The 68703-nt window shown below is 44.8% G+C and overlaps 8 protein-coding genes and 2 long non-coding RNA genes across 12 annotated transcripts in view; 5 read left to right on the forward strand and 5 right to left on the reverse strand.

Annotated features, from left to right (window-relative positions):
* Positions 1-1096: 1096 nt before the first annotated feature.
* Positions 1097-24322, forward strand: LOC117582526 (ets DNA-binding protein pokkuri). Its single transcript, XM_034270326.1, has 4 exons — positions 1097-2075; positions 20371-21617; positions 21680-22505; positions 22573-24322. Exons 2-4 carry the CDS (start codon positions 20456-20458, stop codon positions 22850-22852), a joined length of 2268 nt encoding a protein of 755 aa, XP_034126217.1. The 5' UTR covers positions 1097-2075; positions 20371-20455; the 3' UTR covers positions 22853-24322.
* Positions 24323-24404: 82 nt separating this feature from the next.
* On the reverse strand, positions 24405-25290 carry LOC117582528. The gene has a single exon (XM_034270329.1). It carries the CDS (start codon positions 25001-25003, stop codon positions 24488-24490), a length of 516 nt encoding a protein of 171 aa, XP_034126220.1. The 5' UTR covers positions 25004-25290; the 3' UTR covers positions 24405-24487.
* Positions 25291-25379: 89 nt separating this feature from the next.
* LOC117582525 (putative apoptosis-inducing factor 1, mitochondrial) lies at positions 25380-28486 on the reverse strand. Of its 2 annotated transcripts, none has more exons than XM_034270323.1 (7): positions 28129-28486; positions 27799-28055; positions 27405-27704; positions 27217-27349; positions 26910-27159; positions 26031-26845; positions 25380-25969 (listed from the first exon to the last, which is right to left on the reverse strand). In XM_034270323.1, exons 1-7 carry the CDS (start codon positions 28238-28240, stop codon positions 25545-25547), a joined length of 2292 nt encoding a protein of 763 aa, XP_034126214.1. In that variant the 5' UTR covers positions 28241-28486; the 3' UTR covers positions 25380-25544. The 2 variants fall into 2 exon arrangements, with proteins under 2 accessions (XP_034126214.1, XP_034126215.1); XM_034270324.1 differs by having other exon boundaries at positions 28018-28055; positions 28129-28483.
* Positions 28487-28656: 170 nt separating this feature from the next.
* On the reverse strand, positions 28657-32598 carry LOC117582524 (tubulin-specific chaperone D). Its single transcript, XM_034270322.1, has 5 exons — positions 31571-32598; positions 30371-31513; positions 29889-30314; positions 29360-29826; positions 28657-29304 (listed from the first exon to the last, which is right to left on the reverse strand). The coding sequence occupies exons 1-5, from the start codon at positions 32517-32519 to the stop codon at positions 28699-28701; spliced, it is 3591 nt and encodes a 1196-aa protein (XP_034126213.1). The 5' UTR covers positions 32520-32598; the 3' UTR covers positions 28657-28698.
* Positions 32599-32652: 54 nt separating this feature from the next.
* On the forward strand, positions 32653-34421 carry LOC117582527. Of its 2 annotated transcripts, XM_034270328.1 has the most exons (3): positions 32653-33051; positions 33110-34135; positions 34180-34421. In XM_034270328.1, exons 1-2 carry the CDS (start codon positions 32913-32915, stop codon positions 34114-34116), a joined length of 1146 nt encoding a protein of 381 aa, XP_034126219.1. In that variant the 5' UTR covers positions 32653-32912; the 3' UTR covers positions 34117-34135; positions 34180-34421. The 2 variants fall into 2 exon arrangements, with proteins under 2 accessions (XP_034126219.1, XP_034126218.1); XM_034270327.1 differs by having other exon boundaries at positions 32654-33051; positions 33110-34421.
* A 1834-nt stretch (positions 34422-36255) lies between these two features.
* Positions 36256-44733, forward strand: LOC117581752 (THO complex subunit 2). The gene is made up of 13 exons (XM_034269151.1): positions 36256-36580; positions 36770-36938; positions 37008-37255; positions 37323-37456; positions 37515-38668; positions 38965-39702; positions 39771-40364; positions 40428-41136; positions 41199-41810; positions 41881-41924; positions 44180-44354; positions 44413-44456; positions 44519-44733. Exons 1-13 carry the CDS (start codon positions 36384-36386, stop codon positions 44648-44650), a joined length of 4950 nt encoding a protein of 1649 aa, XP_034125042.1. The 5' UTR covers positions 36256-36383; the 3' UTR covers positions 44651-44733.
* A 386-nt stretch (positions 44734-45119) lies between these two features.
* LOC117581749 lies at positions 45120-45940 on the forward strand. The gene is made up of 3 exons (XR_004573676.1): positions 45120-45224; positions 45278-45673; positions 45737-45940. It is a non-coding gene; the product is annotated as an uncharacterized LOC117581749 (long non-coding RNA).
* Positions 45941-46197: 257 nt separating this feature from the next.
* Positions 46198-53319, reverse strand: LOC117581747 (glycogen phosphorylase). Its single transcript, XM_034269144.1, has 4 exons — positions 52934-53319; positions 48413-48941; positions 46737-48343; positions 46198-46668 (listed from the first exon to the last, which is right to left on the reverse strand). The coding sequence occupies exons 1-4, from the start codon at positions 53174-53176 to the stop codon at positions 46522-46524; spliced, it is 2526 nt and encodes an 841-aa protein (XP_034125035.1). The 5' UTR covers positions 53177-53319; the 3' UTR covers positions 46198-46521.
* LOC117581748 lies at positions 49094-49654 on the forward strand. The gene is made up of 2 exons (XR_004573675.1): positions 49094-49195; positions 49271-49654. It is a non-coding gene; the product is annotated as an uncharacterized LOC117581748 (long non-coding RNA).
* Positions 53320-67715: 14396 nt separating the features above from the next.
* LOC117581955 overlaps positions 67716-68703 on the reverse strand; it is a 1002-nt gene continuing 14 nt past the window's right edge. Inside the window, exons 1-2 of the mRNA XM_034269438.1 lie at positions 68580-68703; positions 67716-68513 (exon numbers count right to left, since the gene is read on the reverse strand). The exon at positions 68580-68703 is cut by the window's right edge and continues 14 nt beyond it. Of these exons, the coding sequence (XP_034125329.1) occupies positions 67813-68513; positions 68580-68631 (753 nt within the window). The 5' untranslated portion in view covers positions 68632-68703 and the 3' untranslated portion in view covers positions 67716-67812. The remainder of the gene's footprint in view (positions 68514-68579) is intronic.

Consider the following 68703-nt stretch of genomic DNA (forward strand, 5'->3'; position numbering starts at 1 on the left):
CATTAAAACCCTTGCCCTGCGCGCCCCTGTCCCATCCTATCAGCTTGATGAAGAAACTTTTGTTTAAACTTTAGCTTCTATTGATTAACAACTATATCTGGAGCCCCCACGCGATAGCCCCCCACCTGCAGCTGAGAACGAACTGTACTGTGGCGTGCGTATTGAGATGTTCCATAGTAAACATTTTAAAATATTTAAATTATTACCATTCAATTGATTGTTGTTGCTGTTGTTGTAGTTGTTGCCAAGGAAGTGAACAAAAGGAAAATCTGTTGATGTTTACACATAAAATGATTTGGTTGTTGGCTGTGTAGATTCCGTAATAACATAATAGAGATTATTATTGCAGTTTACATTTCTGGAAAAGTTTATGAAAACTGAGAAACGTTTTCGCATTTCATACATTGTTTTATGAAGCTTTTTTTTTAAATAAATGTAAGCAATTTTTTTGTTTGTTGTTCTTTGCTGATAATTGTGGATCAACAAATTCCTTAACGATTAATATAGGATAAGATATAAAATGTTTATGTTTAATGTATTTATTGCTATTATTTTTACTTCATCTGTGGGAAACGTTAGGTTCAGCATCGTTGATTGTAGCCACGTCCCACTGTACTCTAAATATGGCTTCGAAACAGTAAAACGGATTCGTTGCAAGCTCGACTTCCTTAAATAATTTTCTTAATTTTGTATTCTTCTCAGATGGCGCCAGATGGAGCGTTACTTACGCTCCGACTTGGGCTCGTCCAAGGTATACTAGTATAGGGTGAAGTGCGCTCCAAAAATAGCCGATCAAGTGGTTTGGCTGCTAGTTACATGTTAAGCAAACCTTCTCTCTGGAAGCAGTTTTCCCCCATTCCACACACACACACACACACTGTGCATTCGCTGTGTTTTCTTCTTTTCTCCTATAATGATCAAACTAGATTGGGTATCAAATTTTTGTACAATTCAGGGAGCGAGACACCCACACTTCTTTCAAATATACCTTGCTGCGGCTCTCTTCCATCTGTGCTCTCTCTTTCGGTCTCTGCGCATGCACGCTGTTCGGCTTTCCGTTTTCGCTTTGTTTATTTCTTGCACTGCTTCACATCAAAACGTAAAAAATTGTCGTGGCGAACGGACGTGTGTGGCTCGTTGTTCGTGCAGAGACATTTTGTGGTTCACAATAAGTTGTGCAAAGCAGATAAATACAAGAATATACGATTTAAATTGATTAATGCACAATTAATAGAATTTAAATGACGGCATAACGGTTCCACTAACGTGCGTGCGTGTGTGTTTGTGTTCGCGAAACGGAAATAAAGAGATAAACAAGAAACAACCGACCGACACCAAGAAGTGTAAGTGAAAAGGAAGACACAAAAATTCACTGTTCTATTCCGCGCGGCGCCCGCTCTCTTCCTCCGCAAAAAGAGTAGGAAATGCTAACACAAACAAAATACAAGTGCAAGTGCATCGCGTGAGAGTTCTGTGTGCGTGTGTTTTTGTGTGTGTGCGAAAGCGAGTGCAAGGAACACAGACGGAAGTACCTTTGACTTGTTCTTCTGCTCCTCCCACACACGCTGTCGTTTGTTTGCTCTGCTTTGGCGCTGACATTCGCAAAGACAACAACAATAACGGCTTTCGAGTAACGGTCAAATGCAAGCAGTGTGAGACAGGATTAGCCCCAAAAACACAGCACCACCCACCAGACGGCACCCCACCCTACGACAATGGCCCCTCGGCGCAGCAGATAGCAACGGCAGCGACAGAAACAGCGCTGCAGCTCAACCAGGAAATCTTCAAAGTAGCAGCAGCAGCAGAGAACTGCAGCTAGAAAGCAACATCAAGCAGTGCATTAGCAAAGTGCATGCATTACCTTACGTCGCACACCGATACGTAGCCAGTACGCGCGACACGTAGTGCAGCAGTTGTAGGCAAACCACAAAGCAACAAGAACACAGCACACAACGCCTGTCGATTGTGTCAGCCGTTCTGGGATCTGGACATATCCGCTTCCGCATTGCTCAAGAATCGAAGCCCAGTCCCCCCCGCAAAACGCCCCCGTGAGAACAGCACAGTGGAGCAAACAGGTAAGCAATCGCAACCACAGTGTTAACACAAATTGAGAGATTATCATCTCTCGCTGAATTAAAACATGATATAGTACTACGTCACTGTGGTCATGAAATATCAGTACAAGACGATTGTCTGAAACAACACACACACACACCATAATCTTTATGGTTTATCTCTCTGCTAAATATGATTTTGTTCCCTCTGTCTCTGAGACGAGACGAACGAGTCTTACAATGTTTGAGTTTCTTGAGGTCAACAATTTGTGGGATCTGCACACGTGTAAAAAGATAAAGGCCTCAGATATAATTAGGGTAAAATTAGATAGGGTAAGAGAGCCAGTAACAACGGGTTTATCTAGGGTTGTCTGTTGATTTATTAACTTGGTTTTAGTGGGGATCTAATTGTGGCATCTTTATAAGACTGTTGTAAATTTGTAAAAAAGATAGATGCACGCTTTAACCAGGGGTTCGTCATGATATTTCACTGGAATAAATTCCTCAATCTATTGCTCATCGTTCAAGCTAATTTCACTTTATTATTCCAGTGCTAAAAGTCATTCGCATTTGATTGTTTCGATGGGTAAAAAGGTTAAAAGGTCTATGAACAGTGACTATTGCTGTGGAAATGGGGAAATATAGAAGAGGTTGGAGCTTGTAAGAAAAGAATTCGAAAGATATTAATTAATCATGTAAGGATGCAAAGTCCTAATCAGTTTCTCTCTAGAAGGTTTTTCAAACTGAATTCTTACGTTATGGCTCACCACCTTCTAAAATATGAATAATAAAGATCATTTGAGGGTTTATTCTAACAGAACGTTGCCATTCGAGACATTACTGTTTTATCGAGTACTGTTGTGCACGAGTTCTGCCTGTTGCATCATTCTGGTTGGTTGGAAACCATAATTATCCAGTGTAGTGTCCAGTGCATGTCTTGGACTGTATCGACTCGACTGCTTGGTATGCCATAGAATGGGTTGGTGTATGGTATGGCATGGAACGGTTCACTTAAGTTCGGTTCGGTTCGGTTCACGGGTCTCTTGTTGCATGCACTTTTCTATGGAAGTGAAATAAAAGCGGAGTGGAGCGGAGCGTTGAGCTCCAATTAGGGTGCCGCGCGACTCTTTGTGGCTCACGTCAGCGAAATCTTATCGCTGGGGCGCTATGGCAAAAAGAAGAAGAATAAATATGTAAAAAATCCGCAACTACTGGTCAACGAAGTTTAGATGCCCTTTTTCGTTTTAAGGATCAGAGAAAGAGTAAAGAGAAAATATATTCCAAAGCTCCAGATATGATGTGAAAGTCTTTCCGACAAAATAAACTATTTCGCTCGTTTGATTCCTTGGTAGTATCATATCGAAACCTCATACAGATATCTTGTGAAATGACCAAATACGTTCGGAACTGCTTCCTTCTTTGCGTCTCACAAAACCCTCCTCCAGAATAATATCACCTCTCCTCCTTCCTAGGGTATAGCAGAAAACGCAAAAAATGCCAGCAGAATTGTGTTTATTTATTTGCCTGCTCCGTCGACGACGACAGCGACAGCGACGTCGAACAAATCAGCCAAACAGTTCCTGCTTCTGCTTCTGCCACAGCCCCAGCTACACTTCCCCCTACCGCCCCGAGCCTCCGTTTTGTGTGTTTGTGTGAGGGGGTTGTAAACTACCGCACACCTGATCGTGTGCGGGCGCCCCGCCACACCTCCGTTATTTCTTAAGAGATGAGAGCACAAATCTCGCCTATACACGTGTGCAAATGTGTGTGTATTGTGCTTTATTGGGATTTGAATTGCTTCTCTCTCTTTTTCGCTCGCTTCAATTAACGGAAAACGTAACAAAAACTTGTAGAAGCTGCGTTTTAAGCTCACTTTGGTTGCTTTTACAATTTTATTTTCCTTTCCTGGTTTTCGGTTCTCTCCCGTCTCTGCTCTGCTCTGCTCTTAGGTGGCCTGGTGACCAGTGCTGGCAGCAGAAAAGCAGCGCGACAGACAGCAGCAAAGCATCAGCGCGACGGCAGCGCAGCGTAAATACAATAAATTAAATTCACTTCCGCATTGCTCCCCTCCCCAACGAAAAAGCAAAAAAAAAAAGACAACGTAATGGGTGAGTGTGTGAGGCGAAAAGACAAACGACGTAAGAGCATGGCAAGTGCACGGAAGCAAGAGAGCGGGTCAAAAGCGGGCAAAGAGGGGCAGCGACGCGATCGCTTGGGAATTGTTGGTACTGGCAGCTAGAAAGAGGAAGAAAAGAAGTGCGCAGAGGGGGCGAGGTGGGTGAGGCAAAAGCAAACAGGTATAAAAACTGTTGATCGCAGTCAAGCGAGGGAGAGAGAGCGAGCGCGCCAAGAAAAAACCTATTCCCTCACACTCGCACACACACACACACATGGAAACCACTCCCGAGAGTCGTGTGAAACTGGCTGACTCACTCACACACACGTGCGATCGCAGCCAGCGGCGACGTCTACGCCGACGTCGAATCACTGCCAAGAAAAGAAAAAAAATATAAGCAGCGGCGGCAAAATAATGAAAGAAAGAGGAAGAAAACGCCAAGCAGCAAAAGCAACAAAAAACGCCTTTAAGCGGCAGAGATATTAACACAAAATGCCGAACCAGCAAAGCACTGCATGTTTGCATGTGTGTGTGAGCAAGAGTGTGACGCTGGTGCTTCGCTCTCTTTTTTTCAAGAGTGTTATAAAAACAAGTAAGAATGGTGGGAGACATAACGCAGTTAAATATATGGTTCTGCGGAGAGGGTAGGAGGGTTCAACTATGGGATAAATGATGTAAAAGTTAAGAATAAAATCTTACACTGCTTGATAGACACGCTGGAATAACATGTGTTCTGCACATTTCCATACTGTGGCGGGAAAAAGTACTACTCATATCAAGTCCTAGTTAAAAAACGCCGCTTGGGTCAATTATGGCCATCTAAGGGTTAAGCGAAGGGCTCCAAACGCATTTGTTGTGGTCGCCCTGTTTCTTTCTATTTCGGCTTCCTTTTCCTCTTCTATTCGCTGCCGCCTCTCTTTTGATGCACAATGCAAGAGAGAGAGGGAGAGCGAGAGTCTCGAGACATTTGCTGTTGATGACTCTTTTGTTGTTTTTATTTCAACATTGCATGCGGAAGCGGCTGTACAGTGCACTGTGTATATGCAAATGCAAATGTATATGTGTGTAAAAAACATATTTATATATTGTATTTCTTGTTGTTATCGCTGCAGCAGATGTTGCTATTGTTGTTGCTGCTGCTGATGCTGATGCGCTTGCTTGCACTGCTTGTGCCATATTGATGTTTTGCAATATGAAGGCACACACTTGCACAAATAAATATACACACCGCGCACATTGACACCAATAAGTTTACGCACACACTTTTGCGTATAAGTGCACACACACTTTCACTCTAATAAGTATGTGCACACACTCGCTCAAATAAGCACACACTCACTCAAATAAGTAAACCTCCCTTTATAGAAATGGAGATGATATGGAACGCACATTCATTGCAAACCACTTTTGCAAGGCATTGCCCATTGTAACCCATTTTATAATGCAACAAAAATCACACTAACCTGGTTTATGCCATACCAAATGCTTGAGACAGGGAGACTATGGCAGTGTGGCAGCTGCAGCGCAGCCTCCATTATGTCGTATCAAATTCGTTGAAGAAAGTATGTGCATACATATGTATGTACACATAAGTGGCAAGAAAACGGGGTGGCCTATCTTTCATCTCTGTATGAACGTCGAACGATCGTGCGAATTTGCCATTAAAAGCGGTAAACCCATCACCGAAAGCCCGCTCTGTGTCGTCCCCTCTCTCACAGTCTCACTCTGTCTGTCTATTCCCCGCCGCACAAATAGTGGCATGGCAACCACCTGGCTGCTGTGGTCTGTCGATTGCTCACACAATGCACTGGTCGTGCGGTTTTGGGGATCAAGGATGTTGGGGCACTTGCTCAGAGCGAATTCTCCAGCATTGGAATCGATGAGATCATGGAAGGAAAGAAGGAAAATGCGATGATTTCATCCAGGAAATCCATTCAGTTGCAATTCTTTATAAATTTCCTTGATATATAAAATGATTCAACTTCCTTGATACATTCTTGAGATTATTATATTCTAGTGGCATGAGTTAAATTAAGTTATGCCTTTACAAAGGTTTAAAAAATATCTGTCATTTGTCTAAGATCCCAGAGCAATCTTTTCGCACGATCATCATTTCCCTATATTTCCCAATATATTCCCGCGCATACAAATTCCACTGTACAAAGACTGCACTGCTTGCGCCTCTGCAAAAAGTTGACTCCAGCGACTTGTTGTTGTTGCTCTGCCAGCGTCTGTCTCCCTCTCTCTTTCACTCTGTCTCTGTGTCTGGCTTTGGGGAGTAACCTGTTGTGTGAATTATGTTACGAACGTAACGTGTTTCAAAATATAGGAAGTCTTGCTTGAGCTATAACGCCGCACCGCCACCGCTGTCGCTGCCGATAGCAACAGCACTGCTCAGCGCTCCTCTCCACTGGCTAGGCTCCGCTCCTAGGCTAAACTTTAATCCCAATGCTGTTGCTTTATCACTATGCGTTTTCAAGTGATGGTTTTTCGTAACTACGATATCCAACTGCAATTTTACTGCAAGTCCGCAAAGCCATGGTACTCATACTCTATATTACTCGCAGCAAAAGTACATCGGTAAAAAACCGAACGTGTATGAGCGCAGCAGCAAGCGCAGCTTTGCCTCTGCTTCCAATCCTAAGTCAGCGTTTGGATGCACTGCTTTTACAACTGTTTGTTTGCAAGAGCTTTAACGGTGTCTTGATATGTAGTGTAGTTGTTGTTGCTATTATCTAACTGAAAAGAAAGAGAAGGAAGAAGGAGATAGTGTGTCGAAAGAGAGTGGGAGAGACGGCGAAAGAAAGAAGCAAAAAGGCAACCAACAACGAAAAAAATGTGCACCGCATTTTGCAGGTTTGTGGCACATTTTGTAGTTGCTGCTGTTGTTGTAGCTTGTGGCACACATACGGGTAATGGGTGAAGAGGGGAAGGCTGGATGTGATAGCGTAGTTGCAGAGGGTAGGTTACCGTGGAGGGGAGCCGAAGTACATCAAGCAAGAAGTGGAGTAATGTTGTGGAAAGTCGTATCGCTTTGGTCTCAGTGGCTTGCTGCTGCTGCTGCCTCTGCTGCTGTCGATGCAACACAATTAGGTAATTTTCTTTCTTCTTATTGAACTTCACGGCGGCGGGGCTGGCGAGCGGGGAAGACTGGAGAGAGAGCGAGAGAGAGGCGGGTGTTGCGTGGTTAGACTTTTTGGGTGCACCACAGAGCAGCTCCCCATTCCGTGGATAATGATGGCGTAACGCCAAAAAAGGAAGTATCTGTAACGCTCTAAAAGAGAACTGAAGTTAGAGAGCAAAAAGGAGAGAAAACAAAGTATTACGGGTCCGAACCACACCCGCCCACGCGGCATGGGTAACAAGAGACGCCCCCAGAGGAACAGAGAGAGCCTTAGGACCACCGTTACCATTGATTACAGATCCATTATACTCTTGTAACTGTAACTGCATCTATGGGAAAACTGATAAAAGAAATACAAGAACTATCCATACTACCTGAATGGAAACCCTAGGAATCTACAGGAATCCTCCAATGAAACGATCTACCTGTTGAACAACAATGAATGCAAAAGCGGAACAGGTCTTTGGATGGGTGGGTGGTCCCTGCAACACTAATTGTCACTCTTGAGAATGGACCGGACCACCGCTGTGCGGTTGCAACCCCTGATTCGATACGACTTGACCCCGACCCGGGAGTAGAGCCAAGCCCGCCCGCCCTCTTAACAATGAAGTTTTTGGCATTTGGCACTTCAACGGAAATTGCATTTAAAACGCGCGGAACAAGGAAGAGGATGGGCCTGCCGGCCAGCCAGCAGAGAGGCCACTCGAATGGAGAACAATGCAGTGGCTGGCTGGCAGTAGTTGTGTCCTTGTTCCTGTTCCTTTTGCGCTAAGTCTTCTCGTTCTACTACTCGAAAACTCTGCGGGTTGTAAAGTACATTCATGCATATGTACATACATTTATCTATGTATTTATGAAGTATTGTATTGTTGTGAAAATGATGTAACTTTTGTAGATAAAAGTAACTGGAACACTTAAGGGAATGGAAGGATTTTGTAGGATTTTAAAGTGGTTTGTGTATCGATTCTGTTAGGGAACACATTAACAGAAGAAGGGCCTAATATTTGAAGAAAACTACAGAAAAAAATCTCGTCATCTTATTAATACCCACAACAAATGTCTTTTTTATATCGATCATCCTCTGGATCGTGTGGCAAACAGCTTTCAAGTGTTCATAGCTTCAACTTCTGTCACTACGAGTATAATTTAAGCACTAAAAATAAAAATACAATTGAAAATAGAATCTTGATTGACGCACACGATAGATACTACTGTGCGATTCCCATCGTTTGCAATAAATAATAGCCCATTTTTTGTATGGGTTTTTGCATATTATATCGTTAGTATTCCGCCTAGTCAGCGTGTTCCAAATGGGAATAATAATGGTGCTACGTAGAGGTACTGCAAACAGCCCATTAGATGTACGACTTCCGATAATAAGGAAACACGAAATAAAATACTTTTAAATTAGTTGCAACTTTAAGATGTCAAAGGAATCTATTTATTCAATTGCTGATAAGTAGTAATCTAGGTATATGGAGATTATATTTGCTTTTTTTATCAACTCTATAAATCTAGTTTCCTAGCTTGCAGATTGGTCAAATTTTGTTTGGCCATAGAGATGTTTGTTAAGATCTAAAGGCCCTGTTTGATTATAATTATCGTTAATTTTGTTACACTTTCAGATCTTCTGAAGTCTTATTTTGTTTGTAGATTTTATGACATTGTTTAATAGAAAATTTTGACTCGTAATGCTCGTGCACTTTCCATTTCACTTCGTTTATAAGCAGGAATTTGTGTGTGTAGGTTTCAAATCGCTTTTTGGCAAATCTTTAATAAATCAATTTGATTTCAATGTCGATATGGGGCTTGATAAGGTGGCCGAAATAAACAAAATTCCATCTAGGTGGAATCGAGAATACATAGGAGTAGCTGCATCTGTGTGTGTGTGTGTGTGTGTGTGTGAGTTTGGCGCTTCTGTATCTGTATCTGTGTGTAATCAGTGGCTGATAAGCGACACGGAACGAACGTCATGTGGGTGGGTGGGGAAGTGCTAGAAGGGAAACGAAAGCAAAGGAAGCTCTAGGGAGGGTAGGTGCTGAAAGGTGCTTACGATACGAGGGAATGAGCGAGTGCGGGGGGCGCTAGGGGTGGTGGGTATGGCCGATAGGGAACCGGAAATGACGCCAGTCGAAGAATTTACGCTTTCGTTTTGGAGTGTAGTAGTAGCTATAGTATAGGGGGTGTGGGGTTCTTGAAGGGGGTTCTCGGATTCGTGCGTCGAGTGCCGCATTGTTCTTCCTCTTTTCGTTCTGTTTTTGGGTTTTTTTTCTATGCAGGGAGTGGGGGTTGTGGGGTCTTAATTGATAGAATAATCAGTAAATGTATACATATATATTTTATTTTGCTGTATTTATTATCATTTATATACCTACTCTTCTTGAAGAAGCAGCAGAATATAAACGTAAAACAGAAAAGTGGCATTTATGGCATTTTATTTTGGTTTTTTCTTTTCATTCGTTGTTTTTGTTTTTGTTGTTTAATCATATCGGCTAGAAGGCTTTCACAAGTGTTATTATAATGATTGCAGTTGTTACTATCGGTTGTACCCACGGAATGAGAATATTGGGCTGTTCAATTATTTACACCTTGATACGGACAAAGTTTTGGTTCGCGGTGTTTTCTGCCGATTACTTTATGGCCGTCAAGCACTTGGGGGAAAGGGCGTAAATATACTGGAGGGTTATGTTTTGGGAGGGTGTCAAAAGTTGGGAGATTATCGTTATCAAATATTTGGTCCTGTGGACCTCCACATCATTCTCAGTACCGCTAATTATAACATCATAGCGATGCACACGAAATTTGGATTGTTTTTGTTGTTCTCGAGCATTCTCTTTTGCACTTTTCGCTTGTGCGTGTCGAGCTGCTCACGTTTCCAAGTTTTCATTTGGCAAATTTTGTATATTTTATGGAAAGAAATCTCTATTGAAGTGACTTGTTCATGGAAATAAACTCACCCTTGGGTTAATTTCCAACGAAATTCAGTTTACATCAAAGTTCTATCCACTCAAAACTCTTGAGGAAGTCAATGGATGGATGAATGTCTCCACTCCTCTCAGTCTGTAGCTGCCACCTAACACGAAAATTGTTTTACTGCAAGTTGGGAAGATGCCGTTGTCTGAATGGACGCAAGTGTCAAATGTGGCAACAACAACAAGAAGATGTAGAAGGAGAAGGAGAAGGCACTCTCTGCCTGAAGGCAGAGGAGGAGGAGGAGGAGGAGGAACACAACACACAGCAGCAGAAGATTATATTATAATTTCCAAGTAAAGCAACAAAACAACAAGCACACACAAATTAAAACAAACAACAAAATTGACACGAACATCACGTAGCAAAATGATGTTGAAGGAGAGAGAGAATAACATATTCTGAGATTTCCACAAGATGAAGATGGAAGACAGGCAGCAGGCACCCACTTGTGTCCAAGAGTTGGGTTTCGTTTCCTTTTCGCCAAATTCATAATTAGCAAAAGACTCGACTCAAATGAGTTGTTTAATGCCAAAGGCAATGCAGTCGTCAGTAGAAAAACCTCAAGAGGGGAATCAACCATAGAGGTTGACAGCATGTCATCCCATCGTCTGTCCATCACAATTGTTAGTTCTGTTGGATTGTTCGCTGTGTCGCGCCCCACTTGTCCTTTTATCTCATTAGGTCGCTTTGCCACGTTTTAGTGGCTACTTAAGTGCAACTTTTTGCGGCATTCAGCCACACAGCAATTGTTTATTGTTTGTAGGAGCTGCTGCTGCTGCTGCTGCTGCTGCTGCTGCTGCTGCATGGCATTGTCCGTGCTTATCATGAAGCTCTCTCCCTCTCAGAGACTTGTAATAATTATCATCATTATTTGTTGAGGCGACTTGTGTCTACAATTATATACAAAATATGTGCACAAGTATTCCCCCAGTCAAATCTCTCTCGAGAAGCCTATTCAAAATGCGCTCGCTATCAGTCTGGCCTCTCGTTCGCTCCCGCTCTATCAAAGTACTTTTGTTTGTGAAATTCCGCCTGGAAACAGGGCACTCAAGAGGCGCCGCCGGGGACTGTGAATGCATCCGCAACTCATGAAATTGATTGATTCAGTTTATACTAGAGACATTTACCTAATTGTAATCGTTAGATCTCGGAGCTGGAATACATAGAAACTGGTTCCAAAAGATTTCCCTAATCTAAGAGTTCAGGCTGATAGAAAAGTGCTTTAGGAAGAGATTGAGGCAGGGCTTTTTCCCCGAATGATTAAGATTGAAGAGAAGCTTTTAAACTAGACCTATAGGCATATTTCCTGGTACATTTATTTCCTTATCCGTAGGTAGTATTTATCCTTTCGTTTAAGGGAAGACGAGAAATGGGAAGACTTCCTGCTTATAGTATATGATCAAGGGGGCAGAGAACTTCCTGTGATCCAAGCCCATCGATCGTTCAACCAAACCCAAAGTCAGATCTCTAGCCAAGGAGACGAAAAAACAGCAACAAAGCGATCGTTTGGCTCGTTTCACTTATGTGTTCTGTTCTTACGTTGTATCTGGTCGAGAGCCTCTAAACCGGTAGTTAGTATTTGCACTAGTAATCAAGCATCGTACAGGCAGACAGACAGAAAGACAGACAACGACATAGCTAACATCTAGGCATGCATGGAGCCAATCCGACCGATCCGCAAAGAACTTCCAACGATCGCGCGCTTCGCATCTTAATTACAGAGAGCCCAAGCAGCAGCAGCAGCAGGCAGCAAAAACTAGCGAAACAAAGCCCCAACACAGACCAGACCAGACCTGGCCCGAGACTGAACAAAAAACCTGAATTGTAAAAACGTTCTAAACGAACGAATCCAAGCTTGAACTGAACTCAAACGAACCGCGAACTGCGAACCGCTTACCGAACAGAAAATCGGAGGAACGACGTCCGTCGTCTCGTGGAAAAGACACTTAATAAATGCGGAAGCGGATGTTCAGAGACGGAGCAACCAGAGGTCTATAATCGCAAATCAAGTTCCAACAGGGAAATGCAAAAAAAAAACAAATAAACTAAAGAGTACATAGTGCAGAACATCTTTTGTGAGAAGAGGGAATGGGAAAGGTGGAAGTATAAGCTGTAAACATCAGCCACAAAGAATCTTCCTTGAAGAATCTTACACGGACTTGGTTGACTTATGACACGTTCTGGAAATTGGGCTCATATCTTTTCGAGTGTATAGTTGGGCCACGAATTATTGATTAAGCGAAGAGCATTACAAACATTGTAAAAAAGCGGAACCGGATTACAGATAAGATGTTAGGGGCAAAGGCAGAGTGTGCAAGGGTAAAGCAAGGGCAATTGTGGTTTCAAGATACGACTAGTACGAGTATCTTCACAAATAAATTCTCAAGAAAGTTGTTTACTTGTAGAGAAGGAAACTCAGAGAATGATTCCTACTCATCTCTTGCAGTTGCCCTAGCAAGGACCATATCTGTATGAACTCTATGATTTTACTTCCATCTCCAACTCCAACTGGAAGCTCAACTCTTTATGCGTTGATGGAGCGGGAAGTCACGAAAGAGAGAGCGATTGCTGTCTTCGTTTTTTTTATATTTTTTGTTCCTTGCAGTATCTATTGGTGTTATCTTATCGGTATACATATTTGTTGTCAACTTACTGAAAAACCTCAAGCAAATCGTAAACATTTCATAATACACTTAAAACATTATTATGGTCGACTTGGGGTGGAAGTGGTGCTGGTGCTCCAACGGAACATGTTGTATCTTTTACGAGTATATGCTCTGGGCTCTTGTCTATATCTCTGTCGTCTCTTTATCACAAAAGACAACAAGTAATCCCAGTTTACAGATATCTGTACATCACATGTGTGAGGCGCTGCCGCTGCCACCAAAAAGGCCTCCAAGCGGCACACAGGTGTTGTGCGGCCGAAGAGCCACACTGGAACTGGAACTCTGTGGATTCTTATCGCGGATTCAGTTGGCTTGATGGACAAGGTTCCTCCCACTTCTACTCCAACAGGTGGGCACCAATAGAGAGGAGAGGAGTTGACTGTCCACTGGTAAACACAATTTGCTGTTTAAATGCGGAAGTGTTGGCTGTGTAAATTGTTTACAGGAAAGCGGAATCATCTTTGATCATTGCTGACTTTAGATCAGCGGTGGGCAAGATTGGTGCATCGCGAGTCATGCATTAATATTTGAGCTGGAATCCAACTAATACCGAAAATTAATTGATTTCGTGTATATTGATTTGCTTTTAGTATCTTGGAAGACACCCATCTTTGGGCCATGTCTACTGCCTTCTACCCTTAGAACCTTCTCCTATTTGCATTCCACCTCCTGCTTCCATTTCCCTCAACATAGCCGCCTGGGCATCCACTTATTTGTGGTCTTCAAACACGGAAGCATCTCATGTCAACCAATTGAACCCGCACTGACCCCGACCCCAAGAGACACAGAGAGTGAGACATGTGTGTGTGTGTCCTCCTTCTACCCTTCTACAGCCCAAACCCCACACATTCCTCCTTTACATTACATTCTTGCTGCAGGCAGCAGGCAGCAGTCCAGTCCAATCCCAATCATCATGATGATGATGCCTTATTAAGTTAGGAGATGCGGCAGAGGGGGGGTCTATGTGATGTGGCAGCTACTATTGCAGAGGAGTGGCTGCCACAGAGTTGGGTTGCAAGTGCGAGAAAATCGCAAAGAGTTGAAACAAAACGTAAAAATAATAAAAAAAAAAAACAAAAACAAGAAAAAAACAGCAGCTGCGACTAATTGAATGTAATGGGCACAAATGATGCGGTTGATGCGGTCTAGGTCTACGTTCAACAATTCCCTATGCCACATGCCCCATGCCCCAATGCTGCTTTGGAGGAGCAATGAAATGATTTTGAACTCTTGGCTAGCGTTTGATGAACTCATCTCCATCGTATGGAAATGAAATATCTGCTTGGAAGAGATCTCTCTCTCTCTCTCTCTCTAGGTAGCAGCTCCCTCTCGATGGTAATGATGCCCATCATAATGCTACCGATAATGATCATAATGATGATGCTGTGCTTTTTTTTTGTCTTTATTGTTATTGTTCTTTGAGAGTAGACCCCTCCATTATGGTAGAGGAATCTACTACCATGATGATCCGAAAAAAGACCGAAGCCGTATGTTATCTATTGTTTTCTTCTCTTCTTTACTCCGTTTTTTTTTTACATTTTATTTTCTTCTATTCAACAACAACAAAACAGAAGAGTCTTTCGTGTTTGCATATTAAAATACCGAAAGGTTATCGAACGTTTGATATCATTAAGTTTTTTGTTGTTCCCTCTCTCTACCGATATGTGTGCAAAGCATACACAACATACGATATAAAGATAGAGCAATGAGGCAGCAGAAACAGAAATTCTTTCGAGTTAAATCCAACTTCTTGAGATACATTAGAACCAAAACAAGTCACGTAACGCCTACAGGCGTACAAAAATGTGTTATTTATTGGTTGAGAAGAGAGATCTTTCTCTCTCTGGAAACATCAAAACAAAATAACTTGAAATGTCTTCGAGGTGAAAGAAGAGGAGGGAGATCTTGTCGCCTGATCAAATAAGAAGAGAAAACTAAATTAATAATAGACTGGCAAGACTAGAGGAAGACCCTCTGGCTCTCCTTACTATGGCACTAAACTTCTCAATAGCTTCAATATGGTACATCTCTATTCCAGGGTATCTTCAGCTTCGACTCCCCTTCCAACTCTGCCCTTTCGTTCCTTTGCTTTAGTTTCTTCTTTTTTTTTTATACCGCTACCGCAAAGGCCTCCCCCTCCCTCTACCTGATGATCACAGCTTCAGGTCGGCTGATCCCCTCTCTCCGTCTTCCAAGTGCGTAACGATGATTGATTTGCTTGGGCTCGAGCTTTGCGCTTTCATTGTTGTTATTGTTTGAGGGCTTCGAGAAAAAAACCAAAAACTGAAGAAACAAAAGAAAATTGCCCACGGCGCTTGAGGAGTGGGGGTCTGGCTTTAAGCGTAAGGTCTCTCTGTATCTGAGCGGGGGCATAAAGTGACGAGCTAGACAGAAAACTGAGCCGCAGACATTTGGTTTTTTGTCTTTTTTGGTGTGCCTCTTCTTTGTGTTTCTTCTTCTTTATCTGCCTATGCTGCTTCGTTTTTATACACTTTATTTTGAATACCCTTGCAGTAAAAGGAACTGCAGGGATACCACAGATGTTTTAAAGGAAAATTAAGCTTATTGAAATTATAAATTAATTCTACATCAATATCACAAATTTAAAAAGATTCAAAAGACTATTCCAAAGATGGTGCCTGTCATAGAAAGAGCATTAAAAGCTCGACTTCCTTCCGAGCTAGTCTTTCGCTTTACTTGTTTTCTTGTTGCTGTTGTTGTCGCCGATCGCGCGAAGAAGAACCCGGAATTGGCGTCGCTTTTGTAGTAGTTGCTTATGTATGCATGCGTGTGTATTTGTGAGGTGAGCACCAATACGTATGCCAATACAAATAGCAAACACGATTGTTATGCACGCTCAGCGCAGCGTCTATTTGAGAGGGGGAGAGAGCAGTTACCTGAGCGGTGTATCCGGAGGCAAGGGTAAATCATATGTGATCATGATCGAGAGGGGGTCCCTATATATTAGTGGGGGCTTGCTTGCTGCTGATGCTCTTTTTGTTGTTGCTTCTCTTAAATAAACGAGACGTTCGAAGACGAGAGTGTGTCTGTGTGAGAGAGCAGTTATAAAAGCAAATCAGGTCGTTGACTCGACTATTTTGGATTTCGGATTTTTGAATATATCGGTTTTTTTATGCTTATTAATTGAGTATTGTATGGCATGGGGAAGAAGGTGATCGATCTAAAAAACAGCTGGCATACACGTGCAAAAAAAAACTAGCAATACAGTGAAAGCTCTCTAGGGTGGATAACAGTTGAATAAATCTTATATCCGTTGAGACTCACTCAATCTGTTCATGCTGCCTGGTAGGGAGATTCGTGTAGCACATCTTTCTATCAAATAAGCTTTCATTAGAACTTTCCTGGAGGGAGTTTTCCCTGTACCCTACCGAATTTGAACCCTGAGCAAACTCATTGAATTACAAGCAACATTTTTGTGGTATGGTAGGGTCAAATCCCTCGCCTTTTAATAAGGGTTGATTTAGGGCAAACGACCAAAAGGAAGAATGGGAAAGAGAAACAAACAAAAAGAAAAGGAAAGGAAAACGAAGCTGCAATATCAGAGGGCACAGCACAGCACACACAGCAAAGCACTTGAGCCTCCAAATCCAAGGAAAGACCTCATAAAAGAGATCAAATGTCAACGACAGAGAGGAGACACCGAACCGCACCACTATCCATGCCACACCGCATGCCTCGTCATTCCTTCCCTTCCCTGCCATTCCCATATCTCCATTCTTTGATAGTTGTTTTTTTTCGGTCCGGGATTCCAAGAAGTCCTACAAGATGTAAAGTGCATATGCCCGTAGACAGAACATGGCAAGGGGATGGGACGGGACGCATTTCCTCATTCTCTTCCTTCTCTACCTGACAGAGAGAGAGAGAGAGAGAGGGAGTGCAGAGCAGATAGCATCCATCAGCATCTTAGTTATAGCCGTCTCCTTCTGGCACCTTACTGCGATCGACTGCTGTTGAGCCGTTAATCTTAATGCGCCATGGCGGCTGTCGCTTCTGTCTCTTTTCTCTCCCTCTCTGTGTATGTGTTTGTTTGCTATCAGATTTTTCTCCTTTGCTCATCATTCTTACTGCGCAGCACTTGATGCACAGTCAGAGTGCAGTGGCATCGTCAGAGGGGGGTCCCAAAGAAGGATGCGCCTGCGGAAATTACTCATTAACTCCTGGGGCCCCGTCAGTGTACTGTCTGTCCCTCTTTCACTTGCACATTGAGTGAATCATTGCTGGCCGCCGCTGTGGAAACTGGAATTCAAGCTGGGTCTAGGAGTGGATGATCAAGTGTCATCTTAAGGGGAGAGGCACAGATAAGGCATCCGATTCTTTTTCCTCGAGCTTATCTGATTTCTTCATCATTTTTGTATTGCTTTTCATTTAATCCTTCTCACTCTCTCTCTCTTGGGCTGCTGCTGCTGCTGACTTTTTCTACTACGACTTCCTTATCCACTGTGGGCATCTCTATCTTTCTCTCTCAATCGGTCGTGTCCCATTTTCTTTTTGTGGATTTCCGATCCCACGGCCAACATCATCAACCCACACGCCCCCTCACATTTCGATGTACGCTCTCTCTCTCCTTCTCTTTCTGTCCAAAAACGGAAATATTGCAAATAAAGAAGAGCTAGGAAAGGGAAAGAGAGCAAAAGACGTTCCTTAACCCATTTGTGAGCAGAGATGTAGTTTTTCACCTTTCTTGGTTATGCCTCCCAGTCTGCCTCACTACTCCTGCCCCCAACTCCTTTTCCTGCCTCTCATCTGTCTCTCCACCTCTCTCGCCATCGTGTTCATCTACCCCCTTGCTGGCACTTATTCTCTCCCTCTCCCCTCTTCTCGTTTTTTTGTCTTTTTCTAAACTGATCGTTTTATAATTTTCGTTTGTAATTTCCGTTGAAACCGGTTCGACATCGTCCGCATACCTTTCGAACTACCTGTGTGCCCGAGAGTCGTTTGTATGTTACGGAGAGGTGTGGTGCGGTGGGTGAATGCTGCTGCTGCTGCTCTTCCAATTTCTTCTTTCATGCCGCGCCTCCTTCGCTGCTGCAGAGATTTAGAAATATTCTTTATACTCTCTTATTGCGCGTTGCTATACCCTGTACAGCGAGGCTATGATATGGATATATGGTTGAGCCAAATCGGAATACCACATCTCAACCTGCCATAAGAAAAATCAATTTGCAAGGGTACCAAAGCTTCGGCACACGAATTTAGTGTTCCTTTCTTGTCTTTCGGCCTCTGCTTTAGCCTGTTCCTCTGTCTGCCTCGGCTGCTACTGCTGCTGTCTCTCCCTTGCCTTGTTCCACCCGGTGCCTCTGCCGCCTGCCTCTGGCCTGATGATGAGCATTCATTTGTCATTTTACTACGTGCCACCGACTCCAACTCTGGTCCGAATGTTTATTTGTTGTTCCTCGAAACATGTGTGCTGCTACTAGAGGAATATATGATTTTTATTTTAGTGAAAATTCTACCATGTGTTATGGTTAGGTTTTCTGTGTGTTTGTGGCAACCAAAATAACACGTAGGATCGTGTACGTACATACATCTGTATGTATCTCCCCCATCTCCAACCATCTGTGTCGAGTTCTAGTATGTGTGTATGGAGCACAATCAACAGTGAGGAATCTTCTCTCTCTTCGAAAACAAATAGATCGGATCCGACCCCCTCTAAGAGACATGTATGTACATGCATAATAAAATATTCAAGATGATCATGATCATCGAGGAACATCATCATTGCATAGTCGCTCCCCCTCATTCTTTCAACAAAAAAAGCCACTTGCCTGCCTGCCTGCCATCCCTTTCTAGCGCTGCTCTCTTCCCACTTGTTGAAAGCGCTTCCCGGAGAATGAGGAAGTTTCTTGTGTGCGAGCAGAGCAGAAGCAGAGCAGAGACGTCAGCAGAGATGTGAGATAAATTTTAACATGCCAGCAGCAGAAAAAGCACTTGGATGTGTGCGTGTGTGTCAGTGCACAGGCACTTTGTCTGGGAATAAACAGGGTGCCTGAACAATTTGCTCCTCCTTTGCTGCTGCTCCTTCTACATTTACTCATGACTTGCTGCTCTCTTTACCCACTGGCGGATTTATTAGTTGGCCCCATCAGTCGTCGCCAGCCTCTTTCTCCAACATGGTTGCTGCTGCTGCGCTGTTGCCTTTGGAAACGGGTTTTGTTGTGTGGAATGTGCACTTCCGTTTGCTGCTGCTGCAAGATATGGCCCGAGAGTGGGCAATGGGCACGGCTTTCAAGTTTTCGAGAGACGTTCGTTCGTTTATTCCACGATCCCTCTCGGCCCCCCCCCCCCACTCCCCTGCACAGCACTTGTGCCATCAATACATTCGTTTATGTTGAAATCTTTACAGCAAAAACAACAAAAATGATCACCGCCAGAGATACACACACACAAACAGACGTATGCACATCTCCGTGTATTTGTTTGTGTGTACACATCCGGAATATGACTGTGGGGCGGGACGCCCATGCAAACACAAACACATGCATACCAGAGATCACACATTTTTATGGAAATTACCATATTGAGAAATTTACAATTAAAATGTTAAATGAGTCTGACTAGGCGATTACCGAAGGCGCTACGTTCTTAATATTAACCGAACAAATCACTTTCCAATGTACACGAGATAGGGTCTTGCCAATCGCTGATCTAATCTAAGGAAGCATCCCAGTCATTCGACTGCAGCGCATTCCTGTGTTCTGTTACGCCGAGCCATTTGTTTTCCTCCCGAAGATCTTCCTCTTTGCTCCACACAGCAGACAACGTCCGTCGCTGCGGGGGTGTGTGTGCCGCGAAAGATGCGATCGAGAGCAAGACAGAAAGAGAGAGATAGAGCTAAGAAGAGAGCAAGCAGCCGCAGCAGCAGCACAGCCTCAGCTTCGCTGCCTTCTTCTGTTTCTGCTTTGCGTCTCTTCCAGTGAGTCACACTATCTTTTTGGCTCTCCTCCGATATTCCGGTCCGGTCTGCCAGTTTGTTCGGATGCGCTTGCCTGCCACACAAATATTTGTTGTATTTGTTGGATAGTAGCGTCCGCGTTCGCGTCCGTATCGTTGGGAGATATTTGTATATTATTTGTTTATTTAAACCGACCCAATCCATTGGATACGCTGCGCGGTGGCGGCGACGATTATGAAGAAATTTGATTTTGTTGGAATGCGAATGTCTGACTCTCTCGTTCTCTTCGAATTGGATCGCGGTATGTGTGTGTGTTGTATTGTTGTTGTGTCTGGAAAGAGAACAGAACACACGCCGATGTTCTCTAATTCCTAGTGTTCCTCTTCTTTGGAATTTTTGCCAGCGGCGGAAGTGTGTACATCCTCTGCACTTTGAACCGTTAGAATAGATTTAAGAAAATTTCCCCACTCTACAAAAAAAGTAACACCAACTAACTTGTGAAATTTCCTTTTGTGCATTTGCAGATTATAAATCCCCCTCACCACGGATACCGTCTAGTGGCTGCCACTAGTCCCGCGTCCAGGATTAATTTATTTTAAAGGTGGCTGCATGTCCAAAATGAAAATGCTCCCAGTACAGTTATCATTGAATTCGCTCAATCCCGGCATCTGGAGCGATGTGCTGTGGCGCTGCCCACCGGCACCGTCCAGCCAGCTGGCGGAGCTGAAAACCCAGTTACCCCCATCGTTACCCTCGGATCCGCGTCTGTGGAGTCGCGAGGATGTGCTGGTCTTCCTGCGCTTCTGCGTGCGCGAGTTTGATCTACCGAAGCTCGACTTTGATCTCTTCCAGATGAACGGCAAGGCGCTGTGTCTGCTGACGCGTGCCGATTTTGGACACAGATGCCCCGGCGCCGGGGATGTTCTGCACAATGTGCTGCAAATGCTCATCATTGAGTCGCACATGATGCAGTGGCATTTGCCCAACAGCCCGGTGACGCCCACCAGCCGCTACCCCCTGTCGCCGCAAAGCCACCCGCCGACAATGACATGGCCGCCATTGAATGCCCCGCCCGAGAGCAATAATCCCTTCCACAACACGGCGCACCACCTGGCGGCGCATCACTTTATGGCGCCCAATTCGGTGACGCTCAGTCCCCCGCCGTCGGTTGATTCGCAGGCCAGCAGTCCGCCCCAGGCACCGTACCAGAGCCAGAACGGAGGAGGAGGAGGAGCTCAGGGCTCGGCACACACATCCAATGGTGGATCCAGCAGTGTGGCAACTTCAAACAGCGGACCATCGGCGCCTGCTTCCTCCAGCTCTGGCAGCAGCACGGCCAGCAATGGCTCTGCAATGCCTATGAAGGGAATCAGCAGCGCCAGTAGCAATCACAGCGACTCCGAGGAGGAGTACTCCGCCTCCGAGCCAAAGATGGCAAACTCCGGTATGCCACCAGCGCCGCTCTCCTACAGCACAGCCAGCCCCCCAGGCACGCCCATACTGAAGGATATTAAACCCAATTGGACGCAGCAGCTGACGAATAGCTTTGTCAACTCGTGGTCCCAGCAGCAACAGCAACAGCAGCAGCAACAGATGCAGGCTGTGCAACAGCAACAACAGCAGCAGCAGCAGCCACAGAAGCTGACGCTGGATAACACAGCTGGACCAGTGGTGACACCCGCCGGAGGCTCCATATCGGCCCCAACCACGCCCAGTTATATGTACAAAGCGAAAAGAGAATTCTTTCCAGAGAACTCTGAGCCCAATACAAGTGAGTTCAGCATTTAAAACGCTCTCTAAAATCCATTCCTGACCATTCTTCTCTCCTTTTAGATGGTCGCCTTTTGTGGGACTTTCTGCAGCAGCTGCTGAACGATCGCAACCAGAAGTACAGCGATCTGATTGCTTGGAAGTGCCGCGACACGGGCGTCTTCAAGATTGTGGATCCCGCCGGGCTGGCCAAGCTGTGGGGCATCCAGAAGAATCATTTGTCCATGAACTACGACAAGATGTCGCGCGCCCTTCGTTATTATTATCGCGTTAATATTCTGCGCAAAGTGCAGGGTGAGCGGCATTGCTATCAGTTCCTGAGGAATCCCACGGAGCTGAAGAACATTAAGAATATATCGCTGTTGCGGCAGTCCACACCTGCGGCGGGTGCTGGCAATGGAGGAGCCCAGGGGATGACGCAAGGCAATGGCCAACAAGCGCCCAGCAGTCCAGCAGCGGTCCAGAACTGGAGCCAACAGCAGCAGCAGCAGCAACAGCAACAGCAGCAACAACAGCAACAGCAATCACCCCAGCGTCCTGCCTCTCGTAATGGTCCCATGAGTCTGCCCTCTGTGGCAGCAGTGGCTGCAGCAGCAGCTGCCGCCTATGGTCCGCCACCCACATCGCCGCTCTTCATGCACGCCATAAACGGAGCCTTCCACTATCTGTCCGCGACGGCGGCTGCTGCCGGAGCGCCACCAAATTCCCCAGCGCTGCAAACGCCCGGAGCCGCAGGGCCGGACAAATTTCAATTCCATCCACTGAAGCTGGAGAATGGTGGTGGGAGCTCGGGATCAGACAGCGCCGGCGAGGACCTGAAGCCCACGGATCTGAGTGTCAGCGGCAAGAGTGCCGCAGCCGCAGCTGCCAGCAACGAGGACTGCTATCCGTAAGTGGCCTCCCCGCCTACGCGCTTCTGTTGCCTCCTAATACCAAGCATCATCTCCATCCTGCAGGCTCATACGCAATGCCGATGGATTGACGACCATCAAGCTGATACGCTACAACGATCATCAGTCCGCACCCTCGCCCGCAGAGCAATCGCCCAAGCCGGAGGAGCAGCAGCAGCAGCAGCAGCAGCAGCAGCAACAGTTGCCCGCTGGCTCCAACTCGCCAAAGCCCATGGAGGCGAGCGATCAGCAGGCCCAGCCTGTGCCCATGGACAGCAGTGATTGCAATGGCAGCGTTGAGGTGTCGGAGGAGGCGTTAGCTGCGTTTCGGCATATGCGGCAGTAGAAGCACCTTTTCCACCCACAAATATTACCTGAGCTAAAAATGGGACCAGCACACACACACACACACACAAACACCCCCTATGCCCGCCCCCTAGCTGGATGTGGTTGCCTTTTGTACATAGAAAAAACATTTGCATCAATATAAATATATATTTTATACATCAAATTATTTAATAAGCTAAGATAAAGAGAGATAAGCAGAGGAGATATCTAGCGAGAGAGCGAGCGAGCGAGCATGTAATTTCGTTTTTGTTGTAAGTAGAGTTCTTGAAAAAACTAAACAAAAAAAACGGCGCAGCGCAGCCTTTGATTATGTGCCAATTTCTACATTAAAACAGAATTAAATTATAAGTTTTCACACCTCCCTCCCCAACACATCAACAACAATCATACGAGTAGCGAGTAACGAGTAGACTCTAGCGAGCGCCCCCTAGCGTGTAAGTGTTGCCACCTTTGAGCTTTACAAATGTTGCCTCAACAAAATGGTTTCAAATTTATGAAAACGAAAAACAAAACATACAAAAAAAAAACAATTGTTAAAAATACGATACGAAATATGAAAGAAAGAAAGAAAAGAAAATTGTTAATTGATATACAACAAAATAATCAGCGAGAAGAGCAGATAGAGAGATTGATTTCTTGTGATAACAGATTCATTGGCTGTCGAAGAGGCGAGCACAGCGGAGGAGTAAAACAGATATGGGAACACCATGAAGTGGAAACTGAAACAGTTTCCTCCACACTGTGGCCAACTGCTGCTGCCTCTCTCGACAGCTGCAACCAGAGAGCTTTCAAAATTCAATTTCAATTGGAGAAACCCCCCTTAGCCCTTAGATACAAGAACATGAAGAAGATAAGAAACATTGGCTTCCATTTTTATAGCAATGATTATGAGCATATAATATATATAAGCACATTTAGTTTTCAATTAAAAACATTATGCCTAGGATTATTATTATTATTATTATATAATTCGTATGTTAGTTTTGTAAGCGGCTGCGCCCCCCACCCCTAAGGAAGATCTGTGGAATTGCAGCAAAACAAGCAAAAGTGTTCATTTAAGCATTAACAATTTTAGTTTGTAAAACAATTGCACCCCATACAAAACCCCCTTAAAAATCAATATAAATTCTTGTACATTTTGCAGCACACTTTATTAATTATATTAAACAAAATGAGAAACATAAATGAATGAAATGAAAATGGAGAATGGAATGGAATGAAGATCCATACCACACGCACGCTCATCCAACTTAGCTTTTAGTGCCTGTAATTATTATTAATTATTGCATAGATCTTATATAGTACATCTAATTTTTCGTACATACACATACACTTACATATATATATATATTTTGTATTTGTTTTTTTCGCTTACGCATTAAGTTTAAACACCGCCAATAGCTAATAATTAGCACTCTAGTGTCGCCACAATACCTGTTCTTCCATTTGCAAAAAACAAAACAAAAACCTTTACAGATTATATCTTTCGATCAATACATATACATACATAGTTTATGTGTATACAAAAAATATTCAAGAAAAACGGAAACAAATTTATATGCAATAAATAAATGAAAAAAATGATATACACTGGAGATCCTATGGATCATCGATGCACCTTACTTCTATCACCTTAAATAAGTTCCTGATTGTCTAGGAACTCTCGTATCATATTGCGACAGGACTTGAGCAGCACCTTGTTGCAGTCATTGTCGATGCGGCGTGGCACAGGCGTCAAACGCGACTTGGCCTTCACAATCGATGATGATCCTCCACTGGCATTCGATTTGGCTGGCGTCAGCGAGCGTCTCAGCAGATGCGTGGGTATCGAACGCTTCTTCAGCGGTTGCACAGAGTCTGGAGTGCGCACTGTCTGATCCTTGGGCGTGCGCTTGTCAGCGAGCAGATGCGGCGGAGTGGGAGAGCGTGTCACCGCAGTGGAGTTCAATGGCTTCGACTGTCTGTCATACTGATAGCGTAGCAAGAGCAGTGCAGCGGCAGCCTCCATTTCCAAGGCACCATACGACATGGGGACATCGAAATGCTGGTTGGTTTTCGCCTCAGAGATGGCTATTATTGATGATTCCCTCCTGACTGGCGAGGGTGTCTTGCTGCTCTTCTCTTTGTTCATTACGCGGTGGTACTTCATAGTTGGACTGTTGGCAAGGAACTGATGTCCATTTGCATTTAGCGCAAGGTTTTTATAGTACAAAAAGGAGTTACCTGTTGCACAGAGACTCAATCATCTACCTACCAATTGGGTAAATCCGCGAGACCTTTGCCTATTAGGGATACCTCGAGATTTAGCTATAAATTGGCTAATCCCGCGAACGAGACCCCAAATAAGCAGAGGTCCTAGTTTTAGGTACAAATCCTCTGCTGTTCTGGAGCAGCTGCGCAAGTTCTTATTACCCTTATGGCCAAAACCAGGTATGTAACATTTTAAAGGATAATTTATTAGGGGAAAACACACACGAAAATTCAACACATGTCCTCGTCACATCACTTTACATACATACCTTCGCTTTATGTATCTATCAATTCTGGGCATTTATTGTGGGAGTGATTGACTAAAGGGTGGGCTCCAAAAAAAAAACAACGAAAAACTAGAACTAAAATTTCTGTTCGCATATGTACACATAGTTTTCTTTTGTGGAGTGTTGGGCAGGTGATGGTTGGGATGTTCACTACTAAGAGTGAATCTCAAACAACTTGGCAACCTCATTGAGGTCATCGTACTTCTTATTTTGATTGATTATTGTCCTAGCTAAGCCTACGCGATTAAACAGGTTCCACAAGAGAACGCCCACGATCTTCTCGTTCTTCAAATAGAAGATAACACCACGGCCATAGTTGGGCTGCTCCTCGTTGGCATCATCCTGACAGGTCACCGCATCTGTTTGGGATTTCTCATTAACAATTATTGTATGCTTGCTGCCATCGTCTGCGTCTCGATTTTCGGTCAAGTTGTCTGTGCTCGAGCGTCCCTCGGTGGCAGAGGGCAGGGCAAAGACGCCCACAGTGGGCAGTGAAGAGTCCGCCAAGCCAATGCCTTCGTAGCCAATTTCGGGACCCAAATCTGACCAGAACATGCTTTGATGGACATAGGGTTTCTCTGAGGAAGGAAAGATGCACAATGGAAATCTTTACTGAAAACTCTGAGTGAGGAAACTCACTTGCTCCCGTCATATTCTCGCCAGCCAGCTTGCCCGAGACCACCGAATGATCATGATGCTCCACACGTCGTCGGCCCAGCAAAGGATCGTAAAAGCATGAGGCATCGCCAGCCACATACAAATTCCGGCGCGCCTCCAGCTCTGCATTGACCACAAAACCACCCAGACTGCGATCCACCTCCAGTTTGCTGGGCGATGCCAGATTCGTGTTTGGGGAACAGCCCACACAAATCACCACAATGTCTGAGAGCAGTGTCATGCCATTGTTGAGTTCCAATTTGAGCGACTCCTCGTCTCTGGTGGCCGACTTGATGCTGGCATTGGGTATGACACAAACACCTTGATTCTTCATCTTGGACATGGTCCAGCGACTCAGATAATTGGGCAGCACCTTGGACATATTGCCGCCCTCCTGGAAGATTTGATAGACTTTGCCACCGCCGTTCTCCTTTGAGTAGTGGGCCAGGGAGCAGGCCAGTTCGCTGCCGATGAAACCATTGCCCACAATCGCAATTGTACGCTTCTCGGTGGCATAGCGTCGCAGGCGATCAAAGTCATCGGGTGTGCGATAGACCATCACCTTTTCGCGCACATTGGGGGCTGCATCACGGAACATGGGTAGGTTCTTGGGTGCACAGCCCGTGGCAATGAGGCACTCATTGTAAGTAATTTTATAACCGTCGTTCAATGTCACAGTGCGACTCTGGGCATCCACCTTCTTTACTGCGAATCCTTGGGCGACGGCTATACCACCGTTTACACTGTCCTCAAGCTTCTCGGGATCCACGAAAAACTCATCCGGTTCAAAGAACAAGCTAAAAGGGATGCAACAAGTGGCTTAGAATGTGAAAAGAAAAGTTTAAAGACCGAAATACGCACCTTCGCTCGGAGCCAGTCCACTGTTTGAAGCGATAATCCTTAATGGGATCTTCGTTGGCATTCGGCGTGTACCACAGCTCCTTGGAGAGTGGTGGACGCATATAGGGCTTGCGGTTTTCATTGCTAATAATCAGAACCTTGGCCTTGGCATCGTTCGACTTGATGGAGCGGAAAGCAGAGAAGGCGGCCGTGCCACCGCCAATGATCAAATAAGGCACATGCTTGGGCAGCTTCTCAGAGCTGTCGGGACCTGCAAAACGAGGAAGAATAAAACTCTTCATCCAATCCAATGGTTTCCCAATCTCACTTGTTAAAAGTCCTGCCAACTGTGCGCGCTTTTTACCCTCTGGTGTATTTTCGATGACGCCAGCGCCACTGCCACCTCCGGCTGCTCCTCCTGACTTTTTGTCTTTTTTTGTACTCGCCAGAAACCAGGCAATCTGCAAGGGCAAGCAATCAGTAAATGAATCATTTTATGATGGGTTAACGACATACCAATCCACCAGCCACTAGTGCTGCCAGGGCACCCATTAGGCATTTGAATTTAAGCGATTTGTTTGCTTCTTCACAATCCTTGCCGCCGCCACCACCACCTGCACCACCTGCAGCGCCTGCTCCACCCGCCGGACATTTGACCTGCTCATTTTCTAAACGCATTTTCTTAAACTGTTCACAAGGATCTTTGTTCCTTTGTTGAGATTTGTTGCAGTCCATCAGTGGGCCAGTGGCGCTGTGTCTGTCATACTCTGAAGACTTGAGCACATCTTTGGCGGTGGACATGTGCTTCGCATAGCCCTGGAAGGTGAGGAGAGAGAGCGTGCTGTGAAATGAGCATTGGAATGGATTGGATTGTGGGTCTGTGATGGAATGACAGAAGACAGATTGGTACCCCTGTGAACTGTGACTTTGGGTCAGCCGCTTGGCTTTTGTACTCTTGAAATTTGTCTTGCAAATGAGGCGGAGGCGGTGATTGAGAAGGAGGAGACCCTTTAACATCGGTATCGTATTCCGCCTCCTCCTCCTCCATGTATCTATGCACACAAACACTTTGGTTCGGGTATTTCTGAGCCTTAGATTTAGTGCGTGCCAGAAGCGAGCGCGTTTTTACCATTTCATATAATTTTCCATGACACGAGCGTTGAAGATCTGCAAAACGAAGAAGAAAAACATGAAGATTCCGGGACACGGCCTGCGAGACATAACCTCACAACACACTCACCATATACCGGCGCGGCATGTTGCGATGCCTGCACTCTGATTCTGTGTTTGGCCAGTATATGAGCCTGCCGGCTGAAGCTGTGCATGACCATTCGGGCAGTCCAAAGATTCATCTTCAATATTACACAGAGGCCCCACAACTTTTCCACCAAAATAGTTGAGGCCACACCGCAGATTTCACAGTGGGATCAAAAATTGTGTAACTATGTGAAACTAATAAACTGTAGTGGCAGACTACAAAACGAATTCAATGGCACAAAATGCCCTGTGTGAAAATAGCGTCACTTTAATTGATATGCGTTTGAAATATATGCAATGTTTGCTATGTTTTATTAAATCAAATCATCATTTTATTTGGTTTTTGTGTGTGTTTAGTGTGACTGATCTTCGGAAATATATCGTAATATACCAAATAAATGATGAAATGTACCACACTAAATACCAACATACCAGCACACTATATTTTTATAGAGCTCCCAGAAACTGCTTTGTTGTTTAGGTTTAGTTCTGTATATTAGTAAGAGTATTTAATACACAGGGATAAATAAATAAGTTAAACTTGTGCTGAAATTCATTTATCTGCAGCTGCAGAGGCTGCTACAGCTGCTGCTGCTGCACCACTGAGTGGTGGCTTAATGCCCATCAACTGGCAGAGTTGATTCCGCAACGGACGCACCTCCACCAGGGGCATGGTCCAGTCTGTCTCCGAGAGGAGTGTCAGAATTTCATCCATATTATCCTCGGGTATATCGGTGACATCGCCATGCAGTGCCAATGCCTCGTACAGCTTTGTGGCCGCCGTTTTGCGGACATGGACATGCTGCAGTCCCAGGAATACTGACAATTTCGAGAGCACACGCTTGCTGAGTCGCGGCACTTGGATGAGCTGACAAAAGGCACTGATGCTCGTGGCTGTCTTGTACAATTTCTTGTAACCTTTGACCTCCAGATTGAGCAGGCGATAGATGTCCTCGACAAACGAATTGGACTCGTCATGCAGCACCATGTCCGTGGTGCCCGAGCCAATGAGTATGTCCAGGAAACTCAACATGGGATAGGTCACGCGCTCATTCAGTAAATTCTCCTGAAAGATCTCCACAATCTCCGCGCACAGGCGCGGCACCATCGTCGGATTGGAACGTAAAAATTGGAATAAAGCTGTGGAAGCATATTTGATCTGAAAAAGGGAGAAATCAGTGGGAATCCCAGACGGTTGCAGTGGCCGCACTCACCAGAGATTCCGTCAGTTGGCCAATGCTGGCAGTTAGACCCAACAGCACGCGCTTTGAGTAATCCGGCAGGCCCAGCAACTGGCAGAACAAGGGGAATGTGTGATCGGCAAACAGCCAGAGCACGGAACTCACATCCGAGGGGAATATCTCCAGGAGTTTCTCATGCTCTCTTATATGCGGTATGCGTGGCTCGGCATGGATCAACTTGCAGCAAAGACGTCCGGCCAGACCGCGCGTACGATCGATTTTCTCCACCGCCTGCTGCATGAAGCCCACAACAATCTGATGAACATGCTCGGGCGAGAGCATAGCCGGTGGACACTGAGTGATTATTTGGTAGAGCGATTGCATGGCTGCCTCACGCACCCAGGCGCCAATATCGCCACGATTGTCCAGCGTATACTCCTCCAGGGCACGCAGCAGGCAGACGATGACTTTGTCGAAGTTTGCGGGCTCCGAAAAGGTGTCTAAGGGGGGGGGACAAAGAGGTTATTAACTGTAGATTTTGGGGCAGATTTTGGGCTGTTACCAATTGATCCTTCATAGCCCACAGCTTGGACCACCTTGGTCAAAGCTTTAATGCTCTCCATGCGCGCCTCGCTCCAGCGATAGGTCTGGATATTCTCATGCTCCTGGTGGACCATATCACCAGCCAGTACTGCCTGCAGCGGTGTCAGCGAATGCTTCACGAGACTCTCCAGCACAGCAGACAGATGTGGCCGCAGCATAAACGAGGGCAGCACACCCAAGGCGGCTATGTAGCCCATGCGTATGTGCTCATCCAGATCGTTTTCAGCGCCCCTCAGATACGATCTAATGATGGCCTCATTCTGATCGCTGCGATTGTCCACGCAGTAGTAGGCGCGGCAGAGCTCGGCGAACGCCTCCACACCAGACTCACGTATGGCTGGGTTTTTGGTGATCAAGCACAAGTCTATGACCGATTGCCAGGACACTGAAAGGGAGCAACATTTACATAGAATTCACTTGAAAGATTTGTACTCAACTTACGCAAGCAGTCGGGCGTCACCTGCAGCTGGGCCAGACTGCAGTTGCGGATGAAATCGGCTGTGCTGGACTTCAGCAGCTCTCCGCTCATGCCGCGATAAAAGTTCTTCATTTGAAAGTTTCTCAGCAGCTCATTTAGCTCCACAATGCGCTGATTGGAGAGGTAAACAACAGTCGGATTGCTGGACATTTCCAGCATACGCAGCGCTAGGGTTATCTCCCCCATGGCCAGGACGCAGCCGTGCCGACTGTTGATGTCAATGGTGTCGGTTTTGGCCAGTAGCTGAGGCAGCACCACAGCTGCCATGTACTCGGGCTCCCAGAGCGTCAGTTTGTGCAGCGCCTTGGCTGTTAGCTCGCGTATTGTCGTGTCCCAGTGGCCCACTTTGTGCTGCACCAAATGGCTGATCAAAGGCTCTCGGTATACCTCATATTGTGCGATGAAATCGCTGATATTCAGATAGGAATTCTGTCGTATGCCCACGGAGAAAAAGTCTGTGGTGACTGAGATCTCAATGCCAAAGGGAAAGTTGCCCAAACGGCCAACGCTCTCCTGAAAGGCAGCAGACGCTGCACGCCGGCAATTCACTTCGCGATCAAACACCGCCACTGTGAGTAGACCCGAGGAGATCTTCTGCACAAACGGCTTGACATCGTCGGGATTGTAGGCACGGGCAAAGGCCCAGCACATGTAGCAGGCGGCATCGCGTATATGCTGACCCACGGACATGTAGCCCTTCATCTCGTCATAGAACAAGGCCTGCATTAGCAGCGGCACCAGCTCCTCGAGGCGATGCGGCAGCAGCAGCCCACGCTTAGCCAGCTCTGCCAAAGCCAAACAGCCGCCATGCCAGGCCTCGTGCGGCTCCAGGGGATTCAGTATGTCAATCACAGAGCCAATTACTTCATCCGCCAGCTCTTTGGGCAGACGATTGGTCACCCTGCCCAGACCCTTGGCGGCGCTCCAGCGAATGTCATTGCCGCCACTGCGCAGCGCTTGCAGCAGCTCCTCAATCACCTCCTCAATGGCATCGGGCACAATAATCTCCTCGCCAGCATCCCCATCAGCGCCATCAACAGCAGCTGCAGACTGAGCGCCAGTGGCGCCCGGGTGCTGATTGAGATTTGTGGCCAGTGAGCGGGTGCCTGAAAGGAGAAGTTTTTTAGCAAAGAAGAGACCATAAAGGGACTGCCAGAACTCACCCCTTTTGTAACGCCAGCTGGCAATGCGTGGCTTAAGGTGCACCAAACCCAAACGTTGCACAATTTTCACATAGAACTTGTACTTGAGAAAGTCATTGCCATCCTTGTACTGGCAGGAGGTGATCCAATGCAGCAGCTTGTCCGCATAGGGCAGCAGATCCTCGCGCTTGCCATGCTTCAGAATGGCCGCAACGGCAGCCAGTTGCCCGAACTTAACATTCACCGTGTCCGCCTGATGCTGGCCAATGATCCAGTCGAGGAAACGCTCCAAATACAAGTCCTTAATGTCGATGCGTACGAAGAATTTGGCAGCCAGATAGGCGGCCATGCTGCTACAGGTGTCGTTGGTGGAGACGTACAGCTTGCAGAGCTCGAAGATGCGCTCCATTTTGGTGGATTTGCTCGACTGCACATTGTTGGTCAGCACACAGTTGACGGCTGGGACACTGGGCGAAGTTTCGTATGCATCCAGACGGGACATGTGAAACGGATTCAACACCACAATGGACATCCACAGGAGCAGGATGTAGCGTGTCTCCCATTTCTCATGTGCATTGGGATCCTGCTGGCCCAACAGATCCAGCACAAACTCCAGATCGCTCAGCTCGTGGGGCATAAATTTAACCAGAACTTTGTATGTGCGCACCTTGCAGATGATGTACAAATACTTGAAGGCTGCATCACGCTCACCCACTGGCGAATCCTCCACCCTAATCTTGGCCAGCAGGCGACCCAGCAGCAGCTCCAAATGCGGATCCAGCAAGTGCGGCTGCTCTTGGTAGCGGGACAGCACTTGGGCGTAGTTTTGAAATTCTCTTTCGAAAGCGGCGTCATCGATTGATTTGATATTTTCAATCATTTGCAGCACCTGGTCCAGTTCTGTGAACAGTTCCAGGGTATTTGCCGGCAGCTCGTCATCCTTGGACTCCAGTCCCTGGTTGGGCATCATCGGTAGATTTTATTTAAATGTTTAATCACACAGCCGGCTGTATAAAATTGTTGTTGCTCTTTCTTTCTTCCGTGTTTCGTTTTCTGACACATCCAACAGCTGTTCGGAACAGTGTGACCAAAGTGACGCGCGATGTGAGGCAAAAAAATGCAGAAACTTCTCGCTAAAATAACACGAATAGCACGATCTGTAATTCAAAATAATATGAAATTTCATTAAATTAATGTTTGAGTGTTGTTCGAAAGTGCTGTACAAACATACGCTTGTGCGGATTTGTTGTTCTGTTGCTGTAAGTTTTTCGCTGGCTGGGCATCAGCGAAATTGTTTACACGCCACGAATTTTTTGTTTGTGTGCCATAAAAGTTTGCGAGCCACGCCAAGCTGTACATTCCCATGAAAAAGGACGTTCTCCGCCTGATTGCGGAGGTGCGGCCGCGGCGTGCACTGTGGGACACGAGCATACGCCTGGCCTGCCGCAAGGAGGAATGGGCGTCCCATTGGCAAGAGGTGTCTGCAAAATTGCAGCTGGACGGTACGTTTACGCTGCTGCGTTTCTATTAATACTCATGCCCGTGCCTCTCGCATTCTAGTTACGACATGCAAGAAGCGTTTCAAGGGACTGAGAGACAGCTACCGTTCCGAGATCCGAAAGATACAGCGTGGAGTCATGAAAATGTCCAACTGGACGTACTTTCGTCCTCTGGAATTCCTCCGCTGCATTTTCGATCCCTCTGGTCTTGTGGGCTTTGAGCCAGAGGACTACGAATTCGATTTCGATTCGGCCGAGTGCTCCAATGACTACGATCAGGCACATATGGATGACTTTATCATCGATCTGGACAATGATGATTCGGTGGACTTTGAAATTATGGGCGACATATTCAAGCGAAACTCGACCGAGCAGCAGGACTCGGGCTCCGACATGTCGCTGGTAAAGCCGCAGGACTCGGGCTCCGATATGTCGCTGATGAAACGCCTGGACATGTCCAGATCCGATGTGGAACTGTCGCCGCGACTGCTGTCGCCAATGCATCTGCCAACGAATAATTCAATGCTGCCCAAGCCGCCGCCCACGAAACGCATTTGCCGGCGAAGGTCCTCGTCCTCGTATGAGAGCCCTGTATCCAATGGCTACTGCCACAACAGCAATAACAAAAGTAGCAACCACAGACAGGCATCAAACGTGATAGAAACAGCGCCGCCAGCAGTCAGCAGTCAGCAGTCAATGGCGACGTTCAAAGACGATGCCGACTACAATTTTCTGGTCAGTCTTATGCCGCACATGAAGTCCCTTTCGGACATGGGAAATCTTAAATTTCGCATGGAAATTAGCCGCATTTTGGTGGAACTGAAAAGGGAGGAAACGATGCCGGTGCGCAACGATGCGGCGGTACGTCCCCAATATTCGCCAGCAACGATGCCAAAGCTAACACCAGCGCCGGCCGCACAGCTGCGTCTGCGCCAGCAGCAGCAGCAGCAACAGAATGGGCATTCGGATCCAGAGGCATATTATAAACCTAACTGCTACCTGAACGGATTTGTGGACAGCTCGTTGGTCGAGTGCGATGTCAAAATAGAAAATGAACCTTTGCGCTAAGGTTTGCTAGAATGTGTAATTCTTTGTTGTTATTACACTCACGTTTACGCTAGAGAAACTAACTTTACATAGAGCATAGACAAAAATGCGCTTAGTCCGAATTTAATTTAATGATTTGTACATTCATAATTGTAACCATAAGATTAGAGCAGAATATTTCTACATCGATTCATGGGAGACCCACAACACAGCTCAACAGTACACACACACACACATACATTCTTGTAATTAGTATGCCCTTATTGAACATGTTTTTGGCCAAAAATATACGCAACGGTTGCACAGATAGTGCCACCCAAATACAAGGAATTGTGTTTTTCCCATTACTATCTATCCATCGTACAGAGAAAGACAATGGGTTTATTTAATTCTGAAAAAGTTGATCTAAAAAGATAAACAATAAAATCATTTGATTATTTATAACAAAAGCCAACTAGCAGTTTCTTTCTTCCTATCAATCGAACAATGGGGATTTCATATAATATGAAAGTTTTCTTTGTGTAAAAATAAATGGTTGAAGTGACCCATGCGTCTCGACATTGAGTTACCCGTTAAAGCATCAACATGTACATATACATGTACATAAGTATATGTATGACCATACTTACATATGTAGTTTAGTACTTAAGAAAAACGTGAAAAACACGCTTAGTCAAGGTAGGGAATGTAGGGGGTGCTTTGTGAGCGCTAGTTTGACGCCAAGAGAACTAGCGGTGGAGAGAGAATTATAGGCCAAGATAAACCTGCCCAAAAACCAATCAAATTTGCCTAAAATAAAAAAAACGCACATTTCATAAAATAAAGAGCCAAAATGATTATCTTTAGTATTATATATTTAGGAGAAAATGAAAATAGACAAACAATAGCCAATATCAATAAAAAAGAGAGCCACCAAGAAAAGCAACAACAACTTTACGATACATGGCCAAACATGTCGTGCTACGAAGACACACTGGAAAAGAGAAACAGATAGGAATAGAATTTACGATAACTTGATATTTCTCTGTTCTCTAAAAGAATTCGGTGTACAAAATTGAACTGAAGCGAGATTATTTTTATCATTTTACACCTAACAGACCAATATGGTTTTTTTGTAATATTTATCTTCTTTGTATCGATCTAACCATGGGTTTAATCAACAATACAGAAAAACAAGATAACAAAAGAAGAGGACAGGTATAGTGTCGCGTGTGACATACATATGTACATATGTATGTATGTACAACATTTCAGCGTATCAACTGAAAATGTATCTGTTCATTCGACCACAAAACTAATATATCCCCAACTCTTCGAATACCAGGTATAACAAAGCCTTTTTAAGAGGAGCATGTAATTTAAAACGAAACTGGCTGCCTTAAGACCAGTGAGAGTGAGCGAGATGCATACATACATATGTATACATGCAAATGCGCTCTGCCGACGACTGCAAAAATGGCAAACTTCTTTTGCGCCATGTTCGTTCTCTATACCGAGGTTTGCACGCTTTTCCTAAATGTCGATTACGAAATATTCGAAATTTGCATTTGATATACATACACGGTACTTAAGGCGTATTGGGGTATATTAGGTTGGTGTCAATGAATGTAACTATATACATATGTACATAAATATGTATATTCATGGCCAGCGGCTGTGCATCAACGAAAATATGCGTAATTGACAATTTTGGGCATACTAAAATGAGGAAAATGCAGAATAATAAAGAATTTGATTACAGAATGGAATCATTATAATAGCCCCGCTCTCGGTCGCAAAAAAGAAATAGCAGGTCTTACCAATCAGCTGACTGAGTACAGGGTATTAGGAGTGCAGGAATTCACAATATTTAAGTTTAAAATATGTTGGATTTGGTTTTTGTCACCTGCTGTAATATGCTTTAATAAAAATTCCTATGATTTATTATTTATATAAACAATAAATGAGAATATAGGAAACACTGGGTATTAAAGAGTTTTCTTGAAAAGCGGAGTGCAAGGCAGCCCTAAAGTCTGGAATGTTTATTTTTGTTCTGTTTCATTCCGGAACGTTCCAATCCAAACAGAAAAAGTTGGCCCTGCAATCACCGAAGGTCCGTTTTCGACTAGTTTTTATTTACGGTATATATATGAAAATCAGTCGGTATTTTTGATCGATAAGAAAGCGGTCACACTGAAAACCAAATGAAAAGTGTGAAAAATTAAGAAAAAATATCAAAAGTTCATCGAAATAATTGTGCAAAAAGCCCCGAGCAGCATATTGACTGCGTGTAACATAAAACAGTTTTTATGCGGCGCCTCAAGAAATTGTCGAAGAGTCACAGCGTGACGGAGAACGATGGCAGCAGTGTGACGACGGCAATGGAGGTAGCGGCGACAGCGGCTGCACCAACGACGGCGTCCGACACAAATGGAGGGTCTGGCGCAGACAATGTCCTGAATACAGAAATATTTAAACATTTCGACAAGGCCGGCAGAAGTGAATTGTACGTGTTTAATGCCAACAAACTCCTCTTCCACGACAGATAGTTACATCCGTGCAGGGCACCACACATAATCCACGCGCGCGTTTTTAATGCTGTTGGTTCGGCTGCCGATGTCGGTTGATGATGATGTTGATGTAGTGGTGTCTTCCCCGTTTTACTGTAGCCTGAATATTAAACATTTCGTTTTAGTTTGAAATACCTCAAACAACAGCTGCAGGAAAGTGCCGACAGTCCCGTGTACGATCGGAATGGCGTCTTCAAGCAGGGCGTCTCGAATGCCATATACGAGCTGCTCTGGCAGGCAATACGCTTCACCCACAAGAAGGATCTTGTCCTGAATTTGCTCACAGAAGTTGTGGTAAGATGAAGCCATGGACCTCATAAGGACCCATAAGGATTATCAATTACATTGTACATGCTTTTCCAGGCCATACATAAGGATTTCCCTAGTCTCATTGTGGATGTGGTAAATATTTTGGACAGCGAGACGTCCCTTATGACAGAAGGCCTGCACGAGGAGCGTCATGGTTTTGTGCAGCTCGTCAAGGAAATGGACAAGGTGGTGCCAGAGAGTTTGCTCAAAGAGCGCCTGGAGATTGACACGCTGCAGGAGGTGGGAATTGTGAAGAACAAAAGTTTCTACTCCAAGTTCATCAAGGTCAAAACCAAGTTGTAGTAAGTAACCAACAAAGAGGAGACTTCTTACAGAATAAACTTAGTTGTATGTCTCTTTTTGTCACAGCTACAAGCAGCGGCGCTTTAATCTATTCCGCGAGGAGAGCGAAGGCTTTGCCAAGCTTATAACTGAGCTGAATCAGGACTTTGAGGATACAGTCACACCCGAGAGCATTATGGACATAATGAAGTCGCTGATAGGTAGGCTGAAATCGATTCTTATATGCAAAGTATCCTGTTATCCTTAACCACTCCAAAGGTTGCTTTAATCTGGATCCCAATCGCGTGCTGGACATCATAACTGAATCGTTTGAGACAAACCCGGAACGTTTGCATCTGTTCATACCACTGCTGCGCAGCTATACGCCTACGGGGGCCATTATTTGTGAAGTGCTCGGCTACAAGTTCTGCTATTACAAGGACTCGCGCACACCACGATCTCTTTACCATGTGACCGCTCTGCTGCTGAAGCACGAGGTCATTGAACTGAATGATGTGTACTCTTGGCTGACCCCCAACGATGGCAGCATCAAAGCAAACTGGGAGAACGAACTGGCTGATGCTCGCGAAATGGTGCGCAAATTGAATTTGATCTCCACCAACAAAAAGGAAGACGATAAGGAGCCACCACCACCGCCGCCAGCCGTCAAGCTATTCAATTTGGAAAAGTATAATATGAACCAAAAGTTTGGACTCTGCGAGGCTCTGCTCAAGATCGGCGACTGGGAGAATGCCCACAGAATCATACAAAAACTGCCAGAACAATCGGTGGTCATTCAGGAGCCCATTGCTCGTGCCATCGTGGAACTCATACACTTTTCGGTGGAGCATGTCTACTACAAGAAATGCTTCAAGGCGCCAGCCGGACGCAAACAGAGTCGCAGTCGCTTGTACGATGATGCCAAGCTGGTGGCCAATATGCAGGCACGGGAATTTGTGGATCTGCGCAAGTATACGTGGCCCATGGCCAATGTTTTGGGCCCAGCCATGCACTGTGACACCGTGCTGATGTACAAACTGATACGAATTATGAGCAAACTGATTGTGGAGATGGGTGTGGACAGCATGAATGGACCGCCGCCAAATTCAGATGCGGAGAAACACTATTACGACATAATGTCCTGCATGGACGCCTGTATACTGCCATCGCTGTTGTATTTGGACAATAATTGCTCCATGTCCGAGGAGATTTGGACTGTGCTCAAGTACTTCCCCTATCATTATCGCTACAGCCTGTATGCCCGCTGGAAGAACGATAGCTATCAGCTGCATCCTAATCTGATACGTCGCAGTGGCTTGGCCATGCGCGACATCAAGGCACTGATGAAGCGCGTGAGCAAGGAAAATGTCAAGCAATTGGGTCGCCTTGTGGGCAAGTACTGCCATTGTGCTCCCGGACTGCTGTTTGATTATGTAAGTATAGGAAGAGTCTGTCAAATATTAAGAAAAATAACAGGAGCTGAGTCTGTTCTTTAATACAATAACAAAATACATAGCAACATTCCATGTCTTGGCCATAGCGAGGCATATTTTCACCCAACCTGTCACGCAGAATCAGATATATTGATCAGTCATGCACAAGACATGTTTATCGTTTTTGTACTCTTGAGACAGAACAGAACAGTTTTCTTATAGCCTCATCTTTGCTCCTACTTTTATCTTTAATATTAATATATTTTAAAAACTTCTTTTATTTTTCTCTTCATTAGATTCTCCTGCAAATCCAAATGTACGACAATCTCATTGCGCCCGTCTGTGACATGTTAAAGTTCCTGACATCCCTGTCCTTTGATTGCCTGGGCTATTGCATCATTGAATCGTTGACGCTGACGGGTCGTGGCCGCTTCAAAGACGATGGCACCTCGCTCTCCTTGTGGCTGCAAAGTCTGGCCTCGTTTTGTGGCACTATCTACAAGAAATACAGCATTGAGCTGAGCGGCCTGCTGCAGTATGTGGCCAATCAATTGAAGCATCAGAAGAGCTTGGATCTGCTGATACTACGCGAGATTGTGCACAAGATGGCAGGCGTGGAGACCTGCGAGGAGATGACCAATGAGCAGCTGCAGGCCTTGTGCGGCGGCGAACAGCTGCGCGGGGAGGCCGGTTACTTTAGTCAAGTGAGAAACACGAAAAAGTCATCGAATCGTTTGAAGGAGGCGCTGGCCAACAATGATCTGGCTGTGGCCATTTGTCTGCTGATGGCACAGCAGAAGCATTGTGTGATCTTTCGCGAAACGGCGGCGCATAGTCATCTGAAGCTGGTGGGGAATCTATATGATCAATGCCAGGATACGTTGGTGCAATTTGGCACCTTTCTGGGCTCCACCTATTCGGTGGATGAGTATGTGGAGCGACTGCCATCGATTATAACAATGCTGCGGGAGTATCACATCAACACGGATGTTGCATTCTTCCTAGCGCGTCCCATGTTCACGCATCAGATAAATGTAAGAGCAGAAAGAGCCTCATTTAGGGTGTATCCTCATTCTTTTTCTCCTTTGGTTTTACCCCCTAGCAAAAGTACGATCAATTGCGCAAATCTGATCCCAATGCCAAAAAGCTGACCACCACACAAAAGCTGCAAAAGTATCTGGAGGCGACCACGCTCATCATGAATCCCATTGTGGAGTCTGTGCGTCCGTTGCACAGTGCCAAAGTCTGGGAGGACATAAGTCCGCAGTTTTTGGTGACCTTCTGGAGCCTCAGCATGTACGATCTGCATGTGCCCAACGACAGCTATCAGCGTGAGATTGGCAAACTGAAGCAGTTGGCGCAACAAGCAGCCGACGGCAAGGACTCCAATCAGTCAAAGAACAAAAAGGAGCAAGAGCGGTACATAGCGCTGATGGAGAAGCTCAATGATGAGCGCAAGAAACAGCACGAGCATGTGGATAAGATACAGCAGCGTCTGCAGGAGCAAAGGGATAGCTGGTTCCTGCTGCGTTCGGCCAAGTCTGCCAAGAACGATACCATTACGCAGTTTCTGCAGCTTTGCCTGTTTCCGCGCTGCACTTTCACTGCTCTGGATGCGCTCTATTGCGCCAAGTTTGTCCACACAATACACAACCTAAAGACGGCGAATTTTTCCACGCTGCTGTGTTACGATCGGGTAAGTTTTGGGGCTACCTGGAAGCAGGATAAAACTTTAATTCCCTTTTGTTTTGCTTATTAGATCTTCTGTGACATTACCTACTCGGTGACCTCTTGCACGGAGGGTGAGGCCACACGCTATGGCCGCTTTCTGTGCGCCATGCTGGAGACTGTGATGCGCTGGCATGCCGATCAGGCCGTCTTCAACAAGGAGTGTGCCAATTATCCCGGCTTTGTTACCAAATTTCGTGTCAGCAATCAATTCTCCGAGGCCAACGATCATGTGGGCTATGAGAACTATCGACATGTGTGCCACAAGTGGCACTATAAGATCACCAAGGCCATTGTCTTTTGCCTAGACTCGAAGGACTTTATGCAGATACGCAATGCCTTGATCATACTCATGCGCATACTGCCCCACTATCCCGTGCTGGCCAAACTCGCGCAGATTATCGAACGCAAGGTGGACAAAGTGCGCGAGGAGGAGAAGACCAAACGCCCCGATCTGTATGTCATTGCCTCCAGTTACATTGGCAAACTGAAGCTGAAGACACCGACCATGTTCAAGGAGAGCGACTTCCATCAGTTGCCAGAGCGACTGCCCACTAAAGCGTCACAGGAACCCGAAGCCCCGGGCACTGGCAGTGGTCCCAGCATCAAAGTTTCGGGCACGGATAAGGTGGCGTCTCAGAATCCTACCTCGCCCACGACCATCAAGGCAGGCGGCGGTGCTGCGTCCTTCTATAGCGAACAAAATGCAAACTCCAGCAAAGAACGTGATGGCAAGTCATGTAAGGATTTAGTTGGAAGTGTCTAAAGTGCGAAAAAATAACCATTAATTATTGCTTTACAGCTGGTAACACGCGCAACGACTCGAAACCCACCGATACCAGAGCGCCGTCTTCATCCGCCGCCAACTCAGCGCTGTCCACAAACGAGCGTGAGAGCAAACAACGAGATCTGCCAGCACCCAGAGAGTCGCATTCCCGCAGCAACAAGGAGGAACTGCAACAGCAGCAGGAGCAGCAGCAGTTCCAGTCTGCCAGCAATGGCAGCAGCCAAAGCGAGCGTCGCAGTCGTGAGGCGGAACGTGAACGCGAGCACGAGCAGCGGCACAGCAGCCTCACCAGCAGCCATCGCAGCTCCCGGGAGAACAACAGTCGCAACAAGGAGCGTACCGAAGCAGAGCTGAATCAGCGTGCCCGAGAGCGCGCACAACGTCAGGACGAACTGGAGGCGGCTGCCGCACAGCGCAATCAGAAGCGTGAGAAGACATCGCGACGCGAAGAGCGCCATCGACACGAGGGCCTGGAGACGGTGGATCTGGTGGCCAGCACCAATGAGCATCGACAGTTTGACGAGTACGAGGGACGCCATCGAGATCGTGATTTGAGCTCTGTTTCCAATGAGAGCAATGGATCCCTGCAACACAGACGCAGCCTGGATGCCATTGAATACGAAAAAGGTAAGTGTGGGAGGGAGCGAGCCAAATCCAAAATTTGTTCCTAATGTTCCGCATTTTGTTTCCCATGCAGATTCAAAGCGTCGTAAAATGGAATCATCGTCGAGCAGTTCAAAGGTTAGTACCATATGGTTGCAGACATAAGTACGATAAGACAACAACAACAACAACAAAATACAACAACAATCAACGATGACGATCAAAATCTGGAGCAGATTGCGCGCGTGCGAGAGAGATTTTTTTGGGGGGAGGCCATCCATCAACCAACCAAAAAAAAAACCATCATCTCTCTCTCCTGAACATCTTCCCAATCTCGCGGCAGTTGAGGAACACAAAATGATCTTCAAAACTTCAATCGAACACACAAAAAGAACAAGCCCGACCCAAACCCGAAACAAAAACTATACTAGAAAAAAAATGGAGTATAGAGAGAATTTCATTGAATGAAATTTTAGTATTTTGTATAGCTCAATTTATTGTATTGTTAAATAGCTTTAGTAGTTTAAGACTTAAGACTGTAAATATCTGTAAAGACAATGGACCAATGGAAGTTTCTAAAGCGCAACACCTGGGACCCCAAAAGATGACACTATTTAAGGAACTGCAACGGAAACGGAACTGCGGGAAAGGAAACTTTTTCTACAAAAACAAAAAATCAAAGCAAACAAAAAAAAACAACCATAAAATAATCAAAAAATCAACAAGAAAATCATCCGAAACGAAAATCGCAAACAACGAACGAAACCAACGAAACGCAAAGCAAACAGAGCCACAAACCAAGAAAAGAGAGAAAGAAAACGCCCAATAGACGTCTTCAAGCAAGTGAATCATCCATCCATCGTCTATAATCTGACGGCAACAAAATCAAGCACATTATGGCTGCCAGAGAAACTGCATGAAGCTGCCGCATCATCTGTTAAAACATTCACGGATAGGGAAGAAAGAAAATCAAATCAGGAACCACACTGGAGAAAACTACAAAATGCGCTACAACACAACCACCGATGTCACTGTTTGCGAAAGCCTAAACCACATCTACACAATAATCTGAACCTCAAAATTTAACAACTTTAATTGGAGAAATTCCAAATTGACTACTTCAATCATTCCACAAAATATGTTCTACACATACTGCATGGACCTCATCCTCAGACGTTAAATGGAAATCAAGCGGAGACGGACAAGGCTACACAATAAGGAGGAACCTCGGAGAAATTATCGTCAAAGAATGTGATTTTATCTGCACGAAGAAACAACGTAAAGCTTTTAACATGCGCTTCCAGTCAACACATCAAGAAGTATGAGAAGTCGAAGGAGAACTAAGTTTAATTTATTCTATAAAATGGATAATAAATCAACTGGATTGGTTCTTCAGTGGTCATCTGATAAACCTCAAGGAACAGCTGGATTTCAAGCCAAGATAAGATAATGCTAAAAAATATCTCCATCCACATGGGCGCCAATTCGAACATCAACTGGAGTCTGGAGAGTCATGTCAAATATGGCGGAACAACTTCATGGAAGAGAAATCCATGGCGAGCGGATACATACCAGGCAACTGGAAGCAGCAAGCTGTAAAATGGGTGTCCGATCGGGCTTAAATATCTCGATTCGTCGTGCACAGAAAGAAAAAACTACTCTCTACAATGGCTCTGCAATCAAAAAGTGGGAGGGATGTCGCATTTTACCCACCATAATCTAAAGCTGAAACTGAAACCCAGTTCAATCGTTGGAGGTGCCATCTCTAATGGCCACCAATCTGCACCTGAACTATATCGGCTTGAAGCTTCGTAGCATCTGTCGATTCTCTCTCTTCGTGGATCACTTCATCTACTGCCTCTCTCTTCGGAAAACTTGTATCTTCTGTCAACTCTGGAGTCAAAGCGCATCTGTTGGCATTGACCCTGTTTGTTTCGGGAAGCACGTTACAAATCTTCTGCACCCAGTTTGTTGTTAAAACAAATTCGTGGAGAACACGAACCTCTCCATCCTCGTGGACACTGATTTGGCCTTGCATTGCTATTGTCCTGACACTGCTAGCCGTGTGCGTAGCGATACCTGTGTACCTGTGTACCTGTGAGTGGTACATCCGACTGCAGTTTAGTTGTTAATTCATTCGATGTTGCTACCGTGCCACGGGTAAGTGATGATCGCGAGATGAGGGCGGCGGACAAAGATACTTGTACACCCATGTATATATAACCATACCAATCGTAGGGACTCCAAATCCAAACCAAGACACGACTACACACACAAGAGACTTTCTGTTGCCACACAAACACGCATAATTAGTTACTCACACAGAGACACACACTCATATCTCGTGGATGCTTTATGGATGCCGATTCTTATTAATCCTATGGCCATTGCAGAAGGTTGAGGAGCTCGTCGATAGCGTGAAGAAAGCGCGTGGTCTCAAAACCAAGGAGCGCAACAAGGACAAGCTATCCGACGAGGAACGGGATGCGCGCAAGGATCGCAAGCTGGGACGCAAGCGGGACCGTGCCGAAGAGTCCAACAGTGTCGATCACAAGCGACGTCGCGAAGGTGAGGGCTATACACAATCAAGATTTAAAGACATACAATTTTTACTAAATGGTTTTAGCACAAAATGGCGAAGATGATCTGCGCGAGCGCGAACGACACAGAGTGAGTTATTTCAACTCATACCCAAGACTATAAATTTGCTAATGTTTCCTATATATGTTCAGGATAAATCGCCACGAGAGCGTTCACACGAGAAGTTTGACAGAGAACGAGGCGGCGGTGGAGGCAGCAGCTCGCGAGGCGACGATCGGCAGTACTCCATCAAAACAGCTCGCTCCTCGAGGGTCAACTACTAATCTACCCCGTTCTCGGATCGGTCTGATGCATTTTGTTAAACTTTAATAAACTTATTCTGAATTGTCTGTTCAGCCAACAATCATCAACATTTAATGCAGTAGAAAGCGAAACTTATTTTTAAATGATTTACAATTTTCTTAGGCAACTATTTTAAAATAAAATCCAATATACTGTACAAACAAAATCAAAAGGGGAGCTTTTATTTAACCAATTTTGGGAATCAGGGTCCATACCACCAATCAGCACCTTCCGATGAGCGAAATATTCTGGAATATCTGCCTCTTACTCATATGAGCGACGAAGGCAATGAAACTCGTTCATTTTTTCTATGAGTGTCAAAAAATGTGTTATAAAACGTTTTTACCGTTTATAAGGAGTTAAAACAACAATCGGAGACACAATAGTCTGTATATTAGAGAAGATTATATATCGATAACAAAATTCCTTTCCATTTTTGTTCAAAGCAGACCTGTCATTTAATTTCAACAGCTTTAAATCACATGCCAATAAAAATTCATTAAAACAGGGCGACGATTACAAACTCCCATAAAGGGAAAGAAAAAACTATCTAAGGTAAACCTAAGAACAATGGAAAGCTATCATTTTATCGACGAATATTATTTCAGACGATGAGTATATTTACTTGGGAAAAGTCCAACTCGAAATTTGTGGAGTTGTCCTTCAAGTCAGCAGCGGAAACTATTTTTCTCTGCGCTGAAAAGGTTCAGAAGGAGCACCGCACCACTCTGGAACTGGGAGCAGCTGTGTTGTTCTTAATACTATTGCTAAACCTTCTCTTTAATGTGTGTACGTCTAAGAAGACTAAGCCAACTCCAGCCACTCCTGCTAATGTGATTCTGCTCTTGGATATTCGTGTGCCAATGCCTTGCAAACAAGAACCGATGGAAGTTGAGCCACCAAAACCGCCACAACAGAACATCAGTCCCCATCACCGTTATGACTTGAGAAACAGAGATCTTCGTCGATTACGGTCTTGTAAATGCAAGGTTTAATAAAACAGAGTAAGTTCTTTCAAGTAGTCCCCTAAATAATACATTCACTGATGTTCCTTTTTTGTCTTTCAGGATAAACCCCAACGACATTCCGGGATCGATAGTATAAACCGTCTTGGAGGCGGAAATGAGAAGGAAATCCAATAAATTATACTAGAACCAAAAATTTCTGAAAATGCTGGGAAACAGAGGGATTTGTTTTAAAGTTAATTAACTATCGTTAGATCAGACCAAGAATCGCTGAAAGCTTTCCATTAAATGTTAGTATACATTTTACCTGGACTATCACTGAGAATTAGATGAGACTGCAGTTGCATTTCCTAACCATTAAAACCTTAATATATTCCTCGATGAGTTCCTTTTTATCGAATCAAATTTTATTAAATTTAAATTAGTTTTTACATTTAACAGTTTTGAGTTTTGATCTCATTTTTAAACACGCATAACCGATTTCTAAACAAAAGCATTCCACTATATTTTGTTTTGGTTATTCAACACCTTTCTTATGGTTATCATTTCGCTATCAAATTGTAATTTCTTGCCATATATTTTCTTTAATAATTTTTAACTTTAAAAGTTTTCCTGAGGTGTTTTTATTTGGTTTGAGGCCAGAGCCAGTCGCTGCTCCTGTGATTCGTTTTCCGTATTTTCCGTCATTACTTTTATTTAGATTAGAGAGCGTTTGTTGTAATAGTTTATTTTGGATTTTTATTAAATAAAATATTAACAATTGGGGATGCCCATTGGTTAGTTTTAGTAGGTGTTGCTTTTTGGCTCCTACAACTTGTGGACTTTGACTTTGACAAAAAGTAAAGCACATAAATAATAACGTAATATCAAAAATGTTAATTGATTTATTACTGATCCTCGGGAGCTGGCAGCTTCTCCCAGGTGGGCTCCACGCCCCAGATTTCGCGGGCATACTCGGCAATGGTACGATCCGATGAGAATTTGCCGCTGGACGCAATATTATGGATGGCCATCTCCAGCCACTTGGCTTGGTTCTACAAAGAGAGAGAAAAGTGAGTTCAGAAAGAGATTTAAATACAAATAATTCTCGATGAATATTTACCTGGTAGGTCTTGGACACCAGATCCTGTGCCTTCAGGTACGCATCGAAATCGGCCAGCAAGTAGTAGTGATCGTATTTGAGCAGAATATCGGCAATGTTCTTGAACTCATTGGGATTGCCGGGGCTGAAGAAACCGCCCTGGATCTGATCAATCACCTGCTTGACCTCAGCATTGGCATTGTAGTAGTCGTATGCATTGTAGCCCTTCTTCTTGAGAGCCTCCACCTCCTCGACGGTCATGCCGAAGATGAAAATGTTATCCAGTCCCATCTCCTCGGCCATCTCCACATTGGCACCGTCCAGGGTGCCGATGGTGAGGGCGCCGTTCAGCTGGAACTTCATGTTGCCAGTGCCGGAGGCCTCTGTGCCGGCGGTGGAGATCTGCTCGGACAGATCGGCAGCGGGCATGATCTTCTCGGCGAGCGTCACGCGATAGTTCTCCAGGAAGATGACCTTCAGCTTGTCTCCGACAATGGGATCATTGTTCACGACATTGCCAACGGCACAGATCAGTTTGATGATCTGCTTGGCCACATAATAGCCGGGTGCGGCCTTGCCACCGATCATGATGGTCCTGGGTGTGAAATTGGCTGTGGGATCCTTCTTGATGCGATTGTACAGGGTGATGATGTGCAGGCAGTTGAGCAGCTGGCGCTTGTACTCGTGAATGCGCTTCACCTGGATATCGAACATGGACGAGGGATTGATCTTCACGCCATAGTCAGCCTCCAGAATGGCGGCCAGCTTCAGCTTGTTCTCCTGCTTCACGCGTGCCACATTGCGCTGGAAGTTGGGATCCTTGGCCCACTTCTTTAGAGCCACCAACTGATCTAGATGCACGGGCCACTCGTCACCGATCTTCTCGGCAATCAGATCGGACAGACCGGGATTGCACAGCAGCAGCCAGCGACGGGGCGTGATGCCGTTGGTCTTGTTCTGGAACTTGCTGGGATCCATTTCGTAAAAGTCATGGAAGAGCGAGTCCTTCAGGATCTGCGAGTGAATGGCAGCCACACCGTTGACAGCATGGGAGCCCACAATCGAGAGATGGGCCATGTTGATGCGCTTATCGCCATCCTCCTCCACGAGCGACATGCGACGCATGCGATCCAGATCGGTGGGGAACTTCTTCTTCACATTCTCCATGTGCAGGAAATTAATGTGATAAATGATCTGCAAGTGACGGGGCAGAATCGACTCCAGCAGGGACACGGGCCAGCGCTCCAAGGCCTCGGGCAGCACCGTGTGATTGGTGTAGGCACAGGTGCGGGTGGTAATGTCCCATGCCTTCTCCCAGGTCAGATGCTCCTCATCGATGAGGATGCGCATCAGCTCGGGTATGGCCAACGATGGATGGGTATCGTTCAGCTGGATGGCCACCTTGTCGGGGAAGTGATCAAAGGAGTTGCGCACCGCCTCCCGGGAGCCGAACTTCGAGGCCTTGTAGCGACGAATGATGTCCTGGAGAGTGGCGGCGCACATGAAGTACTCCTGCTTCAAACGCAGCTCCTTGCCCTCGAAGAAGTTGTCGTTGGGGTACAGCACACGCGAGATGTTCTCCGCCAAATTACGATCCAGCACGGCCTGAATGTAGTCACCATCGTTGACTGTAATCAGCGAGATGAATGATCAATCAATGGGGGTCTAAGGGTGGAATATCATTATCGAAAACTTACAGAACTTCAGGTTAAAGTCAATGGGAGACTTGGCGGACCACAGGCGGAGCGTGTTGACATGATTGTTGGCATAGCCGGGAATGGGATTGTCATAGGGCATGGCATAAACCCTCTGGGTGTCCACCCACTTCTTGCCCTCGGGCGTATCGATCACACGGCCATAGAAATGAACGGGCAGCATGAACTCGGGACGTGCCTTCTCCCATGGGTTGCCATAACGCAGCCAATCGTCGGGCTCCTCCACCTGCTCACCGTTCTTGATCTTTTGGGCAAAGATGCCGTACTCATAACGGATGCCATAGCCATAGGCGGCCAGACCCAGAGTGGCCATCGAGTCGAGGAAACAGGCGGCCAAGCGACCGAGACCGCCGTTGCCCAGACCAGCATCCTCCTCCATCTCCTCGAGATTCTCAATGTCCAGACCAATCTGGTACATGGCCTCCTCGCACTCGCTCTGGATGCCCAGATTGATCATGGTGTTGGTGAGGGAGCGACCCATGTAGTACTCCAACGAGAGGTAGTACACACGCTGAAAGGAACCAATAAGAAAATAATTATTAATTAACTCTGTTACTCTGTATTTAATATTATTTTAATGGTATTTCAGCGGAATACTTTTTGTTAAACATTTTAGCACACATTTTCCAACTAAAATCGCAATCAAATCAGCTACGAAAAAGCAGTCTACTCCATAACATATCAACACAAAGTTCAAACAATTTATTACGAAACGACAACAAGCAGAAGCTACCCCAAAACTACATTAAGACAAACTCCCTGCAGGTAAAAAGAGAACCCAAGTCAAATCTAATATTAAATCATAATATTTATAGCCATATTTATATCTACTTTGGACAGGTCAAACGCGGAAATGGTGGTGGTGCCAGCAGATGAAAATATGTTGGTCCATGCTACTGAAAAGGTCCTCACTGTGGCGCATGAGCACCGCACCACTCTGGCGTTGGGAGCAGCTGTCGTGCTCTTAATACTCGCGATCATCCTTCTGATTAAGTTATTTAAGAAACCTGAGCCTAAGCCTCGACTCGTCCTGGTACCGATGGCAGATGAGCCACCAGAGCCTCCCCCACAGAACATGATACCCCATCACCGATATAATTTGAGAAACACGCCAGCCCGTCGATACCGGGCTTGTAACTAATATTCAAATTACATTTTTCGATTATAAATCTAGCAATCAAAACGATGTCAAAATTCCAAAATAAAACCATCAATAATGCTGTAGCCTCGCAGTGATTTGGAATACCTTTAAGAGCGTTTCTTTAAAGACTTTAAGAGAGCATATTCAGAGTTTAAAGGCGAGAGAGAGTGGCGTGCATTAAGATAATCTTTCAAACAGAACAGGTTTTGTTTTGCCCGTGAATTATTGTTTGCCAAGTGCAAGGTTTTGTTCCACCTGAGCCCAGGCTCAACTGTACAGCATACACCCGTACAGCTTTAGCTGCCTGTAAAATGCCTGCTGATAGGGAATAGTATCAATCGGTCGATCGGAGACCTAGTTATGTCGGACCGATGCCGGTGCCGGGCCGGCATATGCCATATGCTCGCCCCAACAAGGTCACCCAGTTCTCCCAAAAAGAACATTGGGCGTTATCAATCATCACTCGGAATCGTTTGCTAATTTCAGGGCAGCCTTAGTGGAAACTATTAATAGAGGTTACATTCATTCGATTCGTATCGGTTGCTGCTGATTGCCATAATGTTACGAGGCCATTTGATTGTTTATAGCAACAGTTATCAGTGGGGTCTGGATTACATACCGGCTGCGCTTTGCATGATTGAATGCACAGCATGAATCTGATGAATCTAATGAATTGAAATGGGAATCTATCTGCTGCACCCATCTCTGGCCAATGCTAGGGTGCTGCTGATCAGCATCATCGTTGAGAGTGTCGCCAGTGAATGGCGCTAGTGAGAAGCTTCAAGGTATGCGACTATGCGCCGAACATTCTCTTATCATATAAAACGCATACCCCGGGTGCATGCTGGCTGCCCCACAGCCAATTAGTCTGAGATTTGTTTGAGGGATCTTGTTTGTGCATAATACTCGTAGCATGTCTAGGTGAAGCGGGGGTTAAAGGGGTGAGACTTTTGATTAGAAAACATTTCGCAAAAACATTCAGATAAGATATGTACAAGGAAGTAATGCACAACTCAATGCATTGGCAGTATTTTTAACGCAATAATGCTCCAGTGTATTTCGGTATAAATTCCACCAATATGAGCACCAAAGTCTGAGCATAACCCTACCTCAAGCGTTCTTTGGCTTATCTAATCGAAAGCCGGTCAAAACATACATTTTTGGGTCAACATTCTCGTTAAAGCTTTTCAAGTCATTCAACTTTACATTTTTCGGGCTATTTCTCATAGCTAGTAGGGCCTTTGGCAAACGTGCTGACCCAGACATATGTTTTGTTGCGGCTTTTGATAACAATAAATACATTTTGTTTGCTTTTTTGCTTCCATGTATAGATTGGCTGCATTATAACCGCAATCTGGTACGTAAAATTATAGCAGATGTGCATAGGAAGTGCCATCAGGGTAATGTGATAGTTTTGCCGTTTCGTTATTAAACAATCATTAATCACTGATAGCCAAAGGGGGTTTAATATACGTTTTTGTGTTACCATTAGGTGAGATAAGTCGTGCAAACATATGGATTCAGTGGCACAAAGTTTCCACTTGGGAAAATGACAGAGAACTCTTTCACAGCGCAGAGGAGGAGGTTACTCAAACCCAATGAACTTTCTTCAATTTACATAAATTACCGCAGATTGGAATAGATAGAATGTGAGTGGCACTCGTGAAGTGCTCTTTCAATTAGAACAAAGTCTGGACATGCCACAACAGCTGTTCGAGTATCCATGAGATACCATTCCACCTCACCCACTCCAACTCTCTCTGCTCTGATGATTGCGTGACTTAATTGCATTGTATGTAGCCCCACCACAAACTAAACATAAACATCGAATCTATAAAAATTCCATAAAACTGAACGTAAGGGAAAAATTCGACTCAGCTAAATGACAAACGAGCAGCCAGCGCAAACAGTCCCATTCCCCCAAAAGTGTACCCGAAATAAAAATAAGAGAAAACCTGCAAAGAAATATATATACAAAAATGTTCCTTGATATTTTTGTCAGGCGTACGACAAGGGGGAGAAAAGACACTTTCGTTTTGTTGTTAATAACCTTTGATTGACCTTGAAATTATGTGTGTCGGTCGGTTGTTTCCCATATATACCAGGCAAATACTAGCCTCACATAGAGGCAACAACAACAGTGTCCCCACGAAATTAGTTAAATTGAAAGAGCCCAAATAAAAAGTGTATGTACTGCAGCCGGAAAGTTTTTTTTTGGGTGTTGAAATTGGTGTGGCGCCCCAAGCATTTGTGCTCAATGAATAATTAAGAGATTGGTGAAGTTCTGGTTGTATCTGGCAGATATTGAGTGGTGGCCACGGAATTGAAAGTGACTTAAGCTGACATTCAGGCAAGGACAAAGAGTTGTCATGCTGCGAGCAAAAATATTTGCTCTTGGAAAGCTCTCACGCTTTTGACACGTGCTAAGTAACTTGTGTATCTGATGGATACGCTCGGTGGGGCTGCTGTCAATAAAATATGTATGCAAAGTAGAGCTAAGCTTGGGCGCACTTTATAGAAATTTAGCAACAAAATGTATCATCATTCTAAGGCGGAAATCTTCATTAGCCACACAAAAGTTCAAACAGATGTGCGCCCAAGGAAATTGTATGCCAATTGAGATGGAAGACAAAACATACAAAAGAAAACCATTTGATGCGACAAAGCTAATAGATATTTACTTATATGTAGTTATAGATTCCATAAGAAGCACGGCGACAGCTGTGTGGCTATTTATATGCTGTTTAGCCTACAAATCAGCTGCTAGAGGAGAACACTCAGTAACCGGCATTTCATCTTGCTGTGCTTTTTGGGTTCGATAAATAACAAACAACAACAACATTCAATTTTGTGTGCAGTGAAAGTATTGCAATTTGTCGGGCATTCTCTCGTCACACTCCGTTCTCACGTTTTTGGCATTGATCCCATTGCAGCCACAGATCTCTAGTATAAGGGACATTGCTGCCAGAAATTGGTGTGCAATTAGGCAGAGCAGAGCAGAGAGACAATTGCGAACGAGTAGGAAAACAAAAGCGAAAGAAGTGCAACAAGCGCGCAGATGAGAAAAATAAATTTGGCCACCAAAACGGACAGCGCAATAAATTGGCGGATAACAGGCCGCACCAAAAAGAAAATGTCGTAATAGCCAAAAAAAAAAATGGAATTTCAAGTTAATTCAAATCGAATTTCTAGGGAGTCGCTTGGCCTGGAGCGCACAAAGTTCGGGTTCAAGGTTAGGTTAGGGTTAGAGTTTCTCTGCATGGAAATTTCCATGAAGGTGTGCCGTAAAATCAATAGACCGCCCTGGAGTGCGGGTGGAGTGGGAGTGTGGGGGGGGGGTGTTAATTGTCATCCAAACTCACCTTGGGATCCTTCTCGTAGTAGTGCTGCTGTGTGCGTATCCAGCGTCCCACCATGTTGTCCTTGACGGTGTTCGCCAGGGCAAAGTAGTAATCGCGCAGCGTGGCCACATTGCGATCCTTCACCAGGGTGTAGTGGAGATGGCGATTGAAGTTCTTCTTCACTTCGGTCACATTTCCCACCTCGGCTATGCCGCGCACTGAGATTTGCTTGCGTCGATCCGCGTCCGATTGGGGCTTCGACATGGTTGTCCTAGTTATATACGGTAAATGTCTCTTTTTTACAATTTATATATACTATATTTATAGGCAGATTCTGTTCCGATGCGTGGGTGCGCGTGTGTGGAAAACGGAAAAGCGAATGCGAAAAGAATCGAACAAGAAACCAAGAGGACCGTTCGCTGCAAATTCCGGAGCACTTCTCAGACGACGCTGTGCCAGCAGCTTTTGTTTTTTCCATCAAAGCTTTCTCGCGCTCGCTCTCACTTTTGGCGCCTGTGTTCTCCCAGTGACACACACAGCGCGGTTCTTATCAGCTCTCCCGCCAGCTCTCCCAGAGCGTAGCAGCGCCAAGCGTCACTTGCATTCCCTCATTATGCACTTTTTCTCTCTCTGGCACACCGTTCTTATGTTGGACACTCTCCTCCCTCGCTCTCTGGCGCTCTTCTGAGTTATTCTCTCTTGCCCCAGTCACCTTGTACGAAGGTCATACATGCGTATTTTATTTTTTGTTTGTGTGTTTTAGCGTGCGCATAGTCATGCTTTTTGTTCTTGCTTGTGGAGCAGCTGGCCGCTGGTGGCGCCCTCTGCGTTGGACGAGAGCTTGCCGCCTGTCAAACGGAAAGCTTTGGCAGCAGCTGTTTTGGTTTTGTTACAGTATATACATACATATGTAGATGCGCCAGTTTATGCAAGCGATGGTTGGTGGCTTAGGGTTGACAGCATAACTCAATTCTGGGAGGCGCGTTCATTTGGCGCCCTCTGCGATGGATGGAGAGAGCTTTGGAAGCTGTTTTAACGCGCTCTCTTTAGGGTTCACAGCATACTCAAATGCTGAGAGGCGCGAACACTTAATTTTTGAATCTATGAATGACGAGATGTTCTTTTGGAATTATTTCTTCTTACAAATCAATCAGCTCATTATATATTATTATATATTTTTCTTTCAGAATTGCTTAAATATTTATGCCAGCTGTAATTCCAAATTTTCTTTTGCAATTCTCTGGCTCAGTGCAAAGTTCATGCATTCGATTCGTGTTCGACTTCTTATCTGACAGCCGTATCGGTTAAGTCGTTCATTATCTTCGAATCTAAATGATACTGCGAGCAAGCACTCGCACTTTTGCCAATGCATACGCTTGTAAAGTGATTAGCATAATGATGTCACTCACTCAGAAGGTGTCCCACCAGCATTTCACAATGTATTATTTTAGTTCTCGCATTTAGTTTATTTATAGTTTTGTTTACAAGTCTCTGCCTTCAGTTTGGAGCGTGTTGCCGGGGCAGCAAATGCTAATCCCAGATACCGGCAAAGGGCATCTAGGATTCAGTCTGAAAGCAATTTAGTTATTCCATTTTCTTGTTTATTACTTTCCATAATGGCACTCCCATGTTCCACTAGTTGGGAATGCATGCGGAAAGAGTCCTTGAAAGGTGCGGTGGGACAGAGGGCAGGATAGCAGTAGTAGTAGTAGTAGTAGTAGTACGAGTGCCAGTGCAGATGTGAGTGCGGGAATCCGGGGCCCAAACAACATCTTATTTCTTGTATTCTTTTCTTTTCATTCTCATTCTCACTCTCACACTTTTCCCCCTTTTTGTTCATTGCAAAATGAAAATGATTAGCACATTTGCCAGAGCGGGTAGGACGTGGGGTTTGAGGCGGGTAGCTCCTGGCCACGTCCTGCCAAGCAAACTGTACGTCATCATTCATACGCTTGTCTGTGTAAAATTTAAAACTTAATTGGAATCTGAAATCCGCTGAATCTCGGCAGCGTAACGTACATAACCCTTACGCTTGTTGACTCCGGTTGGTTCCGATCCCAGCCAGGCCATATGTAAAACACCGGCCACGTTTTTGTTTTGTGCCACTATTATGCAAAAGTTATACCCAACACACACACACACACACATATACCATACCCACATTCACACTCGCAAAAAAGAAGTGAGGCAAAAACACACACATAAAAATAATCTCGGCTTAAAAAACGCATTTGAAAAAAAAGGACAGGTAGGGCAGGATAGGGCAAGACAGGGTGCGGTGGGGCGCCGTTCAAAAGTTAAAGTGTTGCCATTTTTCATTTGTACATACATTCATGGTGCTGTACCCTGGTGCATAGCCTGGGTATTATGTGTGTGACTAGCGGGTTGTCATGCAGGAGAGAGCGGAGTAGAGCGGAACACATTTGGGAGCAACTTGAACAACCGAATCCTAATTGTCGCTACATTTTCAAGCTATTATCAATTATAATATTTCTATATACGAATGGAACGATGTTTAGAAACACAAAAAACTTATTGAGAAGCATATTTTATGCAGTTTTATAGCAAGATGCGCATAGCCGTCAAAAGTAATCAAAAAGTATTTCAAAAACTTTGATGTAATAAAACCAAATTATTATTAAATGTGAGTACGCTAGACTCTGCCAGGGTATAACAAACTTCAGCACTCGAAACAACTCTTGCTTTCATCTTTTTTGTTGGGCGTGTTTGCTCCCATTCCTTTTACTCTCTCCTCTCACGCCGTTTGTTGTTGTTTGTGTGTTTGCTGTTGCTGTTGCTGTTGCTGCTCCTTCGACTGCACAAAAGCTCGAGTGTGGGAGTGTGGGTGTGTGCCGTGTGCATCTCTGTGTAGCACGCACACACCAGCAAGCATGATGAAACATATGTGAGGTACGTTTTTCGTGTGAAAAAAAGAGCGATTCGAGTGCTTGTTAGACGCAGAGGGAGGGTGGATGAAAGCGGGAGAGAGTGGAAGAGATAGAAAAAACACGTGAGAGCCAGAAACTCGTTTTGCCGCTAATTGGATGCTAAAGGTGTCTGTGTCTGTGTCTGCCAGGGTGTTGTCCGTGTGTGTTAGTGTAGGGGATTGTGGAGTTGAAGTTGCCAAACATCATTAACAGCAGCACACCGCCCAATGCTCACCCCGAAACACCTACCTGCCCCGCCCGCAACGTCCGTCCAAAAAAAAAAAAGGCATCTCAATAATTACAGTTTTTTCTCTCTTTTTCTGTACAGCCTTTTGATGAGATTAAAGTTTTGGCATAATGATGTCTCATTAAATTAAATGGCAACATTTGTCCATACAAAACTGATGTAATTTGCCTGCCAGAGCAGCCACCCCTCTGACTTTCTCCTAACAGGACTGATTAATGTGCCCATTGGCACCACTCGGACTGGAAAGTGACTGGAATTGGATCGAAGAGAGAGAGAGTGAGAGTGTGGGGGGGGGGGGGGAGAGCGTGCCTAATTCATTTCGCTCTCTCTCTCTCTCTCTCTCTCTCTCTCAGCATGTTCTCTGTAACTGGCTAACCATATCTTATTAACGTGTTTCCACGTCAGTCAGTCACTCCACTCTCTTTCTTGAATGAAAGCTGCCACTCCATCATTCAACGTTAGCATGTGACTGGCATTTTGACAATCAGTGCAAGTGCAACATCAGAATTTCCATGCCAAAGCAGTGCACCACATGGACCAGTCTTAGCGTAATTTAAATCATAGCGGATGGCTTTTTAAACAATGTTGATGCAATAATTACCCCACACTCGTTTCCTTTTATTCAAATTAGGTTACTATCTGCCCCCATATGTAAACTGTAGCCCCATCATTCCACGTCATGCACCGACTGAATTCTATTGGCAGCAGTCGGGGGGGGGGTGGAGTGGCCATTAAATTGTTTGGATATATTCCAATTTCCGTACATGTTTCGATTTCCGTTTTAAGCCCTTTATTTTTGCAGTTTAAATGTTGGCCATAAAAATGCAATATCAATATCAATATCAATGTCGGGAAGGAGACTTCGATTGCCCAGGCCCCACCTTTCCCTTGCCACACAAATTGATATCGAATTACAATAAAATCTGCATTTATCAAAGTTCAAATAACACACACACACACACACAGACGTGCAAACACGTACACGAATACTCATACACATGCAACAGTTGCATGGCAGCAGTGCTCCGTATGTGCGTGCCATTTTGTAGCCTTTAACCTTTTTATGGCCCCCGGCCATCAAGCAAAATACTCGCCCTCAAATGCAACAAAAGTGGAAAACTTTGCTTCTGCTGAAGTCGCAATACCCTGTAAGGGTTTGACGTTTTTTTTTTAGGAAAAGTCTTGGGTTGGGTCTTACTGCTTTGAGTGCCTACAAGTGCCTACAAAATGGAAGTTGCAAAGATCCATTGATGAACTGAGAACTCCACTGAGGATGTTTGTAAATTGTCATATACGAGAAGCATCTGTGGAATCAGCTTTGGAGATTTGGTTTCAGAAAAACGCTTCGAAGACTGCTCACGATTGGGAAATTGCCATCAGTGGGTCACACACCTGGGGGTCAAAATGCACATTTCTCTAAGGTAAATCCGTTTACGAGCATATTATACGCTCTCCCCGTGGCAGGCAATTGCCAGCTCAGACGGTCAAACATTTTAAAAGGGGTACTGGGACTGCGATGCGATGGCTGCTATAAGAATAAAATCCCAATGGGAACATTTGGAAGCCAGCGAGCGCGGCCATTATGAGCTACTTAGCAACCGATTTGTGCAGCATTTGCCACACCTCCTGCCCAACAGACACACACACACACACACAACACGTATATTATAAGCACTCTGTTTGGCATTAGTGTGCGTGTTGAGGAGGAACAAAAATGAGTGGAAGGCAAATTGTTGAGGATTTGAGACGGGTCTCAGGTTTCTCTGGGTGGAATCATTGGATTTGTTTTTCTTTCGTTTCGTTTCGTTTGTTGAATTGAAATTGCTTAATTTAGCAGATAATTTAGCCAAACAAATTGTTTTCTGTGTGTGTGTGTGTGTGTGTGTGTGTGTCGCCCACCCAACACACCACAGCCCGAAGGTCGTACAAACACACGGACACGAATGTAATTAGCCCGCTTTTCCGTATTTGTTTGGCAATTGCTTTTGTGGCTTTTGTGTTCCAATATCCACCCAATAAGGGACTCCACTCCACCAGATTCGACGGAATGTGCTTCGATATGAACACTCCCATGTGGCCATTTGTATGCGAGTTATGGAGCCAACTGGGCTTTCCTGTCCTAGTCGGCACTATTGTTGCGACAACTATTCAATTACCTCTTAGAAGCCTCTCTCTCTCTCTCTCTCTCTCTCTCTCTCAGGAGCCAAAAGTCAATGTTTAATCTGGTTACTGTTTTACTCTGAGGGGAGGGGAGGTTTTCTCTGACCAAAAACAATGCTGCAAAGTGCAAGCTGCAACGTGCAACCCACAAAAATACCCGTGTATGCCCCGGAGAGACATTCTTCATTGAAAAGCAACTGCAAAACTCTTCGAACATATTCGCACACGTAACAAGTTTTGTTTGTGGGAAAGAGCAGCATGATTTAATAGAATTTTGTGCAGCAGGGACTCAACAATAAATACTGTACGTTTCGTGGCTGTAAGACGAGAGACATAGCTTGCATTTCCATCAGTTATTCCAGGCAATAACGATGGTAATTGTAAGAGTAATTGTTTGCATCTGGGGGCATAATTATGATAATCAATGCCCATTGGGCAATCATAAAATTAATGGATTGAATTAGCCAACACATTGCCATCCATAATTGTACACTCACTGCCAATGTATGAATTATGAATTGGGTGTTTGATTTATTTCTGTTAGCTTTTGTAAGCTTTTTCCTCGATGCAGCATGTGCCCCCAAAAATGGAATACAAATAATAATAATAATAATGCTCCTAAAGTCATTTAAGTGCATGCATTTGTGGTAAAAGATTTGGTAAAAAGGTATTATTTTTATTCATATTTAACGAAACAAAAAATGAACATTTTATCCACAATAATGTCATGGAACCCATACGAATATTTGTTGGGATTAGGCACTTTTCAGCGCTCTAAAAGTAAGCTAAAACACCAAAAAAAAAAACATTACTTGTTAGGCTTAAGCTGCATAGAAAATAAATCAAACGGAAACCAAGTTCATACAACATAAAACTATCAACGAAAATGTTTATAAAGTATTCAAGAGCTCTCGCACTTGTGCATTTAATTGCACTAAACTTTCACACAATTCCGAATGCCAATTAACAATTTATTAGAATCAATTTCTAGTCGAAGACTTCTTCGACAAGCAATTTCCTTATTGCATTTGTTTTTATTGATTCAATTTGGGTTGAAAAATGAAACCAGTACGCCAGCAGACAGACAGCGAGACAGAGAAACATTCATGGGAATGCATTTATAATATTTAATAGTTTTTATGTGACCGGTTATGAGGGGCATGACAGGCTCATAAATGTAGTACCTTCAAGGGACATCCTTTCATCGAGAGTTTCAATTGCATTTTCTGCTGCATTGTTTAAAGATTTGCCAGCCTTTGTCTCTTTAGTACCAACACAACTTTCAGTCCAAAAGGGCATGCAACATTATTGTATGGCTTCACCCTTTTGCATTACTTCTTTTGTTTTTTATTTTGCCATATTTTTAATGTGATTTACGAGCAAAATTGTCAAGCAGATAAATCAATTTACAAGCCATATATGATTTATTATTATCCCCAATGTTCTCACTCTGGTGGAGCCTTCCGCTTTCACCTGCCACCCCTCCGGAGACCTTCTCCTCTGCTCAGGTTGTTGCACAAAATTCGTTTAGCATTTGGCAGGGACTTGTCAAATGCCTGTTATAATTTCGCAGCGAGTGCATTCAGTTTTGTGATGATGGCAGAACGAGTAGATAAGCGGCTTTCCGTGTTGAGGCAGGAGAAAAATAATAGAAATCAATTTCCATAACATTATTACGGCCATGATTGTTCTCACACTGATGGAATTATGCCGCCGGGCTGGTGGGGGCTCCTCAGAAGGGGGAAACACTTGAGTGGTTCGGTAATAAATTTGAAACTTGTCAAGTGAGCAACAAAGTCGAAAATTCCCCAAGGACAGCCACAGACAAAAGGAGTGGAATTTATTTGCTTCGAGCTTTAAATTATTTCTCGTTTATTTACTTAAAGTTGGTTGCCATGGCGGGGGGGGGGAGGAAGTATGCCCAACTCCTAGACAATGGCCGTTGGTACTTGGCTCCATTCAACTGGAAGTATTTGAGAGTGGAAGCGGATTTTGTGTCCTGCTTGTCCTTGGCAACATCAATAATTCATTGACCTTCTGTGGCCGACAATGCAGCATTTTATTTGTGTGTTTATTTTGTTACGTTCTCTTCTATTTTTCAGTGAGAGTTTCATGGCTGTGGGCCAGCACCGCCAGCTGCCCCCGAATTGAATGCATTTTCCATTGAGCATTTCAGGGGATTTTAAGCGGATTGCTGGGGGTTTCTTTAAGCTGTCACAAAATGCACAACATGATTTATGTTTGCAGAGCCAAAAGCGACCCGAAAAGGTTCATTAAAAAGCCAACCAACCATTCCCACTCGTCACGCGTTCCCCAGTGCGTCAACACTGCGTATGCGCAATGCCAAAAGTCTCATCAATAATTGAGGTTCCCTAAAATTGACTGTTGTGTGATAATTGTAAGCTAATGCCAAATATTTGCACATCCCCGAATACAAAATGCACAATTTCAATGCCCCAAACAGTTGCATATCGCGAGTCAGCAGTCAAATTTGCCATGCCTCTGGGGCTTAACTCTTTGATGCTTTCGTTAGGGTGTGTGTGTGTGCGCTGCATTAGCTGCTAATTGTTTGTCTATTTGCCCTGTTGCATAATTAACATAGGGTGGAGTGCTGGTGCTCCACTGCCTAAAAGAAAACCCAATTGAGCGCAAATGATAAGACATTGACTCGGTCGATGGCGGAGATTAGCCAGCTGAAAGGCAACTCAATTTATGCCACGAAGAGTAGCAGCAGCAGCAGCAGCAGCAGCAGAAGGAGGAGATGCCGAGAGGATTGTGCCAAACAATTATCCTGATAAACGTGATTGATTATGCAGCGGCAGGGGAGGAGCAGAGTTTTTCCATTTTCCTCTCTCTCCCTCTCTCTCTCTCTCTGTCCTCGTTCTCTGAGCTAACTGGCGAATTTTCAATCAATGAAATAATTATGTGACGTCCTACCCAATGTCGTGCCCAATGGCGTGTGCCAAATTTTCAATCAACGAATGGGTGGGAGTACGAGGAGTACCCCAAGCCAAGCCAGCGACAACGACAACGACAACGGCGAATGACATCAATTGAGGGGAAATCTACTTAACCAAATTGATGACAATGCGATAAGTCAGAGACGGGCGAGTTAAGCCGCTTAAATGCTTATAAACTGGCAGTGCCCCAAGCAGCTCCTCTGCCACACATTGTGCCCACAATATTCCGAAATATATGAATGTGCTCCACCCTTCTCCGCCCGCTCCACGCGCGCTCCACTATTAAGCCAAGTCAATGCCAATTGCTTGAGAGGGCAACATTACTTCTCTTTTTTTGGCCAGCTATGCGAATTATTTGCAATGCATATGCCGGCATACCTCTGCCCTCGGTCCTAGGTCTAGCATAAATTCCGCATTAAATTCAGCCCGGGCACGTACAACAATTTGCCAGAGCAGAAAGAGGATGCCTTTGCCACCCCTTTTTCCAGGTTGTTTTGCTTGTTTGCTGCTTGAGCCAACAAAAAAAAAGGAGAAAATATTGTCGTAAATATATCAAATATTCGCATCGTGCCATAAATAAGCAGAATGCGGACTACTCCTCTCTCATAATTGGCAATTTACGTTTTGCCACTCGTTAGTTTGTGGACCCAACTCAATGCCACACCGCCCCTCTCTCTGTGTGTGGCACAGGAGCAGCTTATTAGGCCTTGACAAGTGTCAACACATGCAACACACATCCTGGCCGCTCCTACTCCTTCGGCTCACGCATATCACACATATGCCGGCTGTCACATTGCAGTTTGTTCATGGCAGCAAGTCCAAGCCGAACGCTTTTAAGTGGCTTAAATATGAATTATTGTGTTAATATTTGATTAGTTTGAATGATGTTAATGAGGCGTAGGCTCGAGCCTAGTTTCTGCATGGAATGAGAATAAATTCATGGAATTACTGGCACTCCTTCTGGCTGTAATGTAACCACTATTTCATAGAATCGTAAGTGGGAAACGAGCAGAAATGAGGGACGAGCATTCCACATACGCCACGTGGTGCCTACTCTGCGGCTGACCGACAACTTTCCAGCCACTTTCCCTGCCTTGAAAGCCAACTCAAAGCGTGCGTTAAAGCTAAGGTACAACTTTTGTGCAGCACCATGGATGGATGGCAGGGCTGTGGGGGTTGGGTGGGCAATACCTGTGAATTGGCACTCGACTGTTGACCCTTTGAGTGACCACAGCCCAGCGGAGAAAGGAAAGGAGTCGCCTCGAGCGGTGACTCGTGGCAAAGGGAACTGGCAGCTCATCTTGCTCTCAATTGCACCAACACCTTCTGACAGCAGCAACAGCAGCGGCCCCCTCCCGCCGTCCTAAACTGCTAAACAACTCTTGACTGCCAAACAGGATACTTGAGTCCTTTAGCCTGGTCTGCCACAAGAAACAGAGTGCCGAGTGCCGAGTACCGAGTGTAGATGGCAGAGGGGCGGGTCTTTGGCGGGTGTCGGGCTAAAGTCAAAGTGAAATTGTAAATAGGATAAAAAAGTGCTGCCGTACCGGCACGTGAGACTGCGCCTCCGGTGCGGGCTGAGTTGAGTTCATGGCGGAAGTGATGATGATGCTGATGATTTCCGCAAACAAATATTTCGTTTGTTCTGCCAACAATCCACGGGGTGGACAAAAGGCAGATACGTACGTATGAGCTGCGGGGCATTCCCCGGTTGTTCAGCATTAGGACAACATTAGGCCAAACAATCTTTTTGGGTCGTCCTGTTGCCGACGGCAGGTGTAAAGTTCTTTGGTGCTTTTTTATATGCTGCCTACCTTTCAGCATTCAAAAGGTGTGCCCCATGTGTTTAAGCCAGGATAACCCTCATTCTGCGGACACACACACCTCACCTCTGCTCACCTCTGCTCTGCTCTGCTCTGCTCTGCTCTGCTCTCTCCCCTGTACATTGTTTTACTTCCGGTTGTTGTGGTCTTGTTGTTTTTAGCGTTTGGCTGGCAAAAAGAGCTCAGTGGGTTAAATGGAAACATCTCCGCAGCTCTCCGTTCTCCATCCCTCAACTATGCAAATGGGCTATGCCCATCCCACATCCCACACCCTACATGCGTCCTTTTGTCCATGTGTCTGTCCGCAGCAAAATGCGGCGCATTGCTGTCCAAACAAAGCAAAATACAACACAACAAAAAAATTAAGCACACACAACAAACAAAAAGAGGAAAAGTAAAACGGAACTAGCTGCGCAGAGTCGACGCAGTGGATACACTAACAAAATGTACGAAAATATTATGGCTGATGGGAATAGAATTATTGGAAACCGCAAAGGAACTGCCAGAGTTGGTAGGCACAAGTCAACTTTGATGGATTTTTCCTACCTTTACACATAAACTGGCTCTCAAATTACATTACAAACTGTGTAAAGACAACCTGAATATGTTATAAAGGTTTGAGAGACTGCACTAAAGATTTGATTATGGCACAACTTTAGCAGCTTTACGTGCTTCATTTTTGTGTAATCATTTCGCAGCATCACTCGTACGTGCAGACATATGCGGGTCCATAATTTAAATACACATTGTGGACAGAGGATAATGGCTAACTGGAATGGTCTGTGGTTTCCAATAAAGTTGGCATTTATGGTCCGTGCAGTCTCCAAAGTGGATTATTTTCGCTTCTCGCTTGACAAAGTTTTGCCAAAAATGTACACTACCCCCAGAGAGTGCAGGGAAAAGAGACTGTAATAAAATGGATACAAAAAGATAAAAAGAGTATTCTCTTTTGGGTTGAATGCCGCTGTTTCTGCTGTTTGTTGTTTGTTGTTTGTTGTTGTTGATGCTGCTGCAGCTCCTGTGCTTGACACTTGCAGATTTAGCGCTTCATTTGCAGCAGCCACAGCAGCAGCAGCAGCAGCAGCAGCAGCTGAAAGAGAGATGGGCCATGAAGGGTGTCACGAAATGGAGAGTAGGGTGGCAGAGATGCTTGATGGGACAGAATATCCTTATCCTCATACAAATTTGATGTCAAGTTTTTGGTGGATTGCTTAACATAAGCAAGTGCCTGCCTCTGCCGCTGGCTCTGGAGTGCGGAGTGTGGGAAACGTAACTGAATGGTAGGATTTTGGTGGATTGCTTCGGTTGGATTTTCATTTTCTATTCTACTTGCCTCAGGGAAAACTACACACACATCTTGTTTAAAGTTTAGAGCGCCATAAAATGCCACTGAGCCATTGCTAAAATGGGATTTTGGTTGATTTAAAAGAGAGGGAATAACATTCAACTCTTTGATTCTTGAACCATTTTTGTATTGTTTGCACCTGCAATTAGGGTAAATAGAATTAGTTTTCACTTATTTATTTTCAAAGAAAGAACTTTAATTGAAGCTCTGGGAAATGTCTTAATTTATTGCCTAGCCTTTTCTGCTCTGTTCACCATTTTTTCCATACTCAAAATCATAAGCAAGTAAGCAAAACCTTGAATAAATCGGGCTAAAACCTGTTAAGTGTAATAATTTGTTGATCATTTAATATGAATAAATTATGCATAATTCGTGGCCAAAGCAAACAGCCCCACATTGAGTCATTTATGGATTTGGATTAACAAATGTGACGTCTGGCCAAAGGAGCACAGCACGTAACCAGAATTATGACCTCTTAAAGAGTCTGTCACTATAAATCATTAGGCTCGAACTTCATTGTTAGGCATAAACATTATTAAGGATATTTGTAATCTGTTAAATTATTCTAAGCAGACTCTCTTGGCCTTTTAGCCGCCCCGCCAGTTCGCCTTTTCACAGCCACCACTGGAGCAGTCGGAGCAGTCGGCGCTCAACAAATTGCCTAAATAAACAGAATTTTCTGCTTTAACGCATACCCTGGTTTTTTGGGACTTCTCTCCTCGCTCTGCCCTCTGCTCTATGGTTTCTGGTCTCTGGTCTCTGGTCTGGGTTTGGTGCAGCTTCTTTTTTCGTTTTTTTTTTTTGTCGGTTGGCTGCTGTTTCTGGTCGTCCAAATCGTTTGTCGTTTAAGCTGCTCGCGCAATTCAAATTGATTTATAACGAAGAAAATGTTTTATAAAGTCGATGGGGGAAATGGTTTTTCCTTCACGTTCCCTCGCTCTTTTTCTCTGTCTCACTCCCTGAGTCGCGCTGTGTCTCGCCACCCGCTTAAGGAATGTTTTTGTGTATGTGCTCTGGCAAAGATTTCTCCTGACATTTGGCTCCAACGATTTCGAAAATATTTTCCTTTGCTTCGGCTGCTCCTGCTGCTCCTGCTGCTACTCTGCTTCCCTTCTCGCACTCATCCTGTGCTCCTGATGCACAAATATGCCAGGGCCCTGGCAACATCTACGTAGTGGAATCGTGCCCAAGCTGCAGTTTGTTGTACGTGCAATGGCAGCCAATAGTCAAAGTTGTCATTTATATGCCCCGCTATATTCCCCCACACCTCCCTCCAAGCCGGCTTCCGTGGGTGGTGTTCAACTGCTGGGAGTACCACTGATTTATGACACTCAAATGAACTTCGACGCTGACTGAATAAATTTTGAAGGCGACTTCTTTTGGCTCACTCCCTCGCTTTGCTGTCTCTTTCTGTGTTAGTTTTTGGCGCCAAAAAATTTCACTTTTTTCTGCCATATACCCTTTGAGGGGAGGGTCTTATAATTTTGTACACATATTTTAGGCAAGAAGAATACAAGTTGGAAAAGGAGGGACTTTATTTAATATTATACAAAGCATTGTCTGTCTGCTAGCTGGATGGTACAATTTCTTAATACAAATTTTTCAATTTAAATCGAATCCCAAAGTCTTTAAAGTTCTTAAGTCTTGTGGCTCTGCATGGCTGATTGAAATTTACACAAAATCTGCATATTATCTTAAGAAAAAAAAGTGTTCTTCTGAAATGAAAGCAATTGAAACACAGTCCAACTTTTCACTTCCATTCGCTTGTCTCTTGATTTCCAAATCGAAATCTTGACTCCTTTTGCACCCATACGAAAGTGTATTCGATGCTTTCGATCTTTTTTAGTCATGCGATTGTTTGGAAACTTTTTTGTTATCTTCTTGTTGTTTTGTTGTTGTTTTTTTTTGCTATGATTTTGTAATGCATTTTCATGTTTTTCTTTGGCATTTGCTTCTTGCTGCTGCTAGTTGCTGGTCTGCTGGATTTATGAACCTGCCACAAATTCGTCAGCGAAAATCTCTGGAAAATTGTGTGTTGTTCTTGGTTTAATGTTCCGCTTTGGTTTTTCGCCTGGCGTTGAGTTTGTCAAATTTTTGACATTGAATCTGGTATGCATGGGCATGCTGTGCCAGAGACAGGTTGTTGAAGCGGTGCAGCGGGAGAGATGCCGCACCAAGAGATGCGGCAGAAGCTAAGAGTGGGGTCCATGATGATCAGCAGAAGGATGTGACTGCAGGCTGCATCCAGGAGCCACTGTAGCAGTGTTTGGCTCACTGATTTCCACCGCCGGCTCCGTCAGGATTTATTTCACTTTTTTTTGCACCATTTTTTCTATGTTCCGCATTGGCGCCATAAAAAAGCTCACTTGTGAAATAATTGATGTGCAAATGTTGAGAATTCAATTGAGTTCACCTTGAGGGAGAGCGAGAGAGTGAGAGTGGGTGATGGTGAGGGGGGGACATGACAGGATGAGACAGCGGACTTTCACTCTGACGAATGGCAAATGTCAATGGAATGATGCGAGATGGATAGGACTACGTGTAGAAAGAGGTGCAATATTCACAGAGGTAGCAGAACAGACATATTTGGGGGGTGGCATCTACGTATCCATCTGCATAAATACAATTCTGATTGTATTTTAAGCTCTAAATGCAATCCATTATCAATTATTTAGTGCTTAAACAATCCGATTTGGTCACACATCAAAGCGATATCAAAAATGCATAACAAGTTCATGGACCATTTGGGGCATGGCTCAGTTATTCAGTTACAACAAAATGCTAATTAAATTAGCGGAAACGTTTTCTTTAATTAAATAATCATAATGGACCATAAAGTGATATTTATGTTGGTCTTTTTATCTTTTTCCAGTGTGTTTGTATGTAAATTTAAGCTTTCATAAATATTACAATTTACTCTGTAGCGTGCACATATTTTTTAAAACTTATTTACTCCGACTTACAAGCGTTGAAGGGGAAATAGTTCCCCTGCCAGAAAGCTCAAGGTATTCCTTGATGCATGGGAAATGTTAAGTGCAGCCTTAACAGTCTGTTACGCACATAGGCGTAACATATGTTAAGTTTACGGGCGCAGTGAGCAAGCAGTGAGAGGTGAAAAAAGCAAGCAGTGAACGTTGAAAAGGCCTAAAAGGCACCACAGAAAAACATCGCAAAGGGTACATTGTCATTTTGACACAAATTAAAGGGAAATTCAAGATGCTGAGATGTGTAACTTCCAGCAATTGAAACAGTGCAGAGAACATATGCAATATCTTCACGAGGAAATTCAAGAAAGTAAATTAGATCACACTTTATTCAAGCAGTTCAAGGTGTTGCCGCCATTAGGTATAAATTTAAATCAATTTAATCAGTATTTATTTTACAGGCAGTGTTAGAGAGAGAGAGAGAGAGAGAGAGGGAGTTGTGGTGTATGTTCGATTAATTAATCTTCTCCTTCCGCCCTGCGTTCTGCTCGAAGCGCGAGACGAACTTCTTCTTGTCTGCATCCTTCATTCGCTTGGCAATCTCCTGCTGCTGCTCTTTCCACTTCACATTCAAAAGTTCCAATCGTGCAGGATCCAGCGACTCCCTTTTGATATTGATCAGTGATTGCTTTTGGCTGCCGTCCACCGGCTGCTGCTCCTGGAGGCGCTGCAGCTTCTCCATGCACATCTGTCTCAAATAGTAATGGCGGTTTAGTTTCACTTTCTCCTCCTGCTCAGCCTTGGCGGCGTCGTCCGCTTTGTTGGTCTTCTTTTCGTCCATCTTCTTGACTTGGGGCCCACGGTAGGCAGGCTGCGGTGCACCAGCCACAGCTTGACGCCGCAGAGGCAACTGGCCATAATCAGACGAATTCCTCTGTTCGCTGGGCTTCTCTTCGCTGCAGTCTGTGTTGCTCTTCTCCTTCATCATCCGCCTGAAGGCTTCGCGGCGGTTCATCTTGTATGCGTTCTCCGCTTGTGGCGACTGGCTGTTGTCGGCGGAGCCTACGTCTTCGCACTTTCCTGCAACCACGATGGCTGACGCTTCTTTTGCTGGGACTGTCTCCTCCTGTGGCAACACCTCACTGCACGGAGCATCCTTTTGAGATTTGGATTCATTCCAGCGCAGTGTGCCCACGGACAAGTGCCGCTGCGCACCTGAAGGTTCAAGAAACGCATCGCCGTAAGTGCCAGAACACTCGTCAATAACAAGGAAATATTTACCGCGAGTCAAGGAACGCGTCACCAGGCACATGCCACTTAGGCAATGAAACATTCCGCTTGAACCTTTGGGAGTTCAATTTTATTTGGGATTTTTAAATTCGAGTGTGAACTGAAATCGCTTAGG

This window comes from Drosophila guanche, unplaced genomic scaffold (assembly GCF_900245975.1).
Source record: "Drosophila guanche unplaced genomic scaffold, DGUA_6, whole genome shotgun sequence".
In the NCBI taxonomy this organism is placed as follows: Eukaryota; Metazoa; Arthropoda; class Insecta; order Diptera; family Drosophilidae; genus Drosophila; species Drosophila guanche.

Coding starts and splice junctions, on each gene's coding strand:
- LOC117582526 (XM_034270326.1), top strand. CDS start 20,456: ATGTCCAAAATGAAAATGCTCCCAGTACAGTTATCATTGAATTCGCTC. Junction 21,618..21,679: donor GAACTCTGAGCCCAATACAA/GTGAGTTCAGCA, acceptor CTCTCCTTTTAG/ATGGTCGCCTTTTGTGGGAC. Junction 22,506..22,572: donor AGCAACGAGGACTGCTATCC/GTAAGTGGCCTC, acceptor TCCATCCTGCAG/GCTCATACGCAATGCCGATG.
- LOC117582528 (XM_034270329.1), bottom strand. CDS start 25,003: ATGAAGTACCACCGCGTAATGAACAAAGAGAAGAGCAGCAAGACACCC.
- LOC117582525 (XM_034270323.1), bottom strand. CDS start 28,240: ATGAATCTTTGGACTGCCCGAATGGTCATGCACAGCTTCAGCCGGCAG. Junction 27,160..27,216: donor GTTGGCAGGACTTTTAACAA/GTGAGATTGGGA, acceptor CTCGTTTTGCAG/GTCCCGACAGCTCTGAGAAG. Junction 26,846..26,909: donor TGGACTGGCTCCGAGCGAAG/GTGCGTATTTCG, acceptor CATCCCTTTTAG/CTTGTTCTTTGAACCGGATG.
- LOC117582524 (XM_034270322.1), bottom strand. CDS start 32,519: ATGATGCCCAACCAGGGACTGGAGTCCAAGGATGACGAGCTGCCGGCA. Junction 30,315..30,370: donor GGTGACGCCCGACTGCTTGC/GTAAGTTGAGTA, acceptor GCTCCCTTTCAG/TGTCCTGGCAATCGGTCATA. Junction 29,827..29,888: donor GGGCTATGAAGGATCAATTG/GTAACAGCCCAA, acceptor CCCCCCCCTTAG/ACACCTTTTCGGAGCCCGCA.
- LOC117582527 (XM_034270328.1), top strand. CDS start 32,913: ATGAAAAAGGACGTTCTCCGCCTGATTGCGGAGGTGCGGCCGCGGCGT. Junction 33,052..33,109: donor TGCAAAATTGCAGCTGGACG/GTACGTTTACGC, acceptor CTCGCATTCTAG/TTACGACATGCAAGAAGCGT.
- LOC117581752 (XM_034269151.1), top strand. CDS start 36,384: ATGCGGCGCCTCAAGAAATTGTCGAAGAGTCACAGCGTGACGGAGAAC. Junction 37,457..37,514: donor CATAATGAAGTCGCTGATAG/GTAGGCTGAAAT, acceptor ACCACTCCAAAG/GTTGCTTTAATCTGGATCCC. Junction 39,703..39,770: donor TGTTCACGCATCAGATAAAT/GTAAGAGCAGAA, acceptor TTTACCCCCTAG/CAAAAGTACGATCAATTGCG.
- LOC117581747 (XM_034269144.1), bottom strand. CDS start 53,176: ATGTCGAAGCCCCAATCGGACGCGGATCGACGCAAGCAAATCTCAGTG. Junction 48,942..52,933: donor ACTACGAGAAGGATCCCAAG/GTGAGTTTGGAT, acceptor GGTTCCTTTCAG/CGTGTGTACTACCTCTCGTT. Junction 46,669..46,736: donor TGGTGTCCAAGACCTACCAG/GTAAATATTCAT, acceptor CTCTCTTTGTAG/AACCAAGCCAAGTGGCTGGA.